A 72,089-nucleotide genomic window follows, 5' to 3' on the forward strand; every position below is an offset into this window, starting at 1 on the left:
GCCATGTTCTGTCCTAGCTTTATGTCTTGGTATGTTGGCAGATGTAAGTCATGCATGGTAGAGGTGGCAGTTCATCATTGTACCCGCCCATGAGAAATGACTGCCAGGATTTGCACTGGCACATCCACACCCACGGTCAGATGCACTGCTACTATCTGAATATGACTGATGTCTGCTGGACAAGCTGTCCTCACAAGTACACCCAGGACCATGACCCCATGGCCTTGCATGCCTGGGTGTGGTTATGTCAACCAATGATGGAGCAGTAGAAGTTGTGCCACTATGGAAGCATGATCAGGCATGGCCATGTTGGCTAATATCAGATGATGTAGCTGACCTACACCCATTTGGATGCCGTCCCCCTCACAGCAGATGTTCCATTACAGACACCATCTGTTCCAATGTGTCATTCATCAGATACATTGAATCGGCAACATGGTGGAGGCAGTCAAGCTTGTCAGCTTCACATATACAGCCCTAAGCATTTCTTCAGAGGCCCTATTAGAACATGCCTGTGCCTCCATAGCAGCCCTAAACATACATTGAGTGGACAAAGAACATAAAGCCAGTCAGATTTTTACATAATTGAGGATAATGTAGCAGTCCATTTTTTCACTTGCATTTCTTCCCATACTTTCATTGCAGCCTGTCTATCAACTTTCCAGATCATGGTCCAGCAGCCTAATCTACTTATTTCTTTAACCTGTATAGTACAACTCATGGGTTATTTTGACAGATTTTGTGACTTGAAGCTCTGAGAATAGTAGCATTTTGGTAATTACATTTGAGGATAGTGTCAGTTCTCCTAATTGTTATCACCCTTTAGTCACAGGTAAATAGCCTGCTGTAACTTCCAGCACTGTGGTGGACTTTGTCCATTTGCTGTAATATAGGGATCATTGTTATAGTGTTTTCTTCCTCTGGAAATGTAGTGCTGTCAGGGATAACATACATGGCTGGGGGCTGTCAGTGTTTTAGACCAGCACTTGCTCTTCATCTCCTATCCCTTGCAATGCAGCTAAGTTCAACAGCAGTCTGCAGCCGCTCGTCTATATTGGGTACCTTGATTATGCTACACTACATAACATAGGTGGGTGAGACAAGTCTTTGCAGCTGTGATGCATACTAGACCATTCCAGTAAACCTTCAAACTGATGATGTTCCACAGCACAGTTTGAGAACAGATGGCCAGTTTTCCTGTCTGATGTGACAGAAAGTGGTGTCTATGTCCATTGTATTCAATTACTTATTATTATATGCCAACCAGTGATAGCTTAACCATTGCAATATCTTTTGAATGATGTACTGTACATATTGTAATTTTTACTAGATGGTACAATGCATTCTTTTAAAATGGGTTTCTGTTTAAAATAAAATGTTTTGAAGTGAGTATGTATTTAAAATGCTAGATCATTTTATTGTATTTTATAGGTAATTAAGTTTGCCTCTATATTTTCTTGTTTAATAAGTGGCTAGTGGTAAAATACCTACTTTACCACTACAGCGTACTTGACAATATGAACACCCATCCTAAAATCTACATATTGTAAATGGGTATAAGCAGTATTTTGAGGTCTTTTGATAAGCTGAATCAGAATCCTGACAGTACCAGAGTAATTAATCAGTGAAATTTATACTAATATAGCTTATTAAAAGTTGTTGAGATTGTTAGCTAATAAGAATGTATAGCTGTTTTATATAGTCTTTGCAAATCATATGTAGGTAATATGGAATTTTAGCTTATCATTTTTTAGAAATCAGTGCCCTTTTCTGTTTGGGACAATGAACAGAAAAGCAAGCTACCTAAGTCTTACAAGCTGCTGAGAGGTGACTTGCACCTAGTCTATAGGGCAATCTCCAACTCTGCTTTAATGGAAATGCTGCACATCCAGAAGTCAAATGGCTCAAGAGTCACTCACTCTAGAGATCTCAACCTAGCTTGTGACATTAACAGATAATGCTGGAGAGACAGATATATCTTCCAGAGACTGCTGCTTCTCTGGAATAGACTTCCTATTTATGTAAAACAGAGCTCCTCACTGACCCTGTTCAAAAGCAACCTAGATAATTGGATGGGAGACCGCAACTTCACCCCTGGGGTGGCACCCTTGTCCTTAATGGACAGGGGTAGCCAGTGTTGAACACAGTCCCATTCTGTTCATAAATCTGTTTTTAATTACCAAAAAAAGAACAAATGGGGATACTTGGGATTAACATGGCTAGGCTTGTAAAGGCTCTAGGGCCACTAGCCTAGTAGCCTCCTATAAACCTATGAACCTATACAGAAAGACACAATTGGATCAGGTGGAGAATGAATAGCAGGCCTCCTCCAAGCACTCCTAACAACCCTCCTGCATGGCACCTCTCCCACATTTTGGCTACGGCCAGCCAGAGTCAACAGGTATTTAAGCCACAGTAACCACACTACCTGATTGAGTGTCTCACCCTCCACCTGTCCAGTATCTGAGGGCTCACTAGAATGGGTTGGTATAGGCCTACTGGCTGTGTCTAATGGAATTACAGGGGATGGCTAAATGTCAGCCTCAGTATCAGATTCAATTCCTGCATCCACCTGACTGTGCCTCTGTTTGCCCACCATTATCATCAGAGCCTGCCAATACTCTGACATCAGGTGGCAAGAGTCCCACAATTCCACTGTCAGGATCACTTGGGATAATAAGCAGCAAACACAAGAATTAAATTAATAGAAATTAACAACTACACTACTACAGTTCAATATATGCTAAAAAACTCACAGTGGTGCCATTATTACAGACACTACAGCAATATACACACAGTCCTGACACACACATCATACATAAGGATAAAATAAATATTTCTGTGAACTGCTCATCAGTACTGAAATAAAAATATTTAGCTTACTATGTGCTGATGACTCCACAGTTCCTAGGGATGATAGGCCTGACTCCTGGAAGAAATTAAGCAAAAGATAAGGACACCATCATCACAATTAATGGTAGCACTGGTGAAAAACGTTTGGCCCTTTATATGTCCATTAACAATACATTTAACAGAAAATTGGATGACATATCGACCCCAAGCCCATGTATAATGAACCAGAATGTGTTGCTAAGTGTATCAGTCTATAACTAGTCCCCCCCCAAAAAAAAATTGTTAAACAAACTTAAGTATTGCTGCCAATGTTTTACTATACAAGGAATATTTAACAATTGACATAGGTAAGCCTACCTGGAAGCTCCTGCTAGGACATACTTGTCCTCCCTGAAACAGCTGCACCAACATCAATCACATGCTGCTGTGCACTTTCTAGTGAGCTCTCTGGATCCCTGACAGCAGACAGGAACTCTTGATTTGGTGTCTGTGGTGGCTCTGTAGCAGCCCCCACCCGTATACCATCTGTTTATGGGCCACTGCAGCTGCTTTCCTCCAGGGCAATGAAATCATGTCAGTGGCCCTATGATGCACCTGATCATATGTCCAGCTGCGGTCCCCAACAGCAATGACATCATCCACTATCTGCTGTCAAATTTGCATTCTTCCTGACATATTCCCATGGCCTCTCTCAAGCAGAAAGCCACCATGTTGCCTAAATGCTTGTACAATTACATCATTCTCAGGGTCACTGAAGGGGGGTTTGTGGGGATTGGGACACCTGAGTGCCATAATCCTAGGTGACATAAAACATAAAAGAAGGATAATACACATAAATATCACATAAATAAAAGTCCTGCTTAGATATAACACATAAGTGTAGTTTCTCAATATTTTCTACTGGAGAAGCAAAAACTTTCAAAATATTCAAATATAAAAAAGGGTTTATGTGGTTGTAACATATCACAGTCACACACAAAGTAAGGTTGGATCTAAAACAAGGGGAGTAACAATAGCAAAAGAAACCTCTATATAAACAATGTTTTATTTGTACCAACACAAAAATGGAACTTGGCTCCCCCACCCCAAAACAGAAAAATTACATTTTGCTACCAAACAAAGGAAGAAAACATCCATGAACTGTTAGAAGTGCTATCAAAGAAATTGTCCCAAAAACATGTGTACACATTTACCACAGAACATTCATTTTTATGCAACTGCCAGTCACCTCTACCTGTGGCCAGCACTCCCCTAGAGGTGTCTATGGGCCATCCTTGAAGGCTATCACCCCTGTGTCATTGACAATATAGGACAGTTACACCACTGAAATAACAATAGAAGAGTGTAAGGAGAAACAGTTGTCTTCTTCTGTGTTATCTACATAAACAAGCATAAACATGTCTCCTCACCTTCAGGTTCCCTAACTACATGTTTCCCTTTTTATAGTGTAGATTCAGGCCTATGAGCATGGTGAAGATGCAAATGAGGTGTGAAGTCATTAAAATTGCTGAATCCCAAATTCTTGGCTCTATGTTACAGATGTAAACATAGTACAGGTGCTTCCTCAGTGTTTGTTGCTAATGGATTGCAACTATGAATGATTACAGGTAGGGAGAAAGAAAACACAGCAGTGATTCAGACTACTTTGCTTCCAGTGGGTGTGCCAACCAGGTTAGACTTACAACGTATAGAAGTAATTGTATCAAGGTTTTAAATGTAAGTAAGTTGCACACATTTCACAGTTTCTGTTCAGTAGCATCCAACCTCCAATGCATTTGTGGAAAACGATATATTATTGCCATTTAATATTCTCACACATTTTAAGGACAATGACACAAAATGCCTTACAGACTGCATGCCTCAGATTACTGCTCAGATAAGAGAAGAATGAGCAACATACACAGAAAGATAAGACAGAGCTGCATTTCTGCAAACAATAGTCATAAATGGTAGTACGATCACTCGATCACTCATTGCACTACATCTGAAATTAATACATGTAGCAACAACTCAGAAGTGGATAAGTGTAATATTGTGGATGATGTTGAACTTGCTTGTATGCATAATGATTTTCATTCTTTGCTGCAAAGCTGTTTCTGTGGCAAAGAGAGATAAGACACCCTTACTGTGTTTTGAAGGTTCATTGGTGTGAGAGTTCAAATCCAGACTTGTATAAAAATTGTTCATGTGAACTGACATATAGTTTTTAGTGTTGTTTATTTTATAGATTTCTTTTTTCCTTTAATTTTTTAATGCCAATATTTGTGTGGTGCTCAGTTTGACACAAACATGGGAAACAGATAAACACAATAACTGTCAAATAAAGTAATTATTTGATAAACAATACATCAACTACACCTGTGGATAACTTGTGTGTGTTGCGCATCTGCTAAACATGTTGATCCACATAGCATATACTACCTGTGGCTCAAGGTTCAAGACTGACATTTGTATTTTAAGGATGAAACCTAATAAACACTACTCACAAGGCTAAAACAAGTTTAGATTTGATTGTCTTGTGCTGATCACATAAATTTAGAATAATTACACACACAAAAAGCAGAGAGAACACCCGCAGACAGGATGCAGGCATTCTTAATTTCAAAAAGGATACATTGTTGCATTTTTTGCTTTCCATCATAAAAACCCACTATGAGGTGAAGTGAGGCAGTTAGCAGCCTTCTCCAACACCTGCAGGTTTAGTACACCTGCAGTGAGGAAGCAGACAGTCACAATTTCAAAACTAATGCATTCTACCAATTCTGTTGGGCACTGTGCAAACATGCTAAGTGGTGTTGTAAGGCAGTTAACACAGAAGTTAACAATGAATAGGAAAATATCCAATTGTTGTTTAACTATTTCTGTGGCAGCATGTGTAAGTGTAGGGCTGCAATACAGATGGTCCTGGGTTCTGATACAGCAAATTACAAATATGTTTACTCTTGTTCCATTTCACTTTGCATTAAATGTCACATCAAAAAGTTAAACACAGTTATAAATAACAATAACAAGTATGTATAGCAGTGGAGCTCGTATGAATTATATGTATGACTGAGGGTATATGGACTACTATGTTTTTGTAATTATAATTAAGCTATCTGGCCTTAGATAGCCTTCAGACTTCAATATGACTCGTACACACATGAATGTATAAACCATAACCTTGTCAGGTCACACACATACATGTTAGCCCCTCAGTCTGTCATATACTTATATATAATTCATGACTATGTTTGAGAAGCAGTTTTTCTGTGGCAAAGATGTAAAATCACCTTTGTGGAAGAAACAGTTTTCTCTCTTATGCATAGGTTTGAATCCTACATTGTAAAAATAATTTTTATCACTGTATAAAGTCAAAGCAAAAATATATGCCCCCAGTATGTCTGCAAAGCAAAATCACCTAATAGTTCCAGCAGCAAACAGCCCTGAAACTATTACTGTCATATTGACCTTCCCATTTAAAAAAAAACTGCTTTCCCCTCTGTTTGGCACTATTGCTCTCCACTTAACGTTGCTCAAATGTGATTGGCATCATTGTTTGAGTTTTCTCACTACCAGTAAATGTGATAACAGGAACTGTCAGGAAATCATTCTTAGCTTTTGCTGATGTTATGTGATCCTATCTCGCCTACATTCTGTACTGATGGGTTCGGAGCCGATCCTCGGCTCCGACTCAGCACGCTATACTATAGAACGAAGTCTCTTATTGGCTGAGCTATCCTACATCCCAGGATGCACCACCACTGCTTCCCCAGATCTCGTTTGCCGCTTTACAGCAAAGACGTGGTCTCGGACTTGGCTGAGCTAAGTGCTTTTTTCTTCAAAGAATTTCTGTCAGAAATTTTTGATTCATATACCCAAAAGCTGTTTTAACAGCTATCGTTGTTGTGTGACTGAGTTTTGTGTGATTTTTCTGGTAAACTTGTCCTTAATTTGAGGGAAAGGATCCCGTTTCAGTTAGAGGGGCCTTGCCCTCGCGCGTGTTGAAGTATTTAGTGTGAGTTTTATTGTAGTGTTATAGTTTAGTTGGGCAAGTAATCCCGTTTACGTTAGAGGGGTCTTGTCCTTATTTACTCTTCTTTAACTAAGTTTTTGAAAGTTTTTGAAAGTTTTTTGAAGTTAGTAGCAGTGTTTGTGTAAACATGTCAAAAGAGCATAGACCTTCTGGGTTCAAAAAATGCTCTAAGTGCAGCTACAAGATGTCCATAATGGACGATCAGTCGTTGTGTGTGTATTGTTTAGGCTGTGTATTGTTTAGGCCCTAAACATCTTCAGGAGTCATGCAGCGTTTGTCACGCCTTTTCCTCCCGAGTCCTCCAAGAGAGGAAAAACAAATTGATTCTAAAAGGGCTTATTACACCTTCTTTTGAGGAGGCTTTATCATCTTCCTCTTCACCATCGAAGAAAAAGAAATTGTCAGCTCCAACCAGCCCGTCGGAACTGGCCACAAAGAAATCTCGGCAGGCTTCTCCATCGGCTCCATGGACTTCGGAGCCGAGGGCAATACGGTCTGCCTCGAGGGGTTACCTCAGTGTCACTGCTCGACAGAGGCACAGCAAAATAATGGGCATAGTTTCTCCAAACTAAAGGGGTGGCGTAAGCCACAAAACTATGGGCTAGGCTTATAAATGCCCTCGGGCAGATAGCCTAGTATGAACCTATGAACCTATGAACCTATGCCTCCAGCCTCGACTCCTCTGGCTTCGGAGCCGAAGGCTAGAGCTTCGAGAGGCGGGTCACCTTCATCGGCTCCACTGTCTTCGGAGCCGATGAGAGTTGCCCGCTCAGACTCTTCCCCTTCGGCGCCGAAGTCCACTTCGGCTCTGAGGGAAATTGCTATGGTTGTGGAGTCTCCCTCGGCACTGATATTTATCGAGATGATTCGGAGCCGGTCCCCCAGTCCTTCGGAACCGGTGGAGAAGTCGACTCGAACTCGTTCGATCTCTTCTCGGTCTTCGAGAATGTCGGATTCGGACATAGACAGGGTACTTCAAAGGCTGTTTCAGTCTCCAGTCTTCCAAAAGTTGGTTTTGGCTCCAGCCCAGTCGGCTCCGGAGCCGATTGCCCACCCTGTTGTCTTGGTTCCTCCTCCAACAGCCTCGGCACCGTTGGAGTCGGTGCTGGTGGAGCCGGTGGAGGTTTTCGGGTCGGCTCCGACCCTTACTCCAACCCTGCCCTTCAGGTCGGAGTTCGGTACACGGACCTCCTCAGTCAGCCCCGGGGGTGACGCTTCGGGACCGATGTTTTCAGTTCTGAGCCTCCCTCTCGGTGCATCGGCTGCGGGAGTGCCGTCTACAGTTGTGGCCTCGGGGGTCAGACCTTCCCAGGACTCTGGGGGTCCGGCCTTCAGGGCCATTAGGAGTGCTTTGGCCAAATCATCTTTGGCTACCTCCACCGTCTCTCCGGCACCTTCCCTTGGCACGGAGACTGGTTCCTTTGTTGTCCCCCTGTCTCAAGACAGCGGAGCCCTGGGGCCTGAGGTCATCCCCATTAGGGGTTCCACCCTTCCTGGAAGTCCTTCCAAAGCATCTTCGGAGGAACCCTCAAGGAAGAGACTGTGCAAGAGGAAGCATGTCGACTCCCCTGACGAGTCTCTCACCTCGGACACCGACCTCGATGATGCGGAGGGGTCCCCCAAGTCGTCCTCGGATGATGTCTCCTTTGCGGACATCTTAGAAATCCTGAAGCAACGAGGCGACTGGCAGTCCAAACCCCCTTCTGCTGAGGAGTCGGTATTCCTCAAGGCCTTCGGGGCTCAGCCCTCCGCCTCCTGGGTGTCTCCACCCTTCAATGAGCTTCTGGATTTGATCTCTCGAAGGGCGTGGGAGCACCCGGATTCTGTGGAACCGGTGCCAGCTCGCCCCAATAAATTTCTTTCAGCCCCCCCCGAAAAGGATTTTCTCTCCAAAGGTGTGGCTGTAGATGCCCTGGTGGTGGCATCTGCTACCCAACAAGATGTGGCAGAGGCGTCTACGTCCGTCCATCCTCCTAATAAAGAGTCCAGGAGCGTGGATCGGTACGGGAAGCACACCCTTACTTCAGCAGCCTTTACTTTAAGGTCTCTGAATTATCTGACGCACTTCACCAGACTTCAGAGGGATCTGGTCAAGGAACTTTCAGATACCCTCTCTGGTAACCTACCTGAGCAGTTGGCCCAGACGGTTAGCTCTCAGCTGGCTACCTTATCATCATTATCGAACTCGTCCATGAGGCTCATTTCGTATGCAGCCGAGGCGGTAGAGCGGGAACAGGTGTTGCTCTACGGAGACAAGCCTGGCTCTGCCTGTGTCACTTTGCGGAAGCCTTCAAGTCTTCCTTTGCCGATGCTCCCTTCGATGGGTCCTCTCTGTTTGCACCCAAGGTAAAGGACACCTTGACCCGCTGTGAACAAGAGGGTAAGACCTTGACTGCCATAGGGGCACGGTTTTCCACTAGAAGAGGGGGGGAAATGTGGTTCTGTAAATCTCAAAAGGCTTACTCCTCACAGCAGGGCAATCCCCCTTCTAGAGGCAGAGGAGGGGGAAATTTTTCAGGAAGACGCCATCCCAGAGGAGGCGGAGGCCCCCTTAACACTGGAGACCACGAGTCCTTTCGTGGCTCTTCAACCTTCCAGCATCCCTGAAGGATTGCCCGACTGTGCAGCTCCAGAGCCAGTCGGGGGTCGTTTTTCGAAGCACCTAAAGGCCTGGGAGAGTATCACTCAGGACCGATGGGTGCTCCGAATCATCGCCGGAGGTTACACCATCCCCTTTTCTCAACCCCCCCCCACCATCCCGGAAAATCCCGGACCCACCACCCAGTCAACGGGATCTCGCAGCCATCAAAATCTCAAAGCTGCTTCAAAAAGGAGTCATCCAACCGGTCCCCGAAGGCCAGACCGTATTAGGGACTTACTCAAGATTCTTTTTGGTGCCAAAAAAGACCGGGGACTTGAGGCCCATTTTGGATCTCAGCAAACTAAACCGATCTGTCAAGAAGTCCAAGTTCCAGATGGTCACCTTATAATCCATTCTCCCGCTGCTGGAGAAGGGTGTTTGGATGTGCTCCATAGATCTCAAGGATGCCTATTATCACATCCTGATAGATCAGGCGTCCAGGAGACACTTGCGCTTCAGTCTGGGAGACAGTCATTCCCAGTTCCGTGCACTGCCCTTTGGTCTCACCACAGCCCCCAGGGTGTTCACCAAATGTTTGGCGGTGGTGACTGATCACCTGAGAAGTCTAGGATTCCAGGTGTTTCCATACCTAGACGACTGGCTCCTAACTGCCACCTCCAGGCATCTACTCTTACAAAACCTAGCAGCCACTATATCTCTAGGCAACTCCCTAGCAATCACCTTCAATTGGGCAAAGTCTGTGTTGCTGCCATCTCAGCGCATACGGTTTATCGGAGTAGAGATAGACTCAAAGCAAATGCGGGTCTATCTTCCTACAGAGAGGATAGAAACATTACAGTCTCAAGTTCGAGCCTTGCTCCTCAAACGCCGAGCCCCAGCCAGGATGGTCCTACAACTGTTAGGTTCCATGTCGGCCACCGTTCTCCTAGTCCCCTTGGCAAGGTTACATATGAGGATTCTCCAGTGGCTCCTGTCAGTCCAGTGGTCTTATCAGGATCTCCCTTTCAGTCACCTCATTCTGATCACAGAGACGTGCAAACAGGACCTTCGTTGGTGGCTTCTTTCCTCCAATCTGGATCAGGGGCGACCCTTCGTTCCACCACCTCCAGTGGCCACATTAACTATGGACGCCTCCCAGATGGGGTGGGGGGGGACATTACCTGGGCAGGTCAGTCCAAGGCAAGTGGCACTCAGATGAGAGTCTCCTCCACATCAACATACTGGAAATGAGGGCGGTGCTTCTATCACTGCAAGCACTACACAGTTACCTCCCCCAGGGCATGATTGCCATTCAGTCCGACAACATGTCAGTAGTCTGGTACCTGAACAAGCAGGGAGGGACCAGATACTACCCCCTTTGCAGAGAGGCCATGAAGGTATGGGATTGGGCGATTGCAACCAAACATTCTCTGATAGCAACACACATTCCAGGGAGATCCAATATGATAGCCGACAGACTGAGCAGAACTGTTCTCTCCCCTCACGAGTGGTCTCTGAATGACAGAGTGGCAACTCAGATTTTCAGAAGATGGGGAACTCCTTGTTGCGACCTGTTCGCAACCCCCCTCAATACGAAATGCCAACAGTTCTTCTCTCTCACCCCAGTTCCGGGGGAGATTTCCAAGGACACCCTAGTCCAAGCTTGGCCCACCGGCCTGCTATACGCCTTTCCACTGGTTCCCCTTCTTCCCAAGGTGATCCAGAAGGCGATTCGCTTGGAGAGCAAGATGATTTTAGTTGCCCCATACTGGCCTCGTCAAGTCTGGTTTCCCTTTCTTCGGAAATATGCACTGGACGGTCCATGGTTCTTGGACCAAATTCCGGACCTCTTGACCCATCAGTCGGGGCAGCATCATCAGTCCCTCCACTTGTTGAGGTTAACAGCTTGGTTCCTCCTCTTCCCACCCTAGTCAGGAACCATGCTTTGGATCCAGAAGTCATACATATCTTGTCCTCGGCCCACAAGACTTCTACTAAGAAAATGTATAACAGAAAATGGAAGAGATTTGCTATTTGGGCCCAACTCCGGGGATTAGATCCCATAACTGTCCCGGTATCAAAAGTTCTGAAGTTTTTAGCTTCTCTGTTCAATCAAGGTTCTTCGGTCTCTACCATTAAAGTTCAATTGGCAGCTATTTCCAGTTTTCATGAGAGCATAGATCCACCTTTGATGAGCAACAAGTTGTGTAAAGCCTTCATGAAAGGTGCTGGGCTGCTTCGGCCCCCGATATGTCATCCCGCTCCACCGTGGGACCTTAATGTTGTGTTAGGTGCTTTGACCTCTTCCCCCTTCGAACCGGCAGCAACTTGTGACTTGAAATTTCTTTCTTGGAAGACTGCTTTCTTAGTTGCAATTACATCAGCCAGAAGAGTTTCGGAACTTCAAGCCCTATGTGTCAAACCACCATACCTGTTTTTTCACAAGGATAGAGTATCCCTCAGACCGAATCCATCCTTTGTTCCTAAGGTTTGTTCTAGTTTTTGTCTGCAACAGTCATTGGAACTTCCAGTTTTCTTCCCAAAGTACTCAGATAGAGCGGAATACATCTTTCACACCTTAGATGTTCATAGGCAATTGCGCTTCTATTTGGATAGGACGCACCAAACACGGAAAACAGATCAGTTGTCTGTGTCCTTTTCGGACAATAAATTGGGCAAAGCCGTCACGAAAGTCACTATTGCCAAGTGGATCAGAGACTGTATCAGTCATACTTACTTCATTTCTAATAAAGAGCTTACATCTACTGTGAAAGCTCATTCTACCAGGGCTATGGCTACTTCGGCAGCTTTTCATTCTAAGCTTGCCATTAGTGACATTTGTGCTGCGGCTACTTGGTCTTCTCCTCACACCTTCATTTCACATTACAAATTGGACGTGGCATCTCGGTGAGCTTCCTTGGTTCCACAGTTCTCAGGAGTGTTTTCAGTGAGCCACCCAGGAATCAGGTGCTAGGGACGCTGTCCCTTCAGTACAGAATGTAGGCGAGATAGGATCACATAACATCTTTTAGTTATGTACTTACCATAACTTTAGATGTTTGGGATCCATCTCGCCTACATTCCTAATAACCCACCCTCCTTCCCCCTGCCTTGGAGATCAGAAGAGACCGGACGGTTCGAGTTCAGCCGTTTCATCTTGAAACACCTGGCAATGTTATATCAACAGTCTATGTGTGTGTGCATGTGTGCGGACAAACAAGATCTGGGGAAGCAGTGGTGGTGCATCCTGGGATGTAGCATAGCTCAGCCAATAAGAGACTTCGTTCTATAGTATAGCATGCCAAGTCGGAGCCGAGGATCGGCTCCGAACGCATCAGTACAGAATGTAGGCGAGATGGATCCCAAACATCTAAAGTTATGGTAAGTACATAACTAAAAGTTCTCTCTGCTTGGACATGTCTGGTGGTAGAAGGGAATGTGCCCAATTTAGGGTGCAGAGGTGGGATATTGAGAAATTCGGAACCTTTATTGGACTCCTTGTAAAGCATCACAGCCAAAAAGTTTTGCAGGGGGAGTATACCGGCTCCCAATACACGTCTGAGGCTTGGAATAATCTATCAAAGGCTGTCTCCATTATGACTGGTATTCCGTGCACTGGAGAACAGTGTAGGCATCACTTTAATGACATAAAAAGTGAAAGAGGAATGCACTCAGCCAGTGAATGGATGAGTTCAAAACTAGTAACATCCCACAATTGTGTAAGTATACTAATAAATAAAATTTACACTACAGCTACATAAAGGCAAGACTGGTATGCATAATGTTCTTCTCTTGTTCTCTTCTTTTTATTCTACAGCCACCGCTGAGATAACTGTGACTAGAGAAGCCCATGCTGAGCAGCTAGAGAGACAGAAAGAAGCAAGGGATATGTATGCAGCACAAAAGACGTATTATTGGTAGATTTTAAATTAAAAAATTATTTTCTATACATTCGTGGCAAATTAAGCATGCATATCCTAACTGTAAAAGCAAGCATGCATGCTTCAGTCTGTAGTACAGACCAAGTGTAGGAGTCAAGTGTAAGACTGTAGTCAGACATTGTGGGTTCAAAGACCACAAGTAACAGGTATAAAATAGTACAATCCTTTAAAAATATTACATAAATTAATTTGTACACAAGTGGCATAAATGCCCTGCTGTTCACTTAATTTGTAGAATTGGACCAAGCATATGTGCAATATCTGCACATTGCAAGGTTTGCTTTCAGCAATCCTTAATTATAGTTTGTAGTTATTAAGAAGTATACTTAAATATAAAAGTTCAGATAAAAAACTGTTATAGTGATAATGGATTGTATGTCACCTATGATGGCACTAATGTTATGTCTTATTTTTCTTACACCCCAACCGTTATCTCTTTTATTTTTTTCCTCTGTGTGTCATCAAAACATTTCAATGTCACCTATCACTGACAAATCACAAAATGTTTTACAGCACAGGGAGGTAAGCTAGCCCCAGTGGCTCAGTCTGCCCCCACTCTACCAGGTCCAGCATTGAAGTCCAGCACATCTGTGGCCCAACCTGACAGTACTGCCTCTACTGCTTCTACACAACTTGCACCCTCAGTTATCACTACCCCAACAGCTGGTGCTGTGGTACCCTCCAGGAATACTGGAGGAGGTGGGGATTTTATCACACACAAGGAGATGCCTGGGTTGGTGTGTAGGGTACAGCACACCACCATTGGTGCACAACTACGGTGGATGGAGTGGCTGCTTTCCTTCATGGTCCATGGGAAGCAATGTCAAGCACACAGACAGCCAGCAGAGTAAGAGAAAGGTGACACTCCTGTGGGTGAGGACTAAAGTCTCACTGTCCCCATGTTTTATGGGTATGAACCTCAGTCATCCTCTCCCTAACTCCAATTGTGCTGTCCCTCAATCTTTTTGTCCCTTATCTTCCCTGTGTCTTGTCTTATTTGTCCTGTTTGTATCTGCTTCCTCTCCTACCCTATTTACCTGTCTGAGAAATACCTACGTCCCTTACCCAACATTCCTGTCTTAGTGAAGTAAAAAAAAAATAGGCACCTGTCCCACAAAAAAATATCATGCTGTACATAGCTCTCCACTTCACACGTGTCTTCTTGACCCACTTGATTTGGTCCAATTGACTATATGATATGATTGCATTGTTGTCACCCCTTTTTGTTGAAGTGACAGTCCAAATTCAGCTAATATTCTGTACATGTTTTCATTTTACACTGTTAAAGATGTGGAGAGCTTTGGTTGTTTCCTAACTCCATCCTGCAAATTCCTATATTGATTTTCCCTTTGTTCTTCCCCCTGTTTCCCCCATTTCACTACTTTCCTATCTACCCCATTTAAACACCTTTAATCTGCTCAAAAAAAGTGAATGATACACAACACATATAAGTAAGAAAACACAATGAAGTCATACACGTTTTGGCCTCTGTGCTTGCACGGAGTTTATCATCATGCACCAATGCCAAGTGATGATGAATGTCTTTTCATTGGTGTGATTACCTTAGCACAATGCCACTTCATCACACTGTGCAGAGGTAACATACACTGCATGTAGAATAAAGAATTATTTCATTGCATTATAAATGCATTTTTAAAACTATTAGACACACCTGGATTCAAACTATATCATCTGGGCTCCAAAAGAAATCTGTCAATGCATTTACATCTGGTGTCAGAGTCGGCTAAGTAGCAGGTGTGTTTCATTCATTCAGTACTCAGAACTCTCAAAATCTTATCAATGAGGCTTGACACCTAACTACGCACAAACAGGGAAAGCAATATAAATGTGCATCTCACATGCGCAAACACTTTGCTATCAATTGCACAACCCAGCTGCTTGGTGGTGCACTATGAAAAGTCATAACAGTATGTATTATTTATGTTTACTGTACATGTAGTCTTCATCCCATGAAAATACATGCAAAAACAGAAACCAGGGGAAGGCACTTTTTAAGTAAACATCACATACTTACACAGCAGCCATCTGTTACCTCCCCCCATGCATTGCAAACTTGTTCTTTCAGTACTTCTTCACAAATATATCAACTACACTACAAAAATAAATAAATGTTTTCTTATATTATTATTTATTTATTTACATTTGTTGACCGGGAGAGTGCGACTGGACACAGGTCCATTTTCACTACAGAGCCGGGGAGAAAAGCTCCTCATTAAGTATTATTTGCATTATACAGTTAAAAAACATAGCATTTAAATATAGACATTAGTCCAGTTAAGGACGCAAGACTAGAAGAAAGCAGATGTAAAACAGCTGTAGAACATAGTACAATTTTAAAATATGGTGACATATACTAAACATTGTTACAAATGTAGTTGAGATTCATCAGTGAACAATTGATAAAATCTGTTTTTGAGGTACATAACAGCCATTAGCAGTTGTTGCTACAAGAAGTTAGTATTATGTGGCAGGTAGCTGGGAACATGAGTAGCCAAGCTTGCTAAGAGTAGGTTGTTGATAGGGACTGAGAGAGGTAGTGGGTGGGGGGCGTGGATGGTATTGGGGGGGTTGCAAAGGCATATTTAGCAAGTTTTGAAGTGTGATTTTAGTAAGGATTTAAAGTGGGTGCAAGAAGTTACAGAGGTATATACCATGCACATCAGATTTTTCAATAGCTGTAGTAATGAGGACAGCTGTTTGCATATAGTTTGTAAAGCTGCCTCTTAAAGTATACCTGCACATTGGAAACAACAACAAATAATGCACATTGCACACATCAATCTGGTAACATGCAGAACTTTAAGATCTTGCCAGTTGTACATGTCTAGCAATCCATTTCAGACAGGCCTCCCAACATTTGCTCTCCAATATGCAATGATGATGTCATCCACTGTAAATTGTCCTGCATTCTTGTAAAATTCAGACTTGTGGCATGGCACTTGTGTAAAGTACTGAGTTCTGTAGTCTGTGTACTTAGATAGGTAGGGGTTCTTTTCTCACAGAGGTCAACTGGTGTGTATGTGTGTGTCTATCTAGTCAAAAGAGTATAATTGTATATCCTGCAAAAAAACACTACAATCTCATGTAGTACCAATATTTTCACAGTTGCACATGCCTACACATCCATTTCATGCAGACCTCTCAGCATCTTCTCTTAAACATACAATGATAATGATGTCATCCACTATAAATTGTCCTGTAGCAGTGAAGTCAGACTTGTGCCATGACACTTGCATTAATTACTGAGTTCTGTAGTCTGTGTACTTAATGATTCTGTTCTCACAGCAGTCAACTGGTGTGTGTGTGTGTGTGTGTGTGTGTGTGTGTGTGTGTGTGTGTATGCGCACTTGCTTCACATTAGAGCATTTTGCACCAGCATGTGGGACACTGCTATTACCATCTTCTCCTCACCAGACATTGCTGATGGCATCACCTATTAGCTGTTGTCCGACACTCTCCAAGTCAGACTTCTGCTGTGATATTGGTATAATACAGACAGTATCAAAACACATCAAAGACTGCTGCCACAGCCATGAACACACATGAGATGAAACAAAAACATGGGGGGATTTTTTATGTTATGAAAACAAATGCACAATGCAATGATAATGTAGACCTCACACCCCCATGAGCAGACCAAGTGGCATGTGACCTATGCACTGAGGTAGATGGTATGTGGAATGTCCACCAGCATGTGCCCACAGTGGTGACTAATCCCTTGTATGTAACACAACTCCACATCAAGGGCCATAATCTTTCCATAGCTCACAGCCTTAATCACACTGATAACTGAGTACAGTCCATCCTTCCTCATGTACCTCTCTACACATCTTCCAACGATGCGTAACTCAAGTGCTCCACATTTTCCACAGTGGGCTCCCACACATCTTATTGGCCATATCTAGGTATTCTTTTTGTTGCATGATGCTGCAAAACACCCATCAAGATGATGTAACAGATTCATGTATGATACCTGTTCCGGAGATGCACACAGTACATACATAACAGTCTGACAACATGGATGGCATGGGTTACATTAATGACAGTGTGGATTATGCCATATATATGCCATGCACACCTGTCAACTAGCCTGGATTGATCACAATGTCACATACAGTTATAGCAGTGTCCTCATAACACCCCCAGCAGCTGTTACACTGTCAGGACTGTGTGCTTGATTATCCCCATTGATTGCTGACATGTCATAATAGTTGTACAAGTGTGTTCATGCAGAACCATCTAGGAGCACTCAACCACATATGATCTGAAGTAGGGACTTCATTTGTCAGCAACCTTTGGGATACGGATCCGATCTCGGATCCGAGCCGGCAACTTCTATCACAGCATAGATCCGAGCTCCTAGCTCCTCCCCTTACCCATAATCCCCTGCCTACCCTGACTGACCTCAGATCTAGTTTGCCGCTCTTCAAGCAACAGCTAGATTCCAGAGCTCTTGTCTCTTATCTGATTGAGTGGTTGCGTGTGCGTGTTAGGTTTACCCTTAACGCTAAAACTTCTTGTTTTTAGCTTACTTAACTTAAATGGTTGTAGTGTGTGTGTGTGTCTTGAGTGTAGGGGCCTAGTGAGTGTGCTTTACTTTAGTTATGTCGGAGGCCCCTAAAGCCATTTTTTCTAAATGCACTGAGTGTGGTCACAAGCTTTCACCGGCTGATGGCCACACTCGGTGCATTAGGTGCCTTGGGGTTGAACACCTCTCTTCGGGTTGCGCGATTTGCGCGGCGTTCAACCCCAGAGCACTTAAGGATTGGAGGTCGAAGCTGGTTCTGGCGGGCCTTTTACCCCAGACTCTGCTTCGGCCTCCAGTACTTCGGTGACCGCTACCCCCCTGGTAACGGTCACTCCTGCCTCCCTTCCTCCGACCGGGACTCAACCTTCCGCTTCGGCTCCGGAGGATAGGGAGTCCAGGAAAGAGAAGCGGAGGGAGAAGCACCTTAAGTGGCGGGCCGAGGACTCTTCATCGGCCCCTCGCCCACCAAGAGGGCTTCTCCATCCAGGTCTTCTCGGTCTCCTCCTCCTCGGATCCGATCCCCTTGTTTCTCCCCGGGACCCGAGGAGGAAGTGACCCGGTCCCCATCAAGGTCATCGAGGCAGCACTCCAGGTCGGCCTCGGTGGCCTCTTCGAGGTCCACCTTTAGCATGTCAGATGCGGACATGGACTGGATGATGAGGAGATTCATCCAGGCCCAGATGCAGATGGGAGAGCTCTTGCCTCCCCCCCCCTCCGAGGGGGTAGCTCGACCCCTTTTTTCGCCCCTATTGCTCCTTCTCCGACCTGCATTCTGGGTTCGGAGTGCTCGGAGCCGAGCCACATTGGATCTGGGGGTGGATCGGAGCCGACCGTGCTGGGCATGTCGGCTCCGACGGCTCCCTCAAGAGTTTGTTGGATCCGACCTCCCGGAGCCGTGGGCCGAGCTTCGGATCCGAGGGATTCGGTGTGCTTTCGGCTCCATCCTGGTCGGAGCACACTGGTCTCTCGGATCCGATGTTCTCGGCGCTGGGTCCGATCCCCGCTTCGGATCCGAGTGGGAGTCGGGTCTCGGATCCATCAGAGAGTGGCCCCCCCTCGGCTTTCGCTGTGGTGGAGAGGGCACTGTCGAGTGCTTCCAGGCCTCCGGTCCTGGCTTCGGCTCCCTCCCGCACTCCTTCTCATCTGGTCCTGGCTCCCCTCATCCGGCCCTCGGGGCAGCCTACCTCAGCTCCTCTAGGAGTTCCAGTGGAATAAGATACAGCCCGTGAGGACTCCTCGGACAGCCCCCCCGAGGAGGTTCCTCACAAAGCAAAGTGCAAGAGGAGGCATATAGACTCCCCTGAGAGTCTCACCAAAGATACGGACTTAGATGAAGGGGAAGGCTACCCTAGGTCACCCCCCGAGGATGTCTCCTTTGGAGACATCATGGAAAGGCTCAAAATCAGGTGGGGGTGGTCTGCCCCCAAGGCTTCCTCTGATGAGTCCGTATTCCTTGAGGCATTTGAGGCAGGACCGTCTACCTCTTGGGTGTCCCCTCCATCCGACCCCTTGGTGGATCTCATATCCACTAGGGCTTGGAAGGAACCGGACACCATAGAGCCAATCCCCAAGTGCCCAGACAAAATTTTGAGCCCCCCTGCAGAGAGTTCACACTGGAGCAGAGGTCCCCCTGTGGATGCCATGTTGGTGGCTGCAGCCACCAAGAAAGAGTTGGCTCAGGAGAGCCCCACGGTTCATCCTCCGAGCAAGGAGTCTCACGCGATGGACCATCTTGGGAAGCGGGTCTTCAGTTCAGTGACCTTCTCTATGAGGGCCTTGGACTACATGGCACACGTTATTCGGATGCAGCGGGATCTAATTAAGGAATATGCTGCTTCCCCCCAAGGGTCCATGTCGGAGGGAGACAAAGATCTGTACTCCTCCCGAATGGCCACCCTCCACTCTATTTCTAACACCTCTATGCGGCTGTTGTCTCTTGCTATGGAGGGAGCCGCTAGAGCAGGCGGAGTCAGGCTTGTCATGAGGAGACAGGCCTGGCTCCACCATTGTGACTTCTCTGAACTCTTTAAGGCGTCATTCGTGAATGCCCCTTTTGATGGTTCTGCACTGTTCGGCAAAACCGTTCGCGACACTCTTGTCCAGAGCGAGAAAGACGGGAAGACTTTGTCTGCCATCGGAGTCCGCTTCTCTGTGCCCCAGAGGTCCTTTTCCAAGAACCAAAAGGGTCAGAAGAAGATGTGGTTCCGAAAATCACATCAATCCCAGTCTGCTCAGGACAACCAGTCCTCTCGTGGCAGAGGAGGACAGGGAGGACGCCACCCCAGAGGCAGAGGGGGTCCCAGGAATTTGGGGTTCAGAGAACCATTCTCTGAGATGCCCACGCAGAACCCCTGAGGGGTTACCCAGCTGCTCCACTCTGAAGGCAGTCGGGGGCGTTTTTCGAGGCACCTAGCAATGTGGGAGTCCATAACAACTGATCGCTGGGTGCTTCGCATTTTATCCAGAGGTTACCAAATTCCCTTTATCGTAACCCCCAGAATCAGAGGCCTCCCCGATGTACCACCCAGTCAGAGGGAGGCGGCTGCTGCAGAAATTCAGCAGCTTCTGCAAAAAAGAGCCATCCAGCCCGTCCCCCCAGATCAAATCGGATCAGGGTTTTACTCCAGGTTCTTTCTGGTGCCAAAAAAGACGGGGGACTTGAGGTCCATCCTCGACCTCTCTCTCCTAAACCTGGCGGTACCCAAAGAAAAGTTATGAATGGTCACGTTGCAATCTGTCCTCCCCTTATTGCGGGAGGATGACTGGATGTGCTCCATAGACCTCAAGGATGTGTACTATCACATTCTAGTGGACAGGCGTTCCAGGAGGTTTCTCCGCTTCCGGCTGGGAGCCAATCACTTTCAATTCAGGGCCCTCCCCTTCGGCCTCACCTCAGCCCCCAGGGTGTTCACCAAAGTCCTAGCTATAATAGTGGCCCACCCGAGACTCCAGGGAATTCAGGTCTTTCCATACCTGGACGACTGGCTCCTTACGGCCCCAACAAGGCATCTACTTTGTTCATGCAGGAATTATTTCCTCAGTCTGGCTCCGCTATTAGGATTAACCATCAACATGACCAAATCCTCTCTGATCCCTACACAGGTGTTGGATTTTATAGGGGCGAGACTAGATTCCAGACAGATGCTTGCGTTCTTGACTCCAGATCGGCTTCGGAACCTGATGTTGCACATGCAGGCCATCCTTCAACTGCAAACTCCTTTGGCGGAATTGGTCCTGAGGGTCTTAGGATCTATGGCGGCTGCAATCCCTCTGCTGCCATTGGCCCAGTTGAACATGAGAATCCTGCAGTGGACCCTCCAGGTACAATGGTCCCTGTCTCGCAACCCCCTGTCTCATCCCATTTCCTTAAGCAAGGTTTGCGGAAGGTCGCTCGTGTGGTGGCTCCAGTCCCCCAATCTCCACACGGGATGTCCCTTCTCACTACCACCGCCAGTCGACACAGTGACCACAGATGCTTCTCGCCTGGGGTGGGGGCATTTTTCAGGCAGAACAGTCCAAGGTACGTGGAACAACGTAGAGACCTCTTTGCATATCAACGTCCTAGAGATGAGGGCGGTGCTTTTGACGTTGCAGGCACTACACAGCTCTCTCCCGGTAGGGACGATTGCAGTACAGACAGACAACATGTCAGTCGTCTGGTACATCAACAAACAGGGGGGAACCAGGTCTTACCCCCTTTGCCGCGAGGCCATGAGAGTGTGGGAATGGGCGATTTCCACCAACCGCTTTCTCGTAGCAACGCACATTCCGGGACGGTCCAACATTCTAGTGGACAGGCTCAGTTGTACTATCCTGACTCCTTACGAATGGTCTCTCAACCCTCGAGTTGCAGAGCAAGTATTTGCCTGATGGGGGCAACCTTGTTGCGATCTTTTTGTCTCTCCTTCAAACACCAAATACAACGATTACTTCACTCTGATCCCCCCTCCGGGGGAGTCCCCGAGAGACTCTCTAGTTCATGCTTGACCTCCCGGTCTGCTTTATGCTTACCCTCCTCTTCCCCTGATGTTGAAATTATTGCAGAAAGCCAGGCAGTTGGGGAGCAAGATGATCCTCATTGCCCCATTCTGGCCTCGTCAGACATGGTTCCCTTACCTATGGTCTCACCTAGTGTATCCACCATGGATTCTGGATCCCCTCCCGGATCTCATTTCTCACCCTCTCGATCTTCCGACTCCGAACCTGGTCAACTTCAAGCTGATGGCTTGGTTGCTCCAGTTCCACTCCTCATAAGGACTCCCAGGATCTCATCACCTGTCAAAGCCATTCTTGTAGCAGCTCACAGGCCTTCCACCAGGAGGGTTTATCGGAGTAAGTGGAAACGCTTCACCATTTGGGCAGAACACCGTTGTTTAGACCCTTTTACAGCCCCGATAGCATCGGTTCTAGATTTTCTAACCTCTCTCTTTTACCAGGGGACTAGTTCTTCCACAGTCAAGGTACAACTTGCAGCAATCTCATACTATCATGTGGGGCAAGAGTCTGGCCCTCTTATCACTTCCAAACTGTGTAAGACCTTCCTCAAGGGTACCTTCCTCCTTAGGCCTCCAGTCAAAGAGGTGGTACCTCCATGGGATTTATCCCTAGTCTTACAGGCCTTGACTGGTCCCCCTTTCGAACCGGCGGCCACGGTTTATCTCAAATTTCTCTCTTGGAAGACAGCTTTTTTGGTGGCCATAACCTCAGCCAAAAGAGTATCGGAATTGCAAGCTCTTTGTGTCAAACCACCATATTTGGTCTTTCACCCGGATAGGGTTTACCTCAGGATCAATCCCTCCTTCCTACCTAAGGTATCTTCAGAAGCGAACATTAATCAATCTATCAATCTCCCAGTGTTTTTCCCCAACTTTCAAAACAAAGGAGAGTACAAGCTGCATTCCTTAGACGTACACAGACAACTACATTTTTATATTCATAGAACTGCTGATCATAGGCAATCCGATCAGTTGTTTATCTCCTTTGCCAAAAGTAATTTCGGAAAGCCAGTTGCTAAAGTTTCTCTCCCGATGGATCTCGAGTTGTATTCACTTAGCATATCAGAGCTCAGGAAGGCCTGCACCTCAAAGACCATGCTCATTCTACTAGGGCCGTTGCTACATCGGCGGCCTTTCAAGCTAGGGTTCCACTGGATGACAGTTGTTCCGCAGCCACTTGGGCTTCATCTCCACCTTTATCAGCCACTATAAAATAGATGTTGTCTCCTGAGGCAGGGCATCCTTTGGCTCTGCTGTGCTCCGGAATATCCTTCCATGAAGGCCACCCAAGATTTAGGTAGCTGGGGAGTCTGTCCCAAAGGTTGCTGACAAATGAAGTCCCTACTTCAGATTAAGAAGTTATGTACTCACCATAATGTTCCATCTGAGTAGGTATCTTCATTTGTCTGCAACCATCCCCCCCCCCCTCCTTCCCCCTGACCAAAATGATCGTTCTTGAGGTTCGTAGCATCTGTTCCCTTTGGGGCACTTTTATCAGCTGTGCTATGGGGCAAACTTGATCTGAGGTCAGTCAGGGTAGGCAGGGGATTATGGGTAAGGGGAGGAGCTAGGAGCTCAGATCTATGCTGTGATAGAAGTTGCCGGCTCGGATCCGAGATCGGATCCGTATCCCAAAGGTTGCAGACAAATGAAGATACCTACTCAGATGGAACGTTATGGTGAGTACATAACTTATTATGTCTTAGACATGGGATTACTGGTGGTATTATTCTGATATTTTCCATGATTGTGTGTTCTTCTGTTTACTGCTGTCCATGAGCCTGTGACTATCTGTCCCACTTGGTGGAGACCTATGCTGAGATTACAGTCATAGTCAGACAACTCATTTAACACAGCTTCACAATATGCACCTAACCCCTAGTGTATATTACATCCCTGATAGATGTCCTCTCCATTGTTCATGTCAGGATGCTTATATCACAAATACATCCTTCTCCATTGTTATGTCAATTTGTGTGACAGTCACATAATATTCATTATATATATATATATATATATATATATATATATATATATAAAATTGTGATTTAAAATTGAAATAGACCTATATAAAGCTGGGTTTTATGGGTCTTTACAGTCTTTATGTATCATAGCCACCACAGCTTTCTTCCAGGATGTTAGTGCTTCCCCTATATGTAAAATACTGTTAAACAAAATCTTCCAGATCTTTATCACTTTCTTTCCTTCTAGTTTCCAAACTTCCAGTGGAATACTATCTGTTCCTTGTTACTTTCCTACAGACTGATTATACATCAGTGTTTTTATCTCAACTCCTTCTGTCTTAATTCTTGACTGTTGAGCCTCATCTACCTCTAACCTGTAAAGCTATTCACATTCCAAAATAATATATTTCGTGTAGCCATTATGATAAGAAGCTATTACTCTCACCTACTGTATATGACAGCTTTTTAAAATGCCTATTTCCAGCTTTTGTGTTACATGCACCAACTAATGTCTGGCAGGCTGATCTCTTATACAGTTGTTTCTTGTCATCTACATTTGTACCTATGTCACATTTTATAAGAGTTTTTGTTTTAATGAAAACCTTTGTGCAAAAAAACAAGCACCCCATAACCTATTAACTTAAAAGAAACAAGTTCAACTCTCCTGATAGGAGCAATTGTCCCAAACTACATAGACAGAACTTAACCTAACATTAATATTATCCATGCTGAGACATGTTACAGTCTATGCTTTTGCTTGCACTAATTGCTGTCAGTCTTGACTTATCCTCATTCCTGTACCAGATGTGAATAACAGCTTATATGCTTTCAGAAAACACTACTGTTTAGCCTTAAAAACATTTCTGGATTTTATTGCTTCCTCCTATAGTCAGCTTGTCTCCATGGAAGCACAAGTACCAAATGTACAGCTCTCCAAATTTCTCAACTTGCACTGAACATTTATTTGCCAAAGGAAAATATTTAATTGCTGTCAATGTTCTCCTATTTACTTGTTTACACAAAAACATGCTAAGACGTTCACCTATGCAAAATTTTGAGAGAAAGTAATCAGTTTTACATATATTCTAATCTGTTCACTTTTACACCCCATCCCCCTCCACAGCAACTCAAAATTATTGCATTTTAACTTAGCTTGGTTTTGTCCAGCCTTTTTTCTCTTTTTACATTGTAATGCCCACATTTCTTAAAACTAAAAATAAAAAATAAAAAGGGGCATTTGTTTACCTTACTATATTTATCATCCAAGGATGATGCCATAATGCCAGCAGAAAATGATCAACTTCAACAATTGGCTTAGCTGCTGGTGTCATTCCAAAGGGGTCCAATACTTGTCAGCCTGGGAGGACATGTTTGATAAGCCACACTGCTTTGAGAGAGATGGTCTTCACCTGTCACCTCTAGGCTTTCCGATACTGGCCAAAACATTATCCACCCCTATAGTGTCTTTTGTAGGCATTGCAAATAGACAAACCTTCCAACATAACAAAAGTTACTCAGGACAAGCTAAAGGTGTTACTGCTCAGTGCTAGCAACCTCAAGAAGAAACTTCACTCCCTGGAAGTTCTCCTCACCCTGGAAAATGCTGACATCTGTGCAGTTACTGAAACATGGTTCAAAGCCACAGAAAGCACTCCAGCAGTGTATGGCTATAATGTGTTTCATACATTCTGACCACCCATTAAACATGAAAGAGCAAAAAAGAGGATGTAACTCTATCTACATAAAGGATAATAACACCTGAAGACTGGTCAAACAATATGTTATGCTTGCGCTACTCCATGTCCAACTAACCATGGGAAAATCCATTACCATATTCTTGCTAGCTATAGGTCCCTCACTATGAACCAAGAAACCCATACATCACATCTGAAGTTACTAGAATCACTCATCATCCAACTCAGTACCATATGCATGTGTGATTTTAACTACTCCTCCATTAATTGCGAGGCATACATGACTAATAACATGTAGGCCCAAAGATTTCTTGACTTTGTAAATTCAAATGCCCTGGAGCAGCTAGTCTGCACTCCCACTAGAAGAACAAATATCCTATATCTGGTACTCCCAGATATGAGAGAGTGCTACACACCCCCTAGTTCTATGTCCTCACTAGTAAGATCAGATAAGAATGTTGGTATCCCTCTAAATAAAGGTAAAACTAGCCCCCCACCTAACCTCAAAAATTGTAACAACTTCTTTAAGGTAAATTACCCCCTCGTAAGGAATGGCATATATAGTTTCCAAGCTCCTTCAAATCCAGAAAACACAGAAACCTATGCAGAGGCATACACAAAAGCCCTGTATAACCATATAAACAACTGCATAAAAATGTTAGTACCAGACTAAAATGAACCCAGGCCATACTACAAAAACAAGCAACACCTAATATTAATAGGTTGTACAACAAAAGAGAGAAAATCCTATTTAGAATAAGAGGAAATGTGCATGACAGAGAAATGTCCCTCTTTAGTCTAAACAAATGAATTAGAGTACTAGTCAAGTCTCTGAAAGCAGACTTTGTGGTAAAAATAACCTCCAAAGCTAAAGATAATCATGAGGCATTTTTCAGTAATGTCCACAGTCATAAGGCAACACCCAATGATGTGCAGAATTAGTTGTAGATGGCATCACCTATACTTAGCCAGAAGACATAGCAAATCTGCTGGTCGACAAATTCAGCTCAAATTTTGCCTCTTCATCACCCTCATTTCTTCCCCCAAAAATACCCTCCACCACGCCACTGCCAATTATCACTAAAGAACAGGTTGCCACTGTGCCCTCTAAAGCTAAAAATATGACTTCAGTGGGGCCTGACAATATACCAGATTGCCTCTTAAACAGCTTAAATCAGAATTTATCAAGTCCATTAGGATCTCTAGTTAACCACAGCCTCCAGACTGGCTTTGGCCAGGCAGAGTGGAGGACAGCAACAATCATCATTCTGCAAAAAGAGAGACCATCTACTGACTCAGGAAATTACAGATCCATAAGTTTGACTATGTAAAGCCATGGAAAGAATAATCATAGGCCTGATAAATAGTGGCATAGGAGACTTCCAAACACTATACCCGACCCAATTCGGATTTGCTAAGAGCAAGTTATGCCTACTGAACTTGGTGGATTTCTTTGAAAAGGTCACTAAGGCCATTGATAAGGGTAGAGCAGCACATGCCACCTCCTTGACCTGGCCAAGGCATTTGATGCAATTCCCACTAAGGTATTATAAATAAACACAAAAAACTGGGCATAAATCCATATGTCACCAGCTGGATAGCCAATTGGCTCATGCACAGGACACATGCAGTTTAAGTGGGTAAAGCAATATGCCAGTTACTAGTGGTGTGCCACAGGGCTCAGTACTGGAAACACTCTTGTTCAGAATATACTGCTCTAAAGTCAAGGCAAATGTGGAAGGCCTCTGGATGACAAAGTTTGCTGATGACTGCAAGCTGTAGGTAATCACTGAATCCTCCAATGATGTAGATATCCTTCAAGAGGGTGTAGATCAGACAAATAATTTGTGCCAGAACTAAATGCAAAATAATGCATTATCATACTCCTTGGGAAGTCAATTATTCCTCCAAAGAAGAGCATCAATGGCATAGCCCTTAGAGTGGACTCAGAGGTAAGAGATCCAGGTACACAAATAGACAGTAGCTTGAACTTTGACCCCATGTGTCTACAGTGTTGAGGAAAACCTTTTATGTGGCACAATTTATAAGTAAAAGTATGGCAGCCAGATCCAAGGAAATTATAGTCCTGTTGTACTCAGCCCTCATTAGACCAATAATCAAGTACAGTGTGCCATTTAGCATATACTTGACTAGGCACTTACAGCAGCTGGAGTGACCTCAAATGTTCCACACAAAGAAAATACAGTGTGTAAATAACATGAACTATGTGGATAAACTAAAAGCCCTATCCCATAACTCTGTCTCCTACCGACTATTAAGGGGTGACCTATGCCTGACCTACAAGGCACTCACAAATCCAGCCCTGATGGAGCTGCTACACATCCACAAGTCAAACAGCATTAGGGTTACCCAATCTAGGGCTCTAAACTGAGTCAGTGACTCAAACAAAACATGCTGGAGAAACAGATGTGTCTCACAGATTCCCCCTTCTTTAGACAAGGCTTCCTATTCGCATTAAGCAGAGCACTTCCTTGGCCCTTTTCAAATGCAATTTGGATCAATGGATGGGGAATTGCAAATTCACACCTGGGGTAGTGCCGCTGTCCCTAATGGACAGGAGCAATCTGTTAGATACTGAATGCACAGGCACAAATCCATGCCATCCTCTTGCTTCTAGAGGCCATATGTTGGATAGAATCAGATTATATTAGCTAGGCTTGTAAGGCCCCTAAGCCATTAATCTCATATGAACCTATAAAAAGGTTTTACTGTATAACATGCAATGTATATACTGAAATGTCCCATACAAATACAGTTAAGAACAAGAATTCTATTAATTACAACTACTTTTCTTTTTTTTTCTTTTTTTTTCCTCCTTCCATTCAGTGTCCTTCCAAACATTTATGATATGAAGTGAGATATATGTGTTTCAGACCCCACAAGTTTGACAAAGTCATTAAAAGTCCAATCATTCCACTTTTTGTCATAAAGCCACATTTTGCAAATCTGGTTGATGCTTCATAGTGATCCAAACAAGAGACAGATGCACGTAAAACCAACGCACGGCCAAGCAAACAGTCAGGATAGACAATCAAAGAAAGCCAGCGAGCTTCAGCAAAATTCAAATCATAAAGATTTTATTGTGTGACCATGTAGGAATGAAAAATCACCCTACACACATCAAACCGGTTTCGGCTCCCAGGAGCCTTCTTCAGTGATATACAAAAAATACAAAAGAAAATCAAAGTATCAAAATGCAGTCATATAAGTACCAGTAGGCTGTACATATTAACCAATCACAGCACCACATAAATAATCATTATTACAATTGATCATTGAGGCCAGGTGGAAACAAGGCCCCAAGTTTTATAATCCATTTCCTTTCCTTGGAACTTAACAATTCGAGCCAGTGTTGTTTATTCAAACATCTACCCTTGATACAATCTATTGTAACAAATTTAAAAGATGCTGAGGCATGTTTTAGGCAGTGTTTGTATAATGCATTGTTAATGCGTTTATTTTTGATGTCACTCAAATGCTCACAAATTCTAAGCCGGAAAGGCCTGGAGGTCTTCCCGACATAGAAAGCAGAGCAATTGCAGGTCACCAAATAGATGACCCACTCAGTATTACAGTTGCCCCAAAAATTAATATCGAACACAACAGACGTGTTTTTGCTACTGAATTCCTTAGTGCGTAAAATACGAACACAAAAAGAACAATGTCCACAAGGCATACATCCAACAATAGGTTTGCCCATGAGCGACAACTGAATAGGGGTGGAGAAATCAGAACCAACTCTTTTGTAATGACTAAATTTGGAACCCATGGTCTGTCCCCTTTTAAATGAAAAGGAACATCTGTCAGGAAGCAAAAGGTTGAGTTTGTGATCAGCTTTCAGAACATTCCAATGTCTGTGTATAATATTTTTAAAACCCTGTATGTTGCGTCCATATGTAGTCACCAAACACAGGGGTTGTGGCCTTGTATTGTTTTCCTTATCTCTATACAATAATAAATCATCCCTGTTGATATTGGACACAGATCTTTTGGCTAAATAAACTGTACCTGGGCGATACCCCCTCCTGATGAATCTATTTGTCAAATCCTCCTGGGCATCAGAAAAGGATTGCTGGCTAGAACAGATTCTCCTGGCTCTAAGAAATTGTGATTTGGGTATATTCTGGATGACATGTTGTGGGTGGAAGCTGGTGGCATGTAACAATGAATTAAATTTTGGGAATTTCCTGAACATCCTGGTTGATAGGGTATTATCCTTATTTCTATTGATTTCTACATCAAGAAATACTATCCTATTCCTATGATGAGTCAACTTAAATTCTATCCCCCATATATTATCATTAAGATATCCAAGGAACTCCGTTAGATAACCTTCATCAGCCTTCCATACCAACCAACAGTCATCCAGATAACGACGCCAGATGTCCATCTCACACATATAAATGTTATGGCTGTGGTCATAGATAACAATTTCTTCAACATATGCCATAAAAAGATCTGCATATATGGGTGCAAAAGATGCACCCATAGCAGTCCCTTTAGTTTGCCAATAACAATAATTCTGAAAATAGAAAACGTTACTGGATAAAACATACTCAGTAAGGCATATGAGAAATGTATTAAATCCAGGTTGATATAACCCTGACCTAGCCAGCCAATAATCCAATGCTTGTAAGCCTGCCCAGTGTGGAATATTCGTATAGAGGGAAGTGATGTCCAAGGTGCATAAGAGCCAATGTGGTTCCAATTGAGAGTTATTAATAATATCCAGGAATTGGGTGGTATCTTGGATTCTAGCTCTAATAGAACCCAATAGAGGTTTCAAATATTTAGTTAGATATTCAGACAATGGTTCAGTAAGTGACCCATGTCCTGAGACTATGGGTCGACCTGGTGGATTTGTGGAATGTTTGTGGATCTTCGGTAGCATATATATATACTGTTTACTGGGTGAATCAACTGTCAGTTGCTCTTTGGTATATTGGGTAATAATACCCTCCTCAACTGCCTCAGTTAAGAATTCGCAAATTTTCTGTTGAAAATGTGGTGAAGGGTCCAAAGACATCTGCCTGTAATATTGCATATCACCCAATTGTCTCATAACTTCACTATCATAGGTAACCTTATCCAGTACTACCACCGCTCCACCTTTATCAGCCTGGATAATAACAAGATTTTTGTTATTAATAAGCTCATTTAAAGTAGATATTTCATCAACAGACAAATTATTGTAGAGAATTGGAAACTCTTTGAGATGACAATGTATGTCCTGTAAAACATTTTTTTGAAATACCCCCACTAGATGTGACATGGGTGGATTGAATGTCGACTTTTTGAACCTGAAATCATGACATGTATCACCCAGAACATCACAATTATTGTTATCAAAAAACAATTTTAAGTTCAATATTCGACAAAAGTTAATAACATCCTGAGCCAAGGATTGTTCAGAAACAAAAAACCCTGGAACAAAATTAAGCCCTTTATTCAATATATTAAGTTGTGCATTGGTCAATACAACCGATGAAATATTATGGACATTTGAATGGGAACTAGCTATTGTGTCATGATCTTCAAAAGTGTCTCCAGACTTGGTTTGGATGAATCGCTTCTTATGTTTCCGCCCCCCTCGTCTGTATTTAGGTTGGGAGGGTGTGGAAAATTATCCCTTTTTGCTTTAGGTGACCCTTCTCTAGAGTGTATATCAGACTCACCTTCAGTGTTGGAGGAAGTATCCTCACCTGAAGTACTCATTGAAAAACCAGTATTTTTCTTAAGAATCGATTTCTGTCTTTTCCTTTTAGGTGTGGATGACCTATTGTCATATTTGTTCCCTTCTCTAGGTAATTGGAAGGTAACATTCTTTGATGTATCAAAGGGTTTACCCCTCTCATAGTCCCCCACATCCCTAAGAAATTTCTTGATTTTCCTATCTTTTAGTGTACTTTCCAACTTGGACAAATCTGTGGTAAGTTTTTTAATGTGTATCAAAAATGAATCACAAACTTCAAATTTCTTAGCCTCCAAACAAATGGTTTCCAAATCTTTGACCCCCTGTTGCACCTTACGCTCATAAAAACTGGCCAATGCATCCACAAATTTCGAGGAAGCCAACTGCTGGATATGACCCCAATCCTCAGTAAGCTGGTCATCAATCTGAGAAACCAAGGGTTGTACCCTAACCCTAAGGCCCCGAGGGGTAATATGTTTTTGCTGGTATGCTTTAAATAGACGTAAGTGCCAAACATTATTCCTAACCATTTTCATATTGTTGCCCATTTTGTTGAAAAACACATCACATTGTGCATCCAAATCAGGTTCCAAAATATTGGTGGTACTTAACAAGCCTTGTTTATCAATGCCAAAAACCGTTAAGTCATCCATATCAGCCGATAGACCTTGTATAATAGGTGAAAGAGCCATCTTTATAGTCTCAAAATTTTGACAAATAAATAACAATAAAAATAAATATCACCAAATATGAAATGTCCTGTGGAGACTGAGCCGAGATTGAGCGTCCCTATCACAAAGGGCCAAAAAACAAAAGGAATGTCTGAACAATTGTGAAACAAAAACTTTTGGTTGTCCAAAAGAAGACCATTATACACAAGATAATAACATATCAATTATTGCTGTGTATAAGTCTTCTGGATCAATACACCACTGAATAACCCAATACAATGTAGCAGCCAAACCGATCAAACACATACTTTCAAATAGTCTTGCTGCGTATTGGAGTAGACATATCCCAATAGAACAGGAATAATACAGAGGCCAATTGTGAATAGTGCCAGACCATAAAAAATTGGACCAACACCCTAATGACAAAAATTACAAATCAATGTATTACCTCTTTCAGCAAAATTTCCACAGATAAACACCCCTGAATATGTAATGACGAACAATTTTTGGCACCAAAACAATAATGGCTCAAAAAAATTATTATATATATGTCCAAAATGGGAAACATTATGCCTATATCAGAGAACTGAAACAAGTCCCCCAAAACATGTTGGATATATATCTATCATATAACCCATATGGACATTAGTAAACTATTAACAAATGTCATGAAAGGCTGAACCCAAAAACAATTTTGCATCCCCAAAAAATGTCTGCCAAACAGCAAATGATACTAACAAAAATGCTGCTATAGCCCTGACTTAAATCTCAAAAGAGAGTATTAGAATCACATATGAAAATCATGACACAATAAGTGCTGTATAAAATAGAGCAGCACAACTAGTAAAAACAAACTTATATATGTGATACATAACCTGGAGAATGGGCTCCAATATGCAAAACAATATAGAACCATGCAACTGTACCCTCAACAGTCATAAATATTGTTGAGATTCCATTTATACAATGCATAAAGTTGCATGGACAATCTCCGATATCCTATAACAAATAACCATCTAAACATACTCAAAAACCAATATGCATACTGAATAGGCCTGTAAGTTTTGGCTTTTAAACAAACCATATGTTCAAACACAAACATACAGTGTTGTCCAAACAGAGTTGAGACAGGAAAACATTACATTTAGCCAATGCCAAAAAAATCCGAAGAGATTTAGATGGCGTTCCAACAAACTGTAATAATCGACTCAATAGTATTGCATAGTATATACGCAATAATCACAGAAAAAATAACCATATCACCAAAACTGTACCCAGCTATAAACTTACCCGCACATGCCCATTATACATGTATACATCAAGGAAAAAACGATAATCCAATGGAGAAATCATAAACCAAACAGATAAAGTGTTCTATAACACACATAAATATGTTCATTTGCTCCAAAAGGAAATAATCGTCATTTAAGAGCTGGCGTTGATGCAAGAGAGCTGTTCCAAGGAAAAAGTACGCCAAAACGCACAGGAAATGTGGTTACGTGAATATCCGAACGTAACCCAAATACAACAGAATAGCCGAAAACGGCTATTCACTTATAGCCGACAAATCAAAATCAAAATTGTCAGCAAAAGTCCAAACTTGCTGAAAACTTGCTAAATACAGCAAGGCTGCATACAGATACAATAAAAAATAAGAATTGAGTGTGATTTGAAAAATCGCCGAAACGGTTCCCAGCAGCTGAGCAAACAGTGATCCAAACAAGAGACAGATGCACGTAAAACCAACGCACGGCCAAGCAAACAGTCAGGATAGACAATCAAAGAAAGCCAGCGAGCTTCAGCAAAATTCAAATCATAAAGATTTTATTGTGTGACCATGTAGGAATGAAAAATCACCCTACACACATCAAACCGGTTTCGGCTCCCAGGAGCCTTCTTCAGTGATATACAAAAAATACAAAAGAAAATCAAGGTATGATGCTTCATAGTGCCATATTTATTCACTATTTTCAATGTTGCTGGTCTTTTTCCTGTTCATATCCATTCCCTAAACCAAGATTCCAATTCAAGTCAAACGTACTTTCATCTCCTCTAGTCAACTCTTGTGCTTTTCTCTCTCTCAAGCATTTTCCAGTGGAAAAATTAATGCGGTTTCACTGGCAAAGCCTCTCTATAAGCTTTATTATAGCACAAAAAAAAATCTCCTGAAGTTAAAAGGCTTCCAGAACATCAGACCAATGTAAAAAAGCAAAAACAGCTGAAAGTCCACCACAGTTGTCTTTATTACATGACAAAGCTTTCAAGTAAAACTCTTCATCAGTATCTAAAAACACATAGGCAGCCAATTAATTATCACATGTTCTGAGCTTATTAAAGTGTCCACATTAAAAAAAAATATGTATATGTGTATATCTATATATACATATAGATATATATATTTATATATATATATATATTATATATATAATATATATATATTATATATATATATATATATATATATATATATATGTATACATATATATATATATATATTATATATATATGTGCTTAGCTTAAATGTATCTTATTTCTTTAATAACCTCAGAACACGTGATAATTAATTAGCTGCTTGTAGGTATTTAAACTCAGAAAGACTGTATGTGTTTTTAGATACTGATGAAGAGTTTTACTCAAAAGATTTGTCGTGTAATAAAGATATTGCCAAAGTAGTTAGGAAATCCTTCTATGTGGCCCATCTAATTACTAACGGGTTTGCATCTAGAAATAAAGAGGTTTTAGTGCCCCTCTACTCATCACTCAAACGCATCATAGAGTACAATGCCCCATTTGGGATGTACCTCACAAGACACTTCCAACAGCTGGAAAGACCACAAAAGTACGTCACCAAGAGGATTACTGATCTCAAACATATGTCCTATGCAGCCTGCCTGAAAAAACTCCAGCTGTACTCAGTGGCATATCGCTTACTCACAGGTGATCTCTGCCTGACTTGCAAAGCCATGTCCAACTCAGAATTGATGGACATGCTCCACCTAAAGAAATCCAAATCACTGCGAGCCACGCACTCTAGTGAGCTAAACCTCACCACAACAATAAATAGAACATGCTGGAAGGATAGATTCCTGTCACAGAGACTCCCCATGCTTTGGAACAAAATTACAAATTACATCAGTCAGAGCCCCTCACTAACACTCTTCAAGAAAAACCTTGATGAGTGGATGGGTAACAGAAAATACACCCCTGGGATCACTTCATTGGCTCTGCTTGACAGAGGACCAGTTAATTAATCAATGGGGTGGCAAAAGCCGACACACTCTGGCTAGGCTTATAAATGCCCTCGGGCAGATAGTCCAGTACCTCCCTATGAACCTATTTATAAGTAAAATGTGCTTCTCATATAAAATACAAGGCATAAATACATAAAACATAAAAAACAATTATTTATCCATAAATAATTTTTAAATGTTATTATGCCTATCTTTCAATATGGGTTTTAAGCTCACAATGCTATTCAGACCTGGGGGATGGTCAGCCCTAAAGTAATTTATCCATCTATACTCATTCAGTTCTGTTTTATTCACCATATCACCACCATTTTTGTTCCTAGATATTACCTGTAAAATTCTGAATTTAAATGTATGCTCTGCACCCATGTTATCTACGTGTTTTGCTAAAGCATTAGTTAAAACTCTCCTTTTTATATCTGACATATGTGCACTGATTTTATCCTTAGGTCTCTTATTAGTTTTACCAATATAAAAACTTGTGCACGCTATATAGTGTGCAAAGTAAATCACATTTTCTGAAATATAAGTAAATACAAGTACCCCTTGCATTAAATTTGAAATTCTCTCCACTGATTGGGTGCTTAAAAAATGCTTCTGTACTTATATCTATGCAATGTACACAGTGATAACATGGAGATGTCTCAGTCTTCCCATGATATTTCACAACTTTTTTTTACTATTCATTTCTTTGAAACATAGCTGTTGTCCAAAGTTCTTTTCTCTTTTGTATGTGAAGCTTGGCTTCTCTCCTATTTTTCTCTTTTGTATGTGAAGCTTGGCTCCTCTCCTATAATCTTACTAATTTCCTGGTTAGAGGCCAATATTACCCAGTTTCTTCTAACTATATCTTTTATGAAACCAGTATGTCTATTATATGTTGTAATATAATTGATACTTCTTCCTTTACTGAAACTTCTACCAGTAGTATTAACTTCAGTTTTTTCAGTTTGTACACTAGTAAAATGTGGCTTAGCTATATAATTTCTCAAAGTTCTTACTATATTACTAGACCTATCAATTAACTTCACATAATAACCTTTATCCAAGAAATCTGATGCCATTATTTCTATCTGATTAACAAATGTATCATCTTTTGTACTCAGCCTACTAGCTCGCATAAACTGGCTCTTAACGACACCCTCAAACACATGATGTGGGTGCATACTCTGATAGTGAACATATTTTGCTGCTTGTATCGGCTTCTTATATATAACTGTACTCATTACATCATTTTCCTTAGAAGTAGTTACATCCAAAAAATTAATTATATTTGATGAACTATTAACATCAAATCTCAAAAATTCAGTTGTTGAATGTAAATATGCTATAAAACTATGTAACTCATTTAGTGACCCTTTCCACAAAAGAAAGGTGTCATCTACAAATTGTTTATAAAAAGCAATATTTTTATGCCTAAATTCAGCTGTGGTTCCATTATAAATATGTTCTTCCTCCCACGTTGCTAACACATGGTTTGCATAAGTGTTAGCAATGGGCGTACCCATTGCTACCCCTTGTCTCTGATGATAGCATTCTTCATTAAAGCCAAAAATCTTATTTTCTAGAACACATTCTATTAATGAACAGAATAGTTCTACCTTACTAGCATCAAATGTACCATGTTCATAAATATCTGAATGTAAACAAGGAAGAACACAACAACCAATAGTCTCACAGTCACGGACTCGCCAATGAGTGCACGACCACCTCTACTTCAGACAAAACGTTTATTCCACTAACATGAATAAAGGTCACGAATGATAAAAACACACAAATAGTTGAGCGCTTTCACCCACAAGCATAGTGGGCTTCTTCAGAACATTTTTTATTAACCTTGTCTCGCCTTATATTTAAAGTTTGGTGCCAATAATCAACAGATACAAAACTAGCAAACGTGTATCCGTTTGAAACATTCACAGCATTTAAAGCAATACCTACATAATACTTGGTATTTTCAGACTCACCCATATATATTGTATCCATTAAAAGCACTTGAAAGTGTATAAGGAAGATGTTTCCTCTAAATAAATCATAGCTTCTTCCGAATACTACTAATACATCTATACACTTTAAAAACATAATATAATATGTGTTTCTATGCACTTTAAAAAAAGCGGGTGCTGGAACAAATACCGTACATAGTCAATAAGAATCAATAAAAAACATTAAAATTAACCTGAACTGATAAAGCTGACTATTGTGCATAGACAATGTATGACAATCTGATGAATAACCACCAAATATAAAAAATATTACATTGTATATGTCCAAAGCCCATCTAATAAACTTGGTGAATAATTACTATACCATAGATGCTGAATTCAGTTCTTATACTACTAAAATAAAATGCTGTGTTTTAAATAATATAAACACAATAACTATAATAATATATGTAGTAAATAAATTGATAACTATTTAATAAATAACAATTAATAAATAAAAATAAAAATAAATTGCAATTGGTTAAAATATGTGGTTTCAATTAACAACTAAATTGTTATTGTTATGACCAAAAACCAAAATTAATTATGTATAGTTTGGTCATAACAATTTAGTTGTTAATTGAAACCACATATTTTAACCAATTGCAATTTATTTTTATTTTTATTTATTAATTATTTATTAAATAGTTATCTATTTATTATTTACTACATATATTATTATAGTTATTGTATTTATATTATTTAAAACACAGCATTTTATTTTAGTAGTATAAGAAGTGAATTCAGCACCTATGGTATAGTAATAATTTACCAAGTTTATTAGATGGGCTTTGGACATATACAATGTAATATTATTTCTATTTGGTGGTTATTCATCAGATTGTCATACATTGTCTATGCACAATAGTCAGCTTTATCAGTTCAGGTTAATTTTAATGTTTTTTATTGATTCTTATTGACTATTTACGGTACTTGTTCCAGTACCCACTTTTTTTAAAGTGCATAGAAACATATATTATTTTTTTAAAGTGTATAGATATATAGTAGTCTTTGGAAGAAGCTATGATTTATTTAGAGGAAACATCTTCCTTATATACTTTCAAGTTCTTTTAATGGATATGATATATACGGGCGAGTTTGAAAATACCAAGTATTATGTAGGTATTGCTTTAAATGCTATGAATGTTTCAAATGGATACAAGTTTGCTAGTTTTGTATCCGTTGATTATTGGCACCAAACTTTAAATATAAGGCAAGACAAGGTTAGTAATAAATGTTCTAAAGACGCCCACTATGCTTGTGGGTGAAAGTGCTCAACTATTTGTGTGTTTTTATCATTCGCGACCTTTATTCATGTTAGTGGAATAAACTTTTTGTCTGAAGTAGAGGTGGTCGTGCACTCATTGGTGAGTCCGTGACTGTGAGACTATCGGTTGTTATGTTCATAAATATATTGTCTTACTAGCTCGATTCCTTCATTATTAAGAATAACAGTAAAAAGTGATTTAATGTCCAGTGTTACCAACATAATATTTTCAGACATATTCATGTCATTCCATTGTTGTAGAGCTGTCAGAAAATCTTGAGTATCCTTAATATAACTTTTACTAAACTGCAGTAAGGGGACTTACTTCCTATCCACATATTTTGAAATAGCTGTTGTTATCCATCATTTTCCAGAGACAATAGGTCTCATGGGAGGTCTTGTTATACTCTTATGCAGTTGAGGGAGTCCATAAATAAATGGAATAACTGGGCTAGCTGTATATAAACAGTTATATTCATCTGGGCTTATACTGGCATCCATTAGTAATTCATACAAATAAGTTATCACTTTACAAATAATATTGTTCACAGTTGCATTATTCACTAATTCAAATGTCATAGAGTCTGATACCAAATCATTCATCCATTCTATATATTGTTCAACATCCATTATTACAATCATGCCCCCTTTGTCTACAGATTTCATAATGATATTACGATTATTACATAAAGAGACAAGGGCTTCATGTTCAACTTTACTCAAATTGTAATACTTATTACCTTTCTGTTTGGTAAAAAAATAGCTGGCACATATCTTGCTCACACATATCCAAAAATGCTTTTACATTAGGTGTACTCAACGGTACAAAAGTAAAAAACTTTAAATCTAAATTTCTAGTAAACAACCATAGTTCAGTTAATGCTTCAGATAAATGTCCTGCTGCTGATGCTACAAAGGTTAAACCTTTTGCCAATACCTTAAGTTCATTTATATTTAGTTCATAGCTAGATAAATTCACTACGGTGCCATGAAAAATATTCAAGTCTTTTTCTTTTTGTAATTCATTCCTCCGCCTACCTTGTTTGTTACATTTGAATACCTCCACTGTTCTTCCTCCATTGAGCTCCTGACTCTCTTACGACTGTTGCTTCTCCCTCTTCTTTTCTCCCTGGCAGCAACTGGTTGTTTTAGAAAGTAGAAACCCTTCAGTAAAAAAAAAAAAATCATCATTCAGTTGGTTATTATGTTTTATTTCAGTATTTTTAGGTGCAGCATTGCTTACAGGTACTTCTCCATCCCTTATTTCAGCCTGTAAAGCAGGTGGGAAGTCGTCCAAACAGGAAAAGGCTTTACCACATTTCATTGACACTTTAGGAGTGAGTGGTGCTTGATCAAGCACCTGTGTTAGTTTGTTGGCTACATTTAGCATGCAGCCATTCTTTTCTGCCTGAGCTATGTCTCTTGTACATGGGGGATGTCGTAAAGGCTTGTCATACAGATGGTTAACATTATTTAAACAATGTAACATCATTGGCTGCTCTTTCGACCATGAAAAAATATTACTAGTTTTAAAGTCTTTTATGTCACATTAGTGGCAATTAGATTTCTTTTGAAGAGCTTTATTTGTTCCAGGACCTTTTCATAGTCGGCAGCAATACATGTGAACAGATTGGAACTAGTGACAGTATTTTCTAAGTTTGTTATCTCAGCAATCAGTTCCATTTTATATTTAGAAAAAAAACTCATTCATTAGCTGCATATACTGTGCACTTAACCACAAGTTTAGCTCTTGCCATTTTAATAAAATGTCTTTATATTTATTGCCATATGTTGGCATTAAAGTTACTCTCAGCCCTCTTGGAACAATACCAGTTTGCAAATATACATTAAAGCTGATTCTTTGCCACTGAAGTCTCTTATAATGTTCTGTTTTAAAACACAGTTGTTTCAAAGTTGCCTGTAGCCTACTCAGTTAATAGGTAACATAATTTAGTTTAGAACAAGTCTCATTAGTACTTACATCACAAAAGGTGAATAATGGATTTAAGTAAGTCACTGATTTTATCCCTTTTGTCTGCTGTTACATTTCCACTCAGGGTGTACTGGACACTGTGTACCATCACAGTAGTAGAAATAGAACGTTCAGGATGCATTTCAAAGGCAAAGTGCACTTCAGGAAGATTACAAAAACCTTCACAAAACAGCACAAAAAAATCTTCTGAAGTTAAAGGGCTTGCAGAACACCAGACCAGTGTAAAAAAATAAAAACAGCTGAAAGTCCACCACAGCTGTGTTTATTACACCACAAAGCTTTCGAATAAAACTCTTCATCAGTACCTAAAAACACATAGTCTTTCTGAGTTTAAATACCTAAAAGCAGCCAATTAATTATCACATGTTCTGAGCTTATTATGTGGGCACTTTAATAGCTTTAATAAGCTCAGAACATGTGATAATTAATTGGCTGCTTGTAGGTATTTAAATTCAGAAAGACTGTGTGTTTTTCGATACTGATGAGTTTTACGCAACAGCTTTGTCGTGTAATACAGACAACTGTGGTGGACGTTCAGCTGTTTTTGCTTTTTTCTATAAGCTTTATTATCATAAGAATGAAAAACAGAGTCCCCTTCTGTTTGATGACTCACTTATTGTTGGGCAAACTTTCATATTTCCTCCTTAGTCTGCTCTACATCAAAAAACAACTTTGATCCTCCAGGAAAAAATACTTTGAAGACAGTGGGATACAGCAGCTTGAATTTTGCACCTGCCTCTTGACATCCCCTGATTGATTGGATACATTTGCTTCTCTTCTGCCTGGTGCCCAGTGATTAATCATTTTCCACAAACACTCCACTGTTTCCAATTTTTAATGGTTTGGTTTTATGCCACGTTTTTGTCAGGATTAGTTCTTTCTGCTGGTATGACTACATCTTTACTATTATTGGTTTTGGCTGCTTTCTCATGGCCAGGATTGGAGCATACTCACAATGTGCCCTTTCAATTAACAAATCCTGCTGTGGAATACCAGCCCAGTTGCTTATTTGTGCTTTCATAAAATTAATACAGTGTGTTCCTTCCAGTTTCTCTGGTACAGCAGAAAATGTCAGGTTTTCCCTGTGTGTTCTGTCCTCTAACTCAACCATATTTTGATACAGCTCTTTTTGAGTAGTCTTATACTCAGCCAGCCTCTTCTTCAGTTTGACCTCTGATTTTTGGAGTTTTATCAGTTCATTTGAATACCTATTTAAAGCTCCTTTCATTTTTCCAGCCCTTTTTATTTCATTTGATATACTCCTTCAATATTTTGTTTATTGTAATCATCTCTGAGCACATTTGATTTATCTTTTCCTCTAGGTTACTGGAAGCCATGTCTTGCACCAGTACTGAAAAATAGTGTGCTTTTTGCTGAAGAGATGCAGGATTCTTCCTAGTCAGTGTTTTCTCTTCACATTTTTTATTTGATTTTCTTTCAGGCTCTCTAAGTTTCTTCTTTGCTGATATCCAGATAGTGTACTTCCTAAAACTTGGAGAGTTTCTTGCCCTCATCTCTCAGTTTCTTTTTTCACAAGCTGTTGATCAACATGCAGCTGTTTTGGAAGTCACTGTATTCATCATATTAGTACATCTTCTAAAATTCCATTCTGTATTTACATGTTAGAAATATGTCAATTATCCTGAGAGAATCATGATACTCATGTCTCTATAATACCTGTAGTATAAGCCTTCCCACCTTAACTCCTCCCCTAATCAGTCCACTGTTTGCACCTAAGTGCATAATTTGGTTTTATTGGGCATTGCATATTACCTTCTACAAGCATGCTTCCCTTAAAGGATCCGATGTGTCTTAAAGAACAGAAGAAAGCAGCATATGATGATATTAGCTGTATCTAAATGCCTTGCACAGCCTATTGACAGTATCATCTCAGGCACAAAACCAGAGTTTATTTTCATAAAAATCAAGGAAACAAAAGATGAACATCCTTATACATGAGATGAATTAGACAATGGATAAAAATCCAGCCAGAAAGAAATAGAACAACACATTGCTAAACCAAATGCTATTATTTACTGTTACAATAACTTCCTTGAAAAACTAGTGTTATGATAAGTATCTTACACAAGTATGCTCTCTTTTGCTGTTAGATTCCTGTGTTAAAGTTAACTATTATCCTGTCCAGTTTAGTCTGGACTGGATTATTCCCTTAAAGTTACTAATTGCAGCATTAGTGGTGCAACAGATAGCATACTTGCCTTTGGCACAGAAGGCTGAGGATTCTTTTCCTACACCAGAATGATCGATTGCTGACACTGCAATGCAGTATAAGGGGGTGCTACACTCCTGAGTGTGTTGCCCTTCAGGTGAGATATTAAACCGAGGCCCCATCTGTCTGAGTTGGTGGTGGCTCAGATCGACGTAAATACATACAAAGCAAAGGCCTCACTGAGACCAACAACTGGTATCAGAACCATGGCCTTAAGCTCAATGCCAAAAAATGTATTGTCATCCCCTTTGGGGGAAAAAAAAAACAATTCCCATGAATTACCACATTGATGGTAGTCCACTGAACACAGAAGGTGTTATAAGAGATCTTGGAACACAGGTTGACAGCAACCTATCTTTTGACCACCACACTGCTGCTATGGTCAGAAAGTCCTTCTATATGGCACACCTCATTACTAAGGGTTTTGCATCCAGGACGAAAGAGGTAATTGTCTCCCTTTACTCTTCCCTCATTAAGCCAATCATCGAGTACAATGCCCTATTTGGCATGTACCTCACTAGACACCTGCAACAACTGGAGAGGCCGCAAAAGTACCTCACAAAGAGGATCCTAGGCCGTAAACCCTTGTCCTATATGGACAGACTCAAAAAACTCCAACTATTCTCTGTCTCATATCGCCTACTTAGTGGCAATCTCTGATTGAATTACAAAGCCATATCTGACCCAGTTCTGTTAGAAATGCTACATCTAAAGAAATCCCAATCCCTCAACACCACACACTCCAGAGACCTCAACGTCATTACCACAATCAAGAGAACATGCTGGAGGGACAGGTTCATAACCAAGAGACTGTCCATGCTATGGAATAGACTTTCCAAACATGTCAAACAGAGCACCTCACTGGCCCTCTTCAAGAAAAATCTTGATGAGTGGATGGGAAATAGAAAATTCAACCCAGGGATCACTCCAGTGGCTCTACTCGACAGAGGCACTGGGAACTATGGTCGGGTGGCACGATGCCAGTGTAATCCTATGGGCTAATCTTGTAAAGGTTCCAAGGCTATTAGCTTAGTACACACCTATGAACCTAAATTCTACAGCATCTATTGAAAAGAGTGGGGGTCCTAACATAACTCTTATTTGCAAAATATTTACAAATATTTATACATGTACAAATATGTAAATATACAAATCTGATACACATATTCATAATTTCCTTTATAATCATAATACATTTTATTTATTTATTATTTATTTATTTCAGTTTGTTGACCAGGGAAGTCCACTGGGCCTACAAAGTGCCCGTTTTCAGTGGAGGCCCGAGGAGAAAAGCTCCAGTAACAATGACAACATATTAGCATATACACATACAAAGCAAATAAGTCATACAGCTTTATGCAGCATTCTACAGTAAATAAAAATCTATATTCTACAATAATAATAATAAACTCTAGCAACTGTACAGTCTAATAGTCATTAACAGTGAATTACAATTTAAATTTTACATTCCACAATAATAATAATAATAATAATAATAATATTAGTAGTAGTAAAAATCTAGCAACAGTACAGTCTAAAGGTCATTAACAGTGAATTACAATTGAGGAAGAGAAATTGTTGGAAATAAACTATTAACAAATTTTGGAGGTTAAAGAGGAGTAGTAGGGCAAATGATGTGAGTGCAGAGATGATGCACAGAGTTAGAAGGTGGGTTTTGATAGAGGAGGATCCTATGTGGAGAAGGAGCAAGGGAATTTTCACATTGAAGATAGGTAGGAATGGAGGAGAGATTTAAAGTTAGAGTGGTTATGAATATTTCTAAAGGAGGGAGGAAGAGAATTCCATAGTTTAACTAAGAAGAAGAATAGCAGAGATTGTCCAAGTGGCCATAAAAGTTTGCAGATTTTGAGCAGGTTTTGATTTCCTGACCTAATTGAATGATTATGAATATAGGAGGTTAAGAAGAGAGAGCGGGACAGGAGGATGTGTTAAATATGAGCTTATGGCAGTGGTGAGTTTAAGGAGGTTCAGATAGCTGGGAAGCTCGAGCTATTGCAGTGAGTGGAGGGAGGTGAAGTGATGGGATGAGTTCCTAGAGTTGGTGGCGAATTTGCGGATTTTATTGTAGCAGGCTTCTAATTTACTTTGAAGGCCAAGCTGAAGATTTGAGAACAGAGGAGTGCCATACATTAGAGAGGGGAGAAGGTATGTGGAGGCAAGGGTCTTTCTGGTGGAATAGGTGAGATAATGGTTATGCCTATATAGGAGTCCTAATTTTTATTTTTTTTTATGTTAGTTTGGATGTGGATATCACATTTTAGATGTTCTTCAATAATGGTCCAGAGCATTTGGTGTGAAGAACAATTTCAATGGTGGGATTATTCTGGCATATGATCTTGAAGGAGTTTTTATCAATGGGGGAGTGTTTAGATGGGGAAAAATAATCAATTTGGTGTTTATTGGCGTTAAGGGCTAGGTGGTTGTTTTGCATCCGGGTTTCAGTATTTGAGAATGCTGACTGGGTTATCTGCAGAAAGTCAGAAGGGGGTCAGCTGAGCAGATGATTGTTGAATCATCTGCAAACTGGATTAGTGTAGAATTGGAGATGGAGTGGTGAAAGTTGTTGATAAATATATTTAAAAGTAAAGGGCCAAGGACAGAACCTTGGGGTACCCCAGTTGGGGTGTATAGATCTGATGAAGCGTACCTTGGCAGTACGTAAAAGCGCTCATCCTTTGCACATGTAATAAAACTTCTTTGTTTTTCGTGGTGGTCCTTACTCGTTTTGTTTCTTCATAAGATGCATAGAAAGGAAGAGGTGGAATGTTTCCATTTAACAGCTTCTTGTCTTTTGGAGAGGTAGCTGGTGAACCAAGCTATGGTGGAAGGGGAGAAATTGAGGGAGGAGAGATGTGATTGATGTATAGGGTGAAAGATGATGTTGAAGGTTTTGGAAAGGTCTAGGAACAGGATTGATATGATTTTGCTGGAGCCAGGAGCATGGTTAATGGACTCAAGGAAAGAGAAGAGTGCAGTGATGGTACTGTGGCCAAATAAAAAATCCTAAATAGCCTTGCTCTTGGTCAGACTACCATTTGGATAATAGTAACATTACATAGTAGGATTGGACACCCTTTGTTAAGGGCCAGAGAATAGCTGATAAAGAGTTAGCTGGTGGCAGCTGGAACTACCTTATAGTCTGACAGAAGTGGGCACAACTAGTAAACTTGTGCCAGCCTTTCCCAGGTGTGTGCGTGTGTCTGTATATAAATCAAATCTCAGTGTGTGTGTAACAGCTACTTGGCCAGGGACACGAAGTACTGGTTGGACAGAGACTATGCTGGAGGTTTTGGCTTGACCACTCAGCTGAGATCTTAACTCTATAGCTGTGCCAGTGGGGAGTCTTATTGAGGATCTGAAGAAGGAAGGAGAAACCAGCCCCAGACTGATTGTGATCTCTGTGTGCTCTTAAGGGAAATTCCACTTTACTGTGTGTGTGTACTTGTCATCCTCCCAGTGTGTACATTCTCCACTGTTGCCAATGGTGAGAATTAAGGTTCCTTGATTACTGGGCCAGTGCAGGGGCATCATGTATTAAAATATAAATATAAATAAATAAATCTAAATGTTCATCCCTATTAGTCCCCTACTCTTTTTTCCATAACCACCATCTGATTTTACTTAATATTGTTGCCAAAATCCATTTACCATTAACATAATTTATTCTTTCATTTCATATAACTTAAAATTATTTTTTATCTATTCTAACATATTCTTTACTTTTATTCTTATAATATCAATATTTAATCATATCCATGTTTATTTTATCCACTTCTTTTATATCCTTTGTGATGATGTGGGCTAGTGCCAGTATAGCCGGCTGGGGTTCTGTAAAGAATTATATGTCCTTTGAATATCAAACTGATTTATACAAGATGCTTGTGTTATAAAATATATTATAACTGGATGACATTTGAACATCAAACTGATTTGCACAAATGTTTATGTTACAAATGTATTAGAACTGTATGGCATCTGAATATCAAACTGATTTGTACAGATGCTTATGTTACCAATGTATTCGAACTGTATTGGATTTGAAAATCAAAATGTGTTTGTAAAGTTGCTAGTGTTAAAACAATGTATCAGCAGTGGGTCCTGATGGACGAAAAGGAATATACATGTGAGACTGTATGTATATATGTGAGCAAAGGGCCCTGGAAGAGCAGAGGTTAACCAGTTAGGTTACTTTAAGAAAAATAAGGGAAATGTAAATGAGTTGTTAAACCATTAAAATAGTCATCCCACACTGATGAATGGGACTGGAGATGGTAGGCCTGTAGGACGCCATTGTTTATTAGCTTCAGTAAAGAAGAGGGACAGTACTGTAATTGTTTCATGGCTCCAGGGCACTGCAATAAACATTTAGATGTTTATTGTACCTGTCTATGCTAAATTCCTATCTGAGCTTCAAAGGAGAATACTGTGAGAACCTAGAGTCAGGTGACCAGATGAGGTCATTCTGACAGCCATCTTGGAAATTATGTTTTAAATATCACAGTGGGAAATCCCTCAGTACTGAGTATTCTGTCTTGGGCCTGATAACAAGAAGGACCATTAACCACATCATCAGTCTTGCTCTACTAAGTAAATAGGGAACAGTAATTCTCCTAGATTCAGTCAAAATATAGTGAAGCTTAGTTTAGCTATTGTTTTTCTTTATTTGTATGAGTCTGTTCATCAATGCTATTTTCAATAGTTCCTGTGATTTGAACTCTGTTGTTTACTGTAAATATATATTCAGTATTTTCATGTTCTTTTATTATTTATTATTAAATATATTTAAAACTTTTATTGTGGCTGGTCCTCTTAGAAAGTATTTAACCTTTGAGAGTGCTTATATTCGTTTGGTGACATTGTGTGGGCCACTCCTGAAGGCCTTGCTGTCTTGGTCAACTACTACCATTTATATTAGTATTAATATTACACAGTATAATTGGACACCCTTTGTTAAGCTTACACAGTATAACTGGACACCCTTTGTTAAGGGCCTTAGAGTAGCTGATTATGGAGTGTCTGGCGGCACTGATAACGACCTTATACTCTGGGCAGAAGAGGACACAGCAGGTGAATCTGTTCCAGCCTTTCCTGTGTGTGCATGTGTGTGAGCATGTGTGTGTGTGTGTGTGTGTGTGTGTGTGTGTGTGTGTGTTAATCAAAACTCACAGTGTGTGTGTGTGTGTGTGTGTGTGTGTGTGTGTGTGTGTGTGTGTGTGTCTGTGTAACTACTTTGGGCAGGGACATGAAGCACTGGTTTTACAGAGAGGGTGCTTGAGGGCTTGGCTTGGATACTTGGTTAAGGATCTAACCCTACAGCTGTACCAATGGGGAGTCTTATAAGGGATCTGGAGGGAGAGAGATATAGAGAAATCCAGATCCCAGGATGAGTGTGTTCCCAGTGTGCTATTATGGGAAATTCTACTTGATGCAGAGAGGTGCATCTGAAAACACTGTGTGTATCCATTTGTATTCCAAGTGAATGTCCCTCTCCAGTGTCAGTGGTGAGGATTCACGCTGCTTCATTACTGACCCAATGTGGGGATGTCACATCTTTGAAAAATCTTCTTTACATATTTTTCCCTATAACATTTTTATTCTTTTACTTTTCAGAAACACATGTTCTGTTGTTTTTTCTTCTTGACAATGTAAACATATTCTCACTTTTCTTTTTATATGGCATATTTCCTTTTACTCCACAAAATAATCTTAACATTCTACTTGCTGACTACACCGTTTGCTTTTAATTTTTATAACTTTCATTTTTTCATCTGTTAGCTTTTCCCATGGTTTTACATACTAATGTTTTATCACTACAGTCTCATACCATAATTTTCTTTTTCTATATCATCAATTTTTATTTTTCACAAAAATATTTTTTCTTGGTAACATTTTATTTCTTCATTTAAACACTCTTTTTTTACCATACACCAAAATTTAGCATACTTATATTCATACAGATTTACTACTAATCTCTTGTCTTTTTCATTTATCTACTGTAAAACTTTGTACAAATTTGATGAAGCAGCACATATCACTGGGTTAATACACTCTAAACCTCCTCCTTCTTTGTTTACATACAAACCTCTTCTTTTTACTGGGTTTAATCTAGAACCCCAAATAAATGAAAAAAAAAAAAACATCTGCAATAATTCCATTTCAAATACTGTTGGTAGCATAAATATACTTGCTAAGTATAATATTTTTCCCATCGGTACTGAATTTATCAAATAAGCCTTTTTTCTTAATGATAATTTATATGTTCTCCAAAAAAAGAGATGTTTCTTTTATTTCTTCCATTGCTTTTCCCATTGAATTCTGCTTATATTTTTATTCCCAAATGTAATACCTAACCTAAAAATTTAATTAATTGTAAAATATATTCCCCCAATCTTTACTACATCACCTAAACCTTTATTTTTCTCTTTATTTAAAACCATCCCTATCATTTCTAGACACTCATTTGTGCAAATTATTACTTCTTGTATCCAAATTTTATTTTTTGCAATTATAATATCATCTGCATATGTTAACAGAACTGGAATTCTTAACCCTTCAGGCATTGTATACCTGACCCCCTTCATTTTGTAATTTATTTCACATACTATCACAAGGCAAAGAGTATAAAGCTCATTGAACATCCCTTTCTTACACCAGTCGTTATATCTACATCTTGGTTTAACCAGCCATTCACAAGTATTTTTACTTTATTATTACTATACGCTGACGCTGACATACATATTTCCCCACACACACACACACACACACACACACACACACACACACACACACACATATATATATATATATATATATATATATATATATATATGCGTGTGTGTGTGTGTGTATGTGTGTGTATCTATCTATATATATATATATATATATATATATATATATATATATATATATATATATATATATATATGGGTCCACTATGTAACCGGCACAAGTGTGAAATTCAAAATCCTGAAGCATGGAGATGTTGAACTTTTGCTTCTGCTGGTGCGGTGTGTGGATGTATCGGTTGAATTTAGGAAAGTTTGTGTGTGTAAATGTGTTGGTTAGGGGCTTTAGTGTGTGTTGTGACTGTGATGTGTGTGTGTTAGGGACTGTAAGATGTGTTTGTGTGAGTTTCGTTTTTGTTTCTGTTTGTGCAGTCTCGGAGTTAGAATATATAAGTAGGAGGTGTGGGGGGTGCAGCCCCCCTTCTTATCTATAGTGTAGATGCATTTATCTGATTCTTGGGGGGAGTTTTGTGTTTGTTTATGTGTGTACTGTATGTGTAGCGTAGTTTCGGCATTTTGAATTTCGCGGTTGTGTGTTTTCAGAATTGTGAGTTCTGCTTGGGCTTTCGGCTATGTAATTTCGAAATACTTAATTTCAAGATTTCAGGATTTTGGGATTACATAGTGGACCCATATATATATATATATATATATATATATATATATATATATATACATATATATGTTTTATATATATATATATATATATATATATAAATATATATATATATATATATATATATATATATATATATATATATATATATATATATATATATATATATACACATGCACACACACACACACACATATGTATATATATTCTTTCATTATTAACCGTAAGATTTCATGTCCATTTGTGTCAAATGCCTTATTAAGGTCTCCTGTCATGATTTTTGCTTCTTCTTTTCTGTTCATAATGTCATCCACAGTTTTTTAACCGTCATTAATAATTTTTGACAGCTCTCCCCCTTTATACTATATATGCTATGTTATGGAAGGTTATTATGTCCCGTGTTTATTCTTCACAAAATGCATATTAACTTGTAGTTTCTTCATAAATTAGTCAAATAAAATGTTTATAATATGTTTATGTGAAAAGAAAATGCAAAACAGATGCATGAATATGCAAGATATAGTTTTGCATAAGTAGTAGCTTTGTATTTCAAGTGTCTTACCATTGTATTCTCTCTCTTCATACTGACAGATAGTTGAAGGCAAAGTAAGTGCTGACGAGATGTTATGCAATGTTTGTGTTTGAAAAATTAGTGAATTCTGTCAGGTATCCATGGGAACCAGATTAATTATCATTACTCTGGCCTTCTCAGGCTGGGAATGAGTATTTAGAAGGATGTCTGTGAGATAGTGTGTACTGGTACCAAATGTTACAAAGTTGCAGGCCAATAAATCTTAAGCATGGGTAGACAGTGTTTTAAAAAGAATATCTGTCAAGTGTTCATGTGAAGCTCTAAGTGAAGATTATGAATACATAAAATATTTAAAAATGTTATTATTTTTAAAAGCTATGTAATGTCAGAGTTCTGCATGCATGAGATTGATAAGAAAATGAATACAAATTGATGGTTTTCTTTATTCTTGGAGACTGATCTGAAAATTTAAGTAGGCAGTCTCCCAGCATTTTTTTTATGGAATAAACAAGTACTTTGGACATCCTGAAGTGTTATTCTTGAAACAAGACTAAAAGATAAAACTCTTTGTTATTTATTTGTGAACTGTAACATTTGGTTCTGTGACTCGGATTCTGAACTTTGGTATTGCTTCAGAGCAGTGTGGAATAAATTACAAGGGCTCAGCACAGAAAGTTCTTCTATGGATTCCGCACTGCTTTGTACAGAATAGTCAGAGATACAGATACCTAACTATTCAGGTTGTGCAAACATGCTAGACTAAATGATGAAAATGGATTTGTGGAAAATGTTTTTTTTTCTCTTAGATAACTGCATTTAAAAGAGTGGAATGAGTGAATAACTGTTTTGTTGAATGACTGAGTTTGCTTGTTAGGTATATATAAACTAATAGTGGGCAGACCACACAAAAATAAGGAAAAGTTTATTAATGTGTATGCACATACAACAAAAGAGAAAATTAACACAAGGAGGCACCTTGTGTTGAGAGCAGTGAGCCCAAGGTTAAAAGGTAAGAGGCATGAGTGATGTTTTGTCTTGTTTAATATATGAGTGTGTGTGTGTGTGTGTGTGTGTGTGTGTGTGTGTGTGTGTGTGTGTGTGTGTGTGTGTGTGTGTGTGTGTGTGTGTGTGTGTGTGTGTGTGGATAAATTAAGTTTATGAGACTATAGCATCCTGGGACATAGGTGTGTGTGGATAAATCAAGTTCATGAGCCTATACCATGCTGGGACATAGGTGTGTCTGTGGATAAGTCAAGATCATAAGCCTATAGCATGCTGGGACATAGGTGTGTGTGTGTGTGTGTGTGTGTGTGTGTGTGTGTGTGTGTGTGTGTGTGTGTGGATAAATTAAGTTTATGAGACTATAGCATCCTGGGACATAGGTGTGTGTGTGTGTGGATAAATCAAGTTCATGAGCCAATACCATGCTGGGACATAGGTGTGTGTGTATATAAACCAAATTCATACGCCTATAGTATGATGGAACATAGATGTGGGTGTGCTGGTAATCAGGTTTATGAGCCCGTAGTATGTTGGGACATAGGTGTGAGTGTGTGAAAGTACCCTCAGAGGATTCAAAAGAGTGGTCAGTTGTGGACATGGTACCTATCCACCCCATTATCCCAATCACAATGCTGGAGCTATACATTTTGAGCTTGAGACAGGATAAAAGCAAGGGGTGATATAGAAAATGTTGATTGAAATCTTTTGATATACCCATAGACCACCACACATGCTCACACGATAGGGTAGGATAAGAGGTTGTTACCTCTGGAGAGGATCTTTTGGCACCTCCTAGAAAATATTGGAGGCTAATAATAGAGATTTCCAAATATTAAAGAAGATCCATTAAGGATAAGGAGGAATTAAAAACTATAATAGAATGCTATAATCCTAATTTGACAGATTTAAACCAGCTGCTTCGGGTAGTCACTTCAGATGAAATAAGAAAACAGTTCTTTAAAAAGGCTGAAATAACAGATTTTACTCTCACAGGGAACGCACTAATAGACAAAAGGACATCACTGTTAAATAAAATTACAGAAGTGTGTCAAGTTAGGACAGATTGCCCTAAGATACAGGCATGTAAGCAAAATAAAGGGGAGACCCCTGCAGATTGAGTTGTCTTAAATCAGTGTTTAGTAGACATTCAGAATACCAGATCCAGAAGAATAAGCTAACCCAGCTTTTGTAGCTGCTTCTGTTCAGGGTCTGCAAGCCCCTGTACTAAATCAAATAAACCAAGTGCTTATAGAGTGGTAGGGCAAGGACTTGGAGTCTTTACCAAGTGCTGCGAATCACTGTACTGGAGTATCAGGAAAACAGAGAAAGAATACTGAGGATAAGCTGTTAACTTTGCAAATAAGACAGAAGCCCCAAGGGGTGAAGCAGAGGCAGGGGAAGGGGGAGAGGAATTGCTAGAGGATTTAGTAAGAATGTTGGTTGAGGGGAACAAGGTGCAGCTGATTGGTAAAAACGAGCTGACAGTGCCCCTCCACCTTCATCTGATGGAGCTTGCTTCAACTGTGGTAAAGCAGGGCATTGGAGAGGAGAATGCCCACACATGCAAATGCAGAGAGCCCTAAATACCTGGACTGAATGGCAGCCAGATTATAACAATGCTGCATTTCCTCCACCCCCTCCTCAGATTGGAAGGAGTCAGGAATCACTGTACTGACTATGTAAAAATAATAAAACTGAAATAAATCTTAATCCTCTGCTGCCAATAGATCAAAAGGGACCCTATGTTATGGTAGAAATAAATTCAAGGAAAATTCCTTTCCTGGTGGACACTGGAGCCACTAGGTCTGTACTAAACGTTACCTCAGATAGTCAGATACTAGTATCAAAAGATAAAGTAAAGGTAGTTAGACTAACAAATTCTACTGTTACGTATCCTTTTTCAGAACCTAGACCCATTTCTTTAGGACCAATTAAAGAAGGGAATTCTTTCATTTTTATTACTACTGCACCAGTAAACTTGCTAGGTAGAGACATGTTATGCAAATTGGGTTGTACTATTTACTGTACACCAGAAGGGGTGTATTTGGATGTTACTGCCAACTACTAAACAAAAGTAGGTAACTTAAATAATATGAGTGCTGTCATTCTCTTTTACTCTAAAGAACTTCATCAGATGTTCTTATAGTAAAAGAGAACTAAAGTGCTCATATTATTTAAGTTTCCTACTTTTTTTAGTAGTTGGCAGTAGCTGCTCTTTATTTTAGTGCCTGTGTTCATTTTTAAATGTATTTGGATATTCCAAAAGAATCAGAGGGGGAAGTATTAGCAGTCTTAGTATAAGCTGAGGAACAACCTGTTGAAGGCATACAGACAGTTGAAAAACTGCTGCCGCAGGTACCTGCTAACATATGGGCTAAACATGCTAATGAAGTAGGTATATTAAAATCTGCAAAGCCAGTCAAAATATAACTGAATCCATCTAAACCTCTCCCTAGAGTTCCACAGTATCCACTGAAATCAGAAGCAGAGCAGGGAATCAAATCTATAATCTAGTCCTTGATACAACACAAGGAATAATACTGCCCACTAAAAGCCCTTGTAATACTCCTGTTCATTCTGTAAAGAAGCCAGGAAAGGATACTTATAGGTTTGCGCAAGATTTGAGGATTGTAAACAATGCAGTATTGCTAGTTTTTCATGTGCTTCCAAATCCAGCAACAATACTGATTTTTCTGTGATAGATCTGTGTTCATAATTCTTTTCTATACCTATCCACCCTGAAAGTCAGTTTCTGTTTGCCTTTACTTATAAGGGACAGCAATATACATGGTCATGGTTACCACAGGGATACACTGAATCTCCTTCTTTTCTCAAATTCTAAAAAAGAATTTGAAAGATGTGACATTTCCAGATGGATCTGTGTTAGTGCAATGTGTAGATGATTTACTAATAGCATCTGATTATTTTCAGCAGTGTCAGCAGGATACAGTACAACTTTTAACTATCCTTGCAGAAAAAGGACATAAGGTGTTGATAGAAAAGTTACAGCTATGGTCATCTCAGGTAAGTTATTTTGGTCATTTGATATCTCAGGGTAGCAAGCAGATGTTACCATCTCCTATTGAGGCAATAGCTAAAGCCCCATGTCCAACTACTCAGCGTCAACTTAGATCTTTCTTAGCTATGTCAGGATATTGCAGACAATGAACTTCTAACTATGCAGAAATTGCTAAACCTTTGACAAGTCTTTTAAAACAGGATACACCAGAGCCCCTCCAGATTATGCAAAGAGTTTTATTTTATTTTGTCGTGAAAGAAATGGATTTGCACAGGGAGTGCTTGCACAGAAACATGGGGACAACTATCCTCCATTAGCTTATTATAGTTCAGCACATGATTCTATTGCAAAGGAATTTCCACCATGTTTAAGGGCGGTGGCCAGTGCCACCACTCTAGTCAATCTTGCCTAGTCACTGGTGCTCGAGCATGATCTTACAATAGCTGCTCCTCATTCTGTATCATCTCTGTTGCTTAAAATGAAAACTCAGTTATCTTGACTGCGCATCTAACTAAATATGAACTTACCCTTCTCTCTGATCCATCTATTTCTCTCATACACTGTCATGTTCTAAATCTTTGTTACCTACTGCTGAGGATAGTGAAGAGCATGATTGGATTGTGTGTGTGTGTGACTAATTATCTGCTTTCTCCTAGGAATGACTTAAAGGACACTCCTATACCCAATGCTGAACTGGACCTATTTGTGAATGGTTCCTATGGAAGAAATCACAATGGAAATCTGGTCACAGGAATATCTGTCTGCACCAGTTATGATGTTTTGCTTCAGCAAAGACTAGAGGGCATACATTCTGCCCAGGTAGCTGAGTTAGTTGCACTACAAAGGGCTTGTGAGCTATCCAGAGGAAAATTTGCTAATGTTTATACAGACAGTTGGTGCGCCTTTGGCATAGTACATGATTTGGGCAACTTTGGAAACAGAGAGGATTTTTAACCTCAGCAGGAACTCAGATTAAAAACTCTTTTTATGTTAATGCTCTTTTTATGTTAATGCTCTTGTAGATGCTCTTATGTTACCTAAACAATTAGCAGTGCTTAAATGTAGTACCCATCAAAAGGGTATAGATACCGCTTTAAAGGGAAATAATTTGGCAGATCAAGCTGCTAAGCAAGTTAAAGAAGGACTTTATGCCAACTAACATGTGATGTTTTGCAAGAATCTAACAGTGATGATGTGTTTGATTTTAAGAGAGTATCAGCTTTCCAAGCTGAAGCATCAGAGGGAGACATTCAGAGGTGGCTTAAAGATGGATGCACTAAATCCAATGATGGGTTATGATGACATCCGGACGGCCGACTGGTGGTGCCTGCCTCCTTGCTGCCTTACCTGGTAAGGGCATATCATTTACCAGCCCATGCAGCTAAGACAGCATTATTTAATCAAATTAACTGAAGTTGGTATGCCCCTCATGTCTCCTGTTTGATACTTCAGTATGTTAATAATTGTACAGTATGTCTAACATACAATGTTAGCAAAAATTTGAATGTTAAAGCTGCATGCTTATCACCACCTCGGGGACCTTTTCTTACTATGCAGCTGGACTTTGTCCAAATGCCAGATGTCCATAATATACTATTTATATTGATAGTGGTATGCATGTTTTCTGCATGGGTGGAAGCTTACTCATGTCATAAGGCAGATTCTGTGACAGTTTTTAAGAAACAACATTTTGAACTTATTCCTGGATATGGTGTACCTTGTACTATCAATAGTGATCAGGGAACACATTTTAATAATTTCTTGACCAGAGAGCTATGCATAATTTTAATACTAAGTTGAGTTTTCACTGTAATAACCATTCACAGTCATCTGGATTAGTAGAGAGGCTCAACAGAGCCCTTAAAAATAAGATTTCAAAGATTTCATCTGAAAAAAAAACCTTACATGGCCAGAGGCCCTTCCTTTAGCATTAATAAGTATCAGGAGTACATTGAATACTACAAGGAGATTGAACCCCCATGAGATATTAATGAGGAGACCCATGACCCTTCCAGCTGCTCCCCCTGTATCAAATGAAGAATTAACTCTAATGGATGATGTTCATAGGTTGGTACTAGGCTATCGGCCCTACAGCCTATACAAGCCTAGCCAAACAATTCCCCAGATATTTCTTCCCACAATATTTACTTCTCTGGACCCCTGTCTAGCAGGGGGACTGATGTGCTCCCCGGGGTGAATTTCCTATCTCCCATCCAATCATCAAGGTTCCTTTTGAAGAGGACCAAGGAGGCGCTCTGCTTGACATGTATGGGCAGTCTATTCCAGAGTATGGGGAGTCTCTGGGTCAGGAACCTATCCCTCCAGTATGTTTAGTTCATTGTGATGACAAGGTTTAGATCCCTGGAGCGTGTGACTCTGAGGGATTGGGATTTCTTTAGGTGGAGCATGTCCAACAGCTCAGGATTTGACATGACCTTGTATGTTAAGCAGAGATCACCTCTGAGTAGACGATATGCCACAGATTATAGCTGGAGTTCTTTTAGACGGTCAACATAGCGCATCTGCTTTAGGCCTGCTTAGGCATGTTATATTGTCTTACTTCACAAAATTAATTAATTTATTGCAGCAGTACCACATAACTGTACGCAAAGCTCTTCCTCAACCTCCTGACCAGCCCTGCCATCAACTGCGGCCCAGTGACTGGGTTTACGTTAAAACTTTCCAGAGAAAGAACTTTTTGAGACTGAAGTGGAAAGTAAGACAACCAAACGCTCTGCAAGTATGGAATGCACAGCCAAACCATAAACCTATCTAAACACCACAGGCCAGCATAAAGAGTACATAAGGCACTTGTAGACAAAGTAAAGTAAATGAAAAATTACTTTATTCAGACCGGTTTCGGCTACCCAGCCTTCCTCAGTGAAACAATATCACAAACATATTCCTGAATTAAGCTATATATACCCACCCCCAACCAATGGAAGACATGGTTCAACCCAGAAAATAAAAAACTGAAAAAAGTAATACATGAACTATTATAAATGGAACAATAGACTGATATCATATTTAAATATTGATATCCATACATGTGTAAATATAAAATACATATGAAGAAAATATTTATACATATAATGACATACCTACATATAAAAATATATATATATGTATATATATATATATATGTATATATATATATATATATATATATATATATATATATATATATATATATATATATATGTATATATATATATATATATATATATATATATATATATAGACACACACACACACACACACACACACACACACACACACATATATATATATATATATATATATATATATATATATATATATATATATATATTATATATATATATATATATATATATATATAGACACACACATATATATATATGGTGGTGTCCTACATATGCCTAAAAGGATATGCACTTGTATATGTAAATACAATAACTTGAATTACATACAAACAGTCCATTATATATGAATATATTATATATAAACAACATATGATATGTGGAGCACGTAATGCACACATACATAAAAAACAACAAAATAGACATGAAAGTCCATAATGTCTTTCATAAGTGGTCATTAAGTCCTGGGGAACAAAGCGCCCCTAGGTTAATGATCCAATATTTTTCTTTATGATTCAGAATTGTATGCCAGCCTTGTTGGTTGCTTCTATCCCCAATTATTTTATCAATAACCATAAACCTGAACTCGGCATTGGCATGTTTAAGGCTGTGTCTCTATAGGGCATTAGTTTCTCTTTTATTTCGGATATCACTTCTATGCTCCGACATCCTGATTCTCAGTGAACTGGAAGTTTGGTCCACATAAAAAGCAGAGCATTTGCATGTAGCTAAATGGACTATCCAACTGCTACCACAATTTCCAAAAACCCGTAAGTCATATACCCTGCTGGTGTTGGCACTAGTAAATTGTTTCAGTTTGCTCACATATTGGCATGACCCACAGTGTCCACATGGGAACATTCCCAGTAGTTTGTTCCCAGTCATAGTAAAATGTAGTAACTTAGTGACATTAATCTAACTTGGTGTAATGTGACTGACTTTTTAAAAGTTGTGTCTCTTCAGCTTGCAACCACAAATCATGGAGACACATGTTATACCATAAATGGGACTGTACCAGTGGGAACCAGCAGATGCAATGACACTAGACATGAAAGTGTGCTGAACTCTTTATACTTAAAAAGCTATGACTTAGAACGTGGCATGGGCATGATAGAAGATTGTTACTACATTTGTGCTGATTGTGCCTACCCACGGTTGTCTACAAACTGGTCTGGATGTTGTTTTGTAGGGTGATATCACTCCTGTTTTTCAACTTTTCAAGAACCATCCAGCATGCAGACTGAGAAATAAATGGGCAGACCAAGTATTTCAGTCTTTACTCCTGCATATGGAGTGCAAAGGACAATGCTTAAAATCACCATGCTTACTCAAATTCTTCAGGAGGTAGCAAACCATACTTCACATCACATCAGGATGGCAAATTGAGAAATGACTGAAATTCAGATTGTGGCATTAGAAAATCAACTGGCACTTGACCTAATGCTAGCTGCCAGGGGGCATTATGTGCCCTTCTAGGAAGTCGTTGTTGCTATGTTAGTGACTATCATGATGAACAAGAAAAGTTAGCCAGTTTCATGGAGCAAACAGCAAAGGATCTGAACAGTACCGCTAAACAGTGGACACTTTTTGCATGGTTGGGTAGTGCAGTTGGTAATATGGAAATTAGTATATTACAAACTATTATTACAATAATTGGTATTATTCTTTAGTTGTTTTAATACTGGGGATGCACAGGCCAGTGCATTTCTTTGTGCCGGTCCCAACCACAGATAAATGGGGAGGGTTATGTCAGGAAGGGCATCCGGCGTAAAATTTTGCCAAATTATACATGCAAACAAAAGTACACATATACCTACGAGATCAGTCGAGGCCCGGGGTAACAACGACTGCCACCAGTACTGTTGGCCAACAGGGTGCTGGTGGAAATTGGGCTACTGTTGGCCGAAGGAGAAGAAGAGGCGGAAGGCATGGCTGAAGGCAGGTAAAGGCTAGGTCTGTGATAGTGAGGGTCGGAACTTTGAATGTTGGCAGTATGACTGGTATAGGGAGAGAGCTAGCTGATATGATGGACCAAAGGAAGGTTGGTATATTGTGTGTGCAAGAGACCAGATGGAAGGGTAGCAAGGCTAGGTGTATCGGAGGCGGGTTCAAATTGTTTTATCATGGTGTGGATGGGAGGAGAAATGGCATAGGCATTATCCTGAAGGAACAGTAGGCTAAGAGTGTTTTGGAGGTGAAAAGAGTGTTGGATAGAGTGATGTTCATGAAGTTGGAAATTGATGGTGTAATGACGAATGTTGTTAGTGCATATGCTCCACAAGTTGGGAGTGTGATGGATGAGAAAGAAAATTTTTGGAGTGAGTTGGATGAAGTGGTGATGACTGTACCCAAGGGTGAGAGATTGGTGATTGGAGCAGATTTCAATGGGCATGTTGGTGAAGGGAACAGAGGGGATAAGGAAGTGATGGGTAGGTATGGTGGTAAACGAAGGAATGCAGAAGGTCATATGGTAGTGGATTTTGCGAAAAGGATGGACATGGCTGTGTTGAATACATATTTTAACAAGAGGGAAGAGCATAGGGTGACATACAAGAGTGGAGGAAGATGCACACAGGTGGATTATATCTTATGTAGAAGGGCCAGTCCGAAGGAGATTGGAGACTGTAAAGTGGTGGCAGGGGAAAGTGCAGTTAGGCAGCATAGGATGGTGGTTTGTAGGATGACACTGGTGATCAAGAAGAGGAGAATGAGTGTGAGGGCAGCACCAAGGATCAAATGGTGGAAATTGAAAAAGGGTAATTGTGAGGTGATGTTCAGGGAAAAGTTAAGACAGGCACTGGGTGGCAGTGAAGAGTTACCGACTAGCTGGGTAACTACAGCAGAGCTAGTAAGAGAGATGGCTAGAAAGGTGCTTGGTGTGACATCTGGAAAGGGGAAGGAGGACAAGGAGACCTGGTGGTGGAATGAAGAAGTACAGCAGAGTAAACAGAGAAAGAGGTTGGCGAAGAAGAAGTGGGATTGTCAAAGAGATGAAGAAAGTAGACAAGAGTATAAGGAGATGAGGTGCATGGCAAAGAGAGAGATGGCGAAGGCTAAGGATAAGGCGTATGACGAGTTGTATAAAAGGTTGGACACTAAGGAGGGAGAAAAGTACCTGTACCGATTGGCTAGACAGAGGCACCGAGCTAGTAAAGATGTGCAGCAGGTAAGGGTGATAAAGGATAATGAGGGAAATGTACTCACAAGCAAGGAGAGTGTGTTGAACAGATGGAAAGAGTACTTTGAGGGGCTGATGAATGAAGAGAATGAGAGGGAGAGAAGGTTGGGTGATGTGCGGATAGTGAATCATGAAGTGCAGTGGATTAGCAAGGAGTAAGTAAGGATAGCTATGAAGATGATGAAGAACAGAAAGGCTGTTGGTCCAGATGACATACCTGTGGAAGCATGGAGGTGTTTAGGTGAAATGGCAGTGGAGTGTTTAACGAGATTGTTTAATGAAATCTTGGAAAGTGAGAAGATGCCTGAGGAATGGAGAAAAAGTGTTTTGTTACTGATTTTTAAGAATAAGGGTGATGTGCAGAGCTGTAGTAACTACAGAGGGATTAAACTGATCAGTCATAGCATGAAGTTATGGGAAAGAGTAGTGGAAGCTAGGTTAAGAAGGGAGGTGATGATTAGTGATCAGCAGTATGGTTTCATGCCAGTAAAGACCACTATAGATGCGATGTTTGCTTTGAGAGTGTTGATGGAGAAGTACAGAGAATGTCAGAAGGAGTTGCATTGTGTCTTTGTGGATTTAGTGAAAGCATATGACAGGGTGCCTAGAGAGGAGTTGTGGTATTGTATGAGAAACTCGGGAGTGTCAGAGAAGTATGTAAGAGAGGTACAGGATATGTACGAGGGTAGTGTGACAGCGGTGAGGTCTGCGGTTGGAGTGACGGATGTGCTTAAGGTGGAGGTGGGATTACATCAAGGTTCAGCTCTGAGCCCTTTCTTATTTGTAATGGTGATGGACAGGTTGACAGACGAGATCAGACAGGAGTCCCCATGGACTATGATGTTTGCAGATGACATTGTGATCTTTAGTGAGAGTAGGGAACAGGTGGAGGAGACCCTCGAGAGGTGGAGATATGCTCTAGAGAGATGAGGAATGAAGGTTAACAGGACTAAGACAGAATATATGTGTGTGAATGAGAGGGAGGATAGAGGAATGGTGAGGATGCAGGGAGTAGAGGTGGCGAAGGTGGATGAGTTTAAATACTTGAGATTAGCAGTTCAGAATAATGGTGAGTGTGGAACAGAGGTGAAGAAGAGAGTACAGGCAGGAAGGAGTGGGTGGAGAAGAGTGTCAGGAGTGATTTGTGACAGACGAGTACCAGTAAGAGTGAAAGGGAAGGTCTACAAGAGGGTAGTGATACCAGCTATTTTATATGGGTTGGAGACAGTGGCATTGACAAAAAGGCAGTAGTCAGAGCTTGACTTGGCAGAGTTGAAGATGTTAAGATTTGCACTGGGTGTGATGAGGATGGACAAGATTAGGAATAAGTATATTAGAGGGTCAGCCCAGGTTGGAAGGTTTGAAGACAAAGCCAGAGAGGCAAGATTACGTTGGTTTGGACATGTGCTGAGAAGGGATGCATAGTATATTGGGAAAAAGATGATAAGGATGAAGCTGCCAGGTAACAGGAAAAGAGGAAGGCCTAAGATAAGGTTTATGGATGTGGTGACAGTGGACATGCAGGTGGTTGGTGTGACAGAACATGATGCAGAGGACAGGAAGAAATGGAAACAGTTGATCTGCTGTGGTGACCCCTGACGGGAGCAGCCAAAAGAAGAAGTAGAAAGAAGATCCTTTAGTTGTTTTAATATTTTCTGTTCTAAAACCTGTGATTACAAAATGTGTAATCTCACATACATGAGCAATGCCACCTATAAAGTCTTGTAATGATGAACAAATTATTGAAGATAATGAATATTATGATGCCGAAGCATATTTTATCAAATTAAGAAGATTCAAAATATAACTGTGGATGACATTCATAGTGTCAGAGGGAGGACTGTTATGGAAGGTTATTATATCTCACCTTTATTCTTCACACAATGTGTGTTAACTTGTAAATTCTTCACAAATGAGTCAAATAACGTGCACAATATGTTTATGTCAAAAGAATAATGAAAAACAGATGCATGGTTATGCAAGATATAGTTTCACATAAGTAGTAGATTTATATATCAAGTGTCTTACAATTGTATTTTCTCTATTTGTACTGACAGATAGTTGAAAGCAAAATAAGTGCTGAAGGAGTTAAGAGATGTTAGGCTATGTTTGTGTTTGAAAAATTAGTGAATTGTGTCAAGTATCTGTGGGAACCGGATTAATTAACATTGTTCTGGCCTTCTCTGGCTAGGAATGACAAGGATGTCTGTGAGATAGTGTGACTGGTACCAAATGTTACAAAGTTGCAGGCCAATAAATCTTAAGCACAGGTTGTCTATGTTTTAAAAAGGCATATTTGTCAAGTGTTCACATAAAGCTCTAAGTGAGGATCATGAGGGCATAAAATATTTAAAATGTTATTATTTGTTAAAAGTTATGTAATGTCAAAGTTCTGCATGCATGAAATTGATAAGTAAAGGTATAGAAATTGAAGTTTTTTTTAATTCTTGGAGACTGATCTAAAAATTTAAGTAGGCAGTCTCCCGGCACTGTTTATGGAATAAACAATTGCTTTGCACATCCTGTAGCTTTATTCTTGACTCAAGACTAAAATGTAAAACTCTTTTTTATTTATTTGTGATTGTTTTTTTTCGTCCTATTGAATTCTACTTACATATTTATTCCCAAATGTTATACATACAACAGAAATTTCATTAATTGTAAATTATATACCCAATCTTTACTACATCACCTAAACCTTTATTTTTCTCTTTATTTAAAATCATCCTCATGATTTCTAGACACTCATTTGTGCAAATTTTTACTTTTATCCAAATTTTGTTTTTTTTTTGCAATTATAATGTTAACAAAACTGGAACCCCCTCTTTATTTTGTAATTTATCTCACATACTATCACATTTATAATTAATGCAAAGAGTATACAGCTCATTGGACTTCTCTGTCTTACACCACTCTTTATATGTACCTCTTGGCTTAATCAGCCATTCACAAGTATTTTTACTTTATTATAACTATATGCTGACATACACCATTACCTTTATGACTTTATATATATATATATATATATATATATATATATATATATATATATATATTATTAACCATAAGATTTCATGTCCAGTTGTGTTAATGCCTAACTGAGGTCTCATATCATGATTTTCTCTTTTTTCTTTCTGTTCTTAATATCGTCCACAGTTTTTCTAGCTATAATTAATAATTCTTGACAGCCCTTTTACTTTATACTATATATGCTTTCTTCCATATTTTCCATTTTAGTTTCAAATCACTTTGTATTATTTTCATAAAGATCTTATAATCATTATTATTCAATACTATCAGTTTCCAGTTTTTAATTGTCTTCTGTCTTCCTTCTCTCTTATGAACTTAAGTATTCCACTGCATAATTCTTTATTCATAAAACCTTCATTTAACCATTTATTCAATATCTTTAAAAATATTTTTTTTGCCAACCCTTTATATTTTTATACATTTCATACCCTATTCCAGCTGGGCCTGCAGCCAAATCTATGTCCACTTGTCCTAATACTTCATCTAGTTCATTTAAAGAAATCTCCTTTTCCAACTCTTCATTCTCTTTTTCTATTAACTTTTTTTACTTTCATTGGGCAGGATTCACGAAGCCTCCGTGTAAGAGTTACAAGGCTTACACGGAGGCTGCAGTTAAACGGTGTGATGTCAGCATGTCATGCATATGCATGAGGGCATGCTGAATCACACCTTAGGCTTACATGGTCCGTGGAAGAGAGTAGGGGGCATGTCCGTAGGCCAAGCCCTGCAAACGGACACGCCCCCAGAAGAGTAAAAGTCCCGAAAGTAAACCCTGACGACAGAGTCCATGGAAATGTGAATAAACACAACACATGCCCCCACAGACTATGAACATAAAATATATAAATGAACATGTTATAATTTTTTTTTTAAATTGTAAAGATGTTTGCCCGTGAGTGCTCTCGTTTGCGCGGGTGTGCCCGTAGCTTAGCCACAGTTAGCAGTCAGTGGAAAAGCATATAAGAACTACATATGCAAAGTAAGCCAAAAAGCAATAGCGTAGAGGTAGAGACGTTGGCTGAAGAGCAGGCAGTCATGGTTTGAGCCCCACCAACATCAATTTTTATTTTTAGTGAAATAAGCACGAAACAAGTCCCTGACATATATGTACACATATAAAATTATATTTTATGTAAAATGTAATGAAATGGGCCATTTATTTTGAAGAAATGTGAGATAAAAAAAATAATATAAAATGCCAGATGTGCCTATAGCTGAGCTACAGTTTAACAAGTTGAGTGCATCTGCCCGTAGGTGAGCAGTGGTTTAACAGGTGTAAAATGAGTGCCCGTAGGTGAGCAGTGGTTTAACAGGTGCAAAATAAGTGCCCATAGGTGAGCAGTGGTTTAACACACTGAAACTGTGTGCCCGTAGCTGAGCTGAGCATAATTTGCGTGCTGACAGCCAAACCACATGTAAACCGGCGTAACCCATTTGCACGGAGCTGCGCACTGCGCCAACAAGCTAACCAACGGGCAACGTTAAGCAAGCTGTAACAAAACTGCCTTTACACAGACACACCTCCTAGCCTGTGTAGACAGTCATAAAATATAAAAAGCAGTGGCCAAGTTCGAACCCAGGATACCATGCACCATAGTCAAGGTACTGAACCACTAAGCCATGACAGCTGCACATAGAAATGCAGTAATAGCAAATATATAGGAATGAATAGAAAGAGGAGCATGACAAAGCAGGTTTTGTGAAGCTGATACAATTCCAAAATGGCCAATCACAGATAAGTGCGGGAAAAACGGCATATATAAGCCCCATAGGCGGGAATACACAGCATAACCGATTGTAGAACCAACTTGCAGCCAGAATGTCAGGTTTAGGTGAGGGTAGTTGCTTTTGAGCACAGAGGTGGGGCATTGAGGAGTCCAAATATATAGTTTGGCTCCTTGTCCACAATCATGAGGCCCAACTCATGCAGGGCCAGGTCCTGTGGGGAGCATATAGGGCTGAGGCATGGGACTGGTTGGCTCATGATCTTACCAGTGCCACAGGGATACCAAGGACTGGTGAGCAGGTCCGTCACCACCATGCGGACCTGAAGAGACGGAAGCAGGACCAACTGAACCGTTGGATCCAGGAGGCCCGGCAAATGCCCAATGCCCCACTACTGAGTAAGTTACATCTAATTATTTATGTAAGAAATTAACCCAGCTGATATTATGGAGATGTGTATTCCAATATTACTTCATTTATATTACAGCTGCAGGTGTCCATTCTGCGAACCGTAGAGCCTATGGCAATAGGCTGGTGCGGTTGTGCCACCAGGCAGGTCAGTAATCCTCTCCCTGTAACTGTAAATAAATATAAAAGTATGACAGTTAGCAAAAGAGTGCAGTGTAGTCACTAAGTAATAAAATGTGCAAGTAACAGTGTAAGAGGGTTTGCAAGTATTGCTTGATTACAAAAGTGTGATGCAGTCTGTAATCCAAACAGAAAAATGAAAATGTCTGAAATAAAGTCTGAAATAAAGATGTCCCACCTGTAATATAATAGTACATAACCTGCAGCAGGCTGAAAAGTACAGCAGCAGAAGCAGAGTAAAACACATGTGTGAAATATATCCCTGTTGAAATACAGAAACATGACAGAAGTGAGACTGTTGGAAAGGATTGTAATAACTACAGGTAAACATGTCAATAAAGCCTAGAATTAAGTACCATCCTGAACTGTAAAAATAAAACAAGAGAGAGAGTGTGAGAAAGAGTTATGAATTCACCAATAAAGTAGTAATAACTCCTGAATAAAGTATACTGCAGTCAGTACAGAATGAAATGAATGTGACAAGCAGAACCAAACTGCAAAATGTGTTGAAAATGTTACTGCAGCTGGAATGTGTATCCCAAAATCTGGATATGTTGCTGTCAGTCTGCAATATGCAGATAGTATGGTTGTCTGAAATACCAAACATCCACAGTTGTCTATAGCTATATAAAGCAAATGTAGCAGGATGATATAGCTGAACAGAGCCAGATATGAATGTGTATGAATAAAAATGAAAATGTATATTGATGTAGCAGTAACATTCCTATCACCAACTTGAAGTAGTTATCACATAGGAAACTGTAGGTAGAACTGTAGTGTGTATATATCTGCAGCTATTAGAAATGTACAGCATATGTATTGGTATTTGAAGGTGTTAATTAAATTTTCTTCACCCTACCCTATAACCGCATATAATCCATTCCACATGAAATTGGTATGTGCAATCACAATTAACACCCCTGGACATGTGTCCTGTTGGGTCATACATATTTACATGTACGTTGATGCATGTGCCCTGTTCATACATCCAAACCTGATGGCCTGTTGCCATCAATCAACCCTACATGTTATTGGACTGTGTATTGCTGTTCAAAATATGCATGTGTTATGCTTGCTGTTCAATGGTTTGAATATCTGGGTGTTTGGTTAATGGGAATACTAATGCATGCTGTTACAACTAATTGTGAATGGTATTGTATGTTACTAACCCAAACTGTCATGACATAATGCAAAACATAGGACGACAGGGAAGGCGGGTTCCAGCGGACCCACCTCTCCCACCTCAGCTGGCGAGTGCACCTGGCAGTAGTGCACAGTCCGGACCCTCCTCCGGTGGCCCTGTGCCACCTGTGGGTGGAAGCACTGCAGGGGATGGGGCTCGTCCCCCCTCTGCAAGTGTGGCCGGAGGAGAACAACCACTCACCCTCCATAGTGTCCGGACTGTGGTGCATAGGGAGATCCAGGAAGCTGTTCTTGGGCCCCTACGCCAGCTTGAGGCACAGGTGGCACAACTAACGGGCGTGCCTGCTGCCCGGCCTACACAGCCCCCAGCACAGCCCCGTCCTGGGCTGTGAAGGCACAGTGGCAACTGCCCATGGGTGGGGATATCAGTTCCACTGTTGCCATCTGTGGGCTCATGGGCTCTAGATATCCAAACATCCATCCCCGTCAATTGTGTAACCCCCCCCACATGTGTCATACACCGCCCCTGTATGTGTCTTGTTTGTCTTGTCTGTTGACCTACCCAACCTACCTCCCCAGCTATACTGACTTCCTTTACCTGACATACCACTCTCACCTGAAAAAAAAAAAAAAGGGCACTCTGTACTCACAAAAAAATTACGCCCCATACATAGCTGCCCATTTCGCACACATGTCTGCTGGACATGGAAACTGTCAATTACAATTGGCTGTACAACAAGTATTATTGTTGTCCTCACACCTCTCTCAGGGGTGGAAGGTTTCAAATGTCACAACAAATCACAAACATATGCACAGCTGTTGCTGATGAAGAAATGGGCAGCTATGGGCCTTACCTACATTCCTCCTGCAAAACCCGAGCTTGTTTCCCTACTGTCTTACCCTCTTTGTGACCCCTTTTTCACCACTTTCCTGTCTCCCCATTTTGATTTCTTTCAAAGAAAATAGCGCGGGTGTGCGCAAGAGTAAGCACTTTTAAGTGGTTGTAAGCGGGTGCGCGCGGAGCTGAACGCCAGTGCGCATGCGTGAGCTCCGCACAAACCAGCGCTAACCCGGTTACAACTGCATAAAAGTGCCTTAGTCACTCTGAATGACAAGTCCTGTAGTCTGCTCAAAAGCAAAATAAAATCCCACTGTCAGTCCCGAACCCAGGACCTTGGAAACAGTAGTCTGCATGACTTACCACTAAGCCATGACTCTTATATAAGAATATTGTGCTACAATAAATATATCATGTAATAGTAGGAATGAATGTAAAGGGAATATAGGATGTGTAGTACACAAAGCATATCATGTATATTTACTGTCAAATGTAGTGGATTTCTAGAATAGTAGTGTGTGAACAGAAACAGCCATGCTAGTTGGTAGCTAGTAAGTAATAATGTCACTGTAGCACCTTGCAAGCCACACACATACTCACAGCAGGATAATCACTGCCCATACCCCACAACCTCTTACAGGAACACATCCGGACCAAGTAATACAAAATGTGGAGCAAAGGGCCAAAAACAGGGACACATTCCAAATAATGCTACAACAAACTTAGACAGTTCAGAGAGTAACAGGTTCTGCATTTTGTTGGATGTTTGGAAGGGTATGAAGTCTGAAACTTAAATGTTTGTCACTATAGTCTGACTTGAGCCCAGAGTGATTTGCCAGAAAGAGCTGTTTATGAGATATTGACCAAAATATGAGGCAAAAAGGTGGACAACCTGCAAATATCTGTACACTTGAGAGGTCTGACACTGCCATATTTGAATAGTTAAGAGCCTAGACATAGCAACAGTGACTGAGTTACAGGGATGCCCCACAGACTCCCTGTGAAATGTACAAACAGTAGGCAGAAAGGTGTTACAACACATGCAATGGTAACTATGAAGTACTGACAGTATGCACCACTTGCACGGCAGAAATAGTGTAGTAATTCATATGCTCATGCTATCCCACAGTCACAGCTGCAGAATACCAGACAATTTAATGGATGTACCCCACTGATATGTACCATTCCATGAGGCAGATAAAAGATGCACCCAAGAGTCTCTGGGGCCTGCTCAGCAGCATACTCAAATACCCTAATAGATGTCAAGGCCCACACCATGGCCAGACCACACTGCATGCAGTAATACCCTAGCAGATATAGCAAGCATTCCAAGGTGTGAATGTACATGGAAAATAGGAAAGCCACAGCAACGCACTACAGTCAAGACACCTAGCAGGCATACAAGTCGTGAATGTAAAGGGCAAATATTGAAGCCATAGCAACAAAGTGCAAGAGCCACTGCTATACACCAGTTACACCACATGTCCCACAGGAAAGCACACACACCCACATTAACAGTAGTAGTAGTCTTAGGTGTCAGTGTACATACACACTTAGTACAGGAAACTGGAGAAATGAATGGATAAATGTTACTCTACAACACAGCCGGAAATATGAGAGAGATACTAACCTTTACACTCACAGAACAGTGTCCACAGCATACCAGCATGGTCCCTGCCCTTAAAATCTGAAAGGGCTACGCCTATCTCACATACCATTTTATAGCACTGTCCTGAAATCACAGTGAGAACTGCAATCAGTACACAACTGGCTGCATGCAATTAGCAAATGCTGGCTAACAATTGGTGCAGAGGCCATCACATGGACATATGCAGATACCTACAAAAGCATGCTGTACTCCCAGTCCACACATGCAATACTTTCTTTGCACCCTGTGGAGGTAGGAAGAGAGAGAGAGAGAGAGAGCAAAAAAAAATAAATAAATAAACATACACAAACAAAATCAGTCAGCAACAACCACTTCAAAGCTGACAACTGGCAAGTGGAGCAGCAGGACATGAAACCAGATGGCAACACAAGCAGCTGTGACAAACACAGGTAATGTGAAATAATACTATAAAAGTCTACATACTGTGAACCCTCCATATGTGTCATTGGTCTGTATCCATATGTATATGAAGATGTGCAAAGGGCAGGGGACATACAGCAACTATCAGTGAAGGCTGTACATACATATGTATGTGAGGGCATCTATGTGCACATATCAATGTAGGTTGAATGTAGGTTGTAGTGCAATGTACAAAGTAGGTTTCACAGTTATGTATGTTTAGCAGTATGTTAGTGTGTGTATATACAGTTTTGTAAACAAACATGTTGATATACCTATCTATCATATGGATACGTATGTATGTCAATATATGTATGTATGTATATATATATATATATATATATATATATATATATATATATATATATAGATATATATATATGTATGTATAATATGCATATATGTATACATACATAGAGAGGGATGTTGGAATACATAGACAGATGTAGATAGATAGAATATGTACAAACATATATATGTAATACACACATACAGATATAGATATATGTAGATACATATACATAGACAGACAGATCTGACTATCTACAGGTATGACTGTATATGACGATCTCACACTCCCCTGTCCCACCCCCTCTGTCACTCGCACCCCTCTCTGTCACACCCCCCCCTCCATATCTATAGCAATATATGTACATCAATATATATATATGTGTATATGTATACAGACATATATATATATATATATATATATATATATATATATATATATATATATATGTATAGATATATATATATATATATATATATATATATATATATAGAGAGAGAGAGATGTATATATATTCTGAGTGAGGCACATGTGTACAGATGTATTGCAACAGGTGCCTGGTGACAAAGGCATGGAGTGAACACCAGTGTCAAAACTAGAGTACCATACCCCATTTCAAATCACTTACACCAGTAACCACCAGATATGTGATTGGCTGCCCACCACTGCATGTGTCAGGGGTGAACAGGGTCATAAATGTGTACAATAGTCCCCCCAATGATATTCACAGCGGCACACTATTCCTGGAATACCTGCACATGGTATGTGTCAGCAGACATGGTGTGTCAGCTATGGACATGTAGGTCAGTGTACCCCTCCACACCACACAATGGCTGCCACGGTATGTACCTCACATGACAGCTACAGATATGGAGAAGGACACAGTGACATGTACAATGCTGTGACAATGCACTCAAACACATTACCAATGCACAGTGACTGACAACACCACAGAGTACACACATACTACCCACATAGAGGTTACCACTCCTGGATTTACATACTTAAGTCACACCCATGACAGATGTCCAACAACCATAGTAACACCTCACACCATCCACAACCTAAATGACTGCTGTGTGTCGTCCGTGACACTGCAGTAGAGAGCACATGGCGTAGGTACAGGTTTCTACCCACAGATAAGACATACCCTGCAATAAACCACACAGCGTTAAGAAGCAAGACTCCCCATGAGTACATGTCACATATACCCCTGCTGAATGTTAGTCAGATAGGTAATATGCCATATGAGTCACCCTGTGTAACTGTTTGACAGGAGCAGGTACTATCACATCTCATGTGTCATAATGGTCAGGGTAGCAGAACAGTATGCTGCTGTAGTCCCAGGGGCAATAGCATATTGTATTGTATTGTATTGTAATGTATTGTATTGTGTTGTATTGTATTGGTATGTAGAGGTGCCTCCTTCGTGGA

The sequence above is a fragment of the Protopterus annectens genome, chromosome 4.part0, assembly GCF_019279795.1.
Source record: "Protopterus annectens isolate FY-2018-M chromosome 4.part0, PAN1.0, whole genome shotgun sequence".
NCBI lineage: Eukaryota > Metazoa > Chordata > Ceratodontiformes > Protopteridae > Protopterus > Protopterus annectens.